A 72,089-nucleotide genomic window follows, 5' to 3' on the forward strand; every position below is an offset into this window, starting at 1 on the left:
ATTTTGCGAAAAAATAAAAAAAGGAAAACAAATAAGTTGACTTACCATGCAAAATTTTTATTAGGTCCGGTGTAAGGACGTAGAGGAACGTCCGGTTGGAGGCAAAATTCCGCCAAAAAATTCGGTATTTGCTTGGTACAACTAGGTATTATTTGATATAAACGAGGAATACCGCTCTTTGAAGACCAATACCGAGCTGTACCGAGAAATACCGAGTTGTACCAAGTTTTTCTAGGAAAAACTCGATACAATTTTTGTATAACTCGGTATTTCTTGGTTTAGCTCGATATAACTCGGTATTGGGTCTTCAAATGATGGTATTCCTCATTATTGTTTGGTATTGCTCGGTATTTGCTCAGTACAACTCGTTTTTTGGCGGGATTTGACCTCCGACCGGACGTTTCTCTGCGTCCAGTCATCCTAGTGCCCTCCTTGGCGTCATTTTAGATAACACTTTAACCCTTTGCTTCACATCATCTGAATCGGGCCTTCATTAGTTAGACTTTGATGCACTTTATTTTTTTTATCTTTATTTATATGAGGAACCTTTATCGAGCACACCACCAATCCTCCTCTTCTTATTATTACTTTCAAATATTAAAAAAAAAAAAGGTACAAGATAAAGAATTTGGGAAGATGATAACATACTTAGTATATGTGAAGATATTAGAGTAGCCTAATGATCAACTTTGATGGGATTGAAGGGAAGAAATCAAATCTTGATTATTTTTAAGCCATTAATTTAAGATTATAAAGCTATTTGGTTAATTGGGGAAGAGAATGATTCACACCTAGAATACTTAGGCCAATTAATAGAGTATGAATGTAATATTTAAAGTCGAAACCTATTAATTGATAATTAAGGCCTCGTTTGAGACGGCTTAATTAGTACCTTTTTTTCAATTTATGTTAATTAGTTGGTGTTTGAATGCATAACTTTAAAATACAATTTTCAAATCTCCATTATCTTATCAATTTTTCCAAGTTTTTTATTTTTGCGTCTCCTTTTAGAAAAAGAAAATTTTGAAACAATCGTTTCTCACCAAAATTTTACAAAAATTCTATCATGAAATGAGGCCAAAAACTATCAATCAACTGACTAAGATGAGTGACAACCACCACACTAATTCTTGTTCAATTTTGCTTGGTGATGACAATGAAAATTTAAGCTAAAGTTTCCTTTGAGATGGTTTTTACCAACTATTTTTTATTATTTTTTAAAAAAGTATAGTACAAAATTAATTTTATAAGTAAAAAAAACTATCAAAATAATTCAACTCAATTTTACTCCAAATCAATTCATCTCAAAATCTCTACTCTAGGAGAAATTATTCTCACATAGGGCCAAACGCAAAACACCATTTGGAGTACAAAATCAGCAGTACCGCAAAATCTCTACTAACATTCGACGTCCGCATAGAATAATTAATCCTACTCTAGAGTAACTCGGAATCAATTTTGAGTGAGCTCAAAACTTTTAAAACAAAGATATAGAAATAGATGAAGATGTTTGAATATATATATTAAACTCAAATCTACTTTTTAAAAAAAAATTCTATTTGGCTTAAAAATATCAAATAACTTTTTTACTATAAGAATCTGATCTCATTGAAAAAAAAAAATCAAATCCTAGTAGAATAATTACAAATATATTAATCAATACAAATGTTCCTCCCAGAATTTTATTAGAAAAACAAAATATATGATTAAACATTATAAAATATAATTAAACAGATTAGCATTCATTGCTGAGAAAAATTCTCTTCAATTCATTAAAAATCATTATAAATAGCTTAGTAGTACTAAAAACAATTAGACTCAACAATAGATCCAAAATCACAATCACAATATCAGTGATTTGGTGGACCGAAGGGGATTCAGATATCCAGTTAGCAGAAAATTTGAAAGCAAATGATTAAAAAACCCAGCATCTACTTGATTGAGGGCCTTCATTAGCAAGAGAAATGAAGAACATATTACATGCAAAAAACATTTGAGACGAAAAGTAAATAAGCTAAAAGAGCAAACTTTAAACAGTTTGATAGTTAGAAATGGAAGAACACCATAGAAAGTTTCACATAAGTATTCATGACGATTCCATCTTAAAGGCATTTTCATCTAAACAAACCAAACCATCTGAAACTTGGCGCACCTGCACGGGCAAGAAAATCTCCAGGTGATCTGACTTCCTTAGTACAGAAAATAATTCGATTTAGGATATCAAGAACAGGAGCTACATTCCATATATTTAAACACTGCCAGCATCCCTGACCTTCAATATTTCATATCAGTTTTAGATCTCTCATACAAGGAGCCATGGCGCTTCATTGATTAACGTTCGTTTAGGACAGCTTTTTTACTGATTCTTAAAACAACTTTCTAGTCCAAAAGTTCAAATTTTTGTACTTGAAAGCTGCTTTAAGAAGCAAAAAAACCATCCGAAACGAAGTCCGAGTAAATTAGATGACTAAAGGGCATAGATTGACTCACCTCCATATTTAGCAGGATCAATATCGCCAATGTGTCGCACCAAAATCATCACGTCGCTGATGCTGAAACTCACCATATGCTTCATGGGGTCTGGGAGCTTGATAATTCTCACCAGGGTAGCCATATCTGCTTCTTGAATCCATAGGTCCTCCATAAGGAAGATTCCTAGAGGATTGATCATAATCAGGATGAGCAGGTTGGCCATAAGCATTCTGGACGCTAAACTGTTGCGGCCTTTTCTGGCTGAATTGGAGAAAATCTTCCCAGTGTCTTGCCTGAATACCCCTAATGGTTGCCATCTTCTTCATATAGTTTTCATTTAGATCTCTTATACACTGCATATTCCAAATAATAATAAGTACTTCTAAAATATCCAGCGGTCATCCCCATATTGAAGTAAAGCATAGTCTAAATTGTTTACTTGAATTATCTTTCAAATGCATGGCTCATATCAATCAAGATTGCTACGAAATAAGAAAAGAAATCGAAATAGATAATTTCAGGATAAATACAAGGCTTAAAACTTTATTTTTACAAGTTAAATTCAAAACAAAAATAAAACCCGATTTTAATTAAATTTTTCATGTCTTTAAACTCCCATAAAAAGAAGGAAAAAGTTGGGATGTAACCAAAAAAAAAAAGTTGGGATGTACCAACTACCATAAGAATATAAGAAGCAAAACAACAAGAGATGAACAGAGATAAAACTTGTGTGGCACTACCTTCAAGGAGCATCAAAGAAGAGATCTTATATAACCAAGCTCTTTATATTTTATTAAATCTCTATGTGGATCTTATATTTCTACCAAATATTCTATAATTTTCCTATTTGTTTAGCTTGGTTTGAGAAATTTGAAGCTTCTCTACTAAGCGATATTTGATTTTCTTGAGCATGAGAAAGAATGTTCTCCTACCTTATTTGTTTGTAAATTTACGTGACTGCTTAATTTACGTGACTACTTGATAGTTTGATTGATTTGTTCTCCAAGGATTTTTTTTTTTTTTTTTTTTTAAAAATTAAATAAATCTTTTTTTTTTTTTTGACAAATTACATAAATCTTGGTATCTTTGTATGATGCTTGGTCTGTGTACTATTACTTTATGTTCATTATATTTGTTATTGGTAGATGGGTTTACATCAACAAGTAGGTTTTTCTCTAAAAACTGATATCCAATCCTTATGATGAATAAAACAACGACCAAGTATGAGACTAAAAAGTTTGATGGCTCAACAAATTTTAGGTTTTAGAGGATCAAGACACAAATTATGTTAATCATATAGGGACAAATGAAAGCATTTATGGAGCAATCACATATGTCAGACTATACGTTAAGATTAAAGAGAGATGAAAAAAATACTACCTTGACAATGCAATCTATAAGATGTAGAAGGATACAACTATGAAGGGATTGTAGCTCAAGATAAAAACCTATCAAACAAATTTGTTGGTAGCAAAGATTATGCTTGCTTTGCATGAAAAGAGTTACTCATTAAATCATATGTTAAAGTGTTTTATTTCATTATTACTGAAAATAAAGCATTGTTACTCTTATGTTCTTTATCTCCTTTTTATAAGCATTTTCCTGACACCATATTATTTAACAAAAATACAATTAGCTTAGAGGGATGTAAAGAATTCACTTCATAATGATTTGAATGCTAGGGAATGTTGGATTGTGGAGGATTTTTTAAGAAGGTTCTAACTCCAATCACGACAACTTAAGTCTCATTATATGTACAAGGAATTAGCATATTTTTATTGCAAAAAATGTCAATTAAGAGAGATTATCAAGCTTTAAATAGAAAGGAGATGCTACCAATGATAATAAGAACAAGTCAAAAAATTGTTGTTAGAACTAAAACATGGTTAAATGCATATTGAGGTGTTTTGATGATCATATGGTGATTAATGGATTCAGCGTGTAGCTTATTAGTAATACATTTGTGTTTGGAATTAAGGAATTTGAGCGAATAAATGGAAAATATGGTTGAAAAGCTCATATAAATGGCTGCAAATTCATAATCAGCTAACAAATGATTGAGATATCACTTGTTGTCATTCACTTTCTTTCAACCCAAACAAAATGTATATGTCCTAACAAGAAATTATTTTTTGCTAATGAGCTATATGTTAGAGACTATTTATATAGGAAATCCTGTGCGGTGAGGTGTGCAAGAGTATATTCTAATTTTAACGTGATTAAGTTGAAGATGCATGATTGTTAATAACTAGGATATCAACAAAACGCAAGCTTGCACCAAATCTAAAGAAAAGACCGATATCTTTAAGGGTCCTTCATCAATTAAGAAGCTGGTTGTCAGGGGACCTTGTGCTTCAGTTTCATCTTCTATGTTGAAGCACAGTGACTTGAGCAAACAAAAAGGTTAATTTCATAGTTGCAATTCCAGTTCAAAACAAAGGAGCCACAAGTCAAGCAGAAACCCATCATCGGGTGGCTCCAACTCATATTGCATAGGTCGTATATATGACAAGTCATACCATTGCAGCATCAATGATAAAAGGACAAACACTTCAATGGTAAAAAGATTTATGTATGGTAAAATCTCTTTTATCATTAAATCAACTTCGATGTCCAACAAATATAATTAAGAGGTCTCTTGCACGTGTTAAGTTCTCGTGTCATCTAGGATTTGTGAGAACAAGTAGTGCTCATTCTGTTAGGCGGTATCTTAGTGTTTTGCATAAATAAAAACCTAAGAAATAAGAGCCAATACATAATGCCATAATATTAAATCAAGAGGAAGAATGCTTAGATTTTGTTGCAATAGCATTATCAAGATAAGTAAAAAATTCATAATTGATAGTTTTATGATAAATACAAACTATCCATTGTTTTATACAAGAATAAGTATTAAAATTATGATTAGCTTTAAATAAAAATCTAAAACAAATTTTGTTTCAAATGTTCATCTACTTAAAACTCCATAAATAAAAGAATGGAAAGAAGAGTTGGGTGTGCTTAAGGGTTGGGTCAGTTTAAAAGATTTGGGTCTTCCCTTCGTAATAACATTGGATGTACTTAGTTGTCAATGAGAATAATTATTGGTGACATATTTGCTTATATGCCAATATGACTTCTTGATATTGAATCAATTGTCTCCCACATCCCACGGATGTAGATTATACAACAACAACAAGCTTTTATCCCACTACATGGAGTCAGCTACATGAATCCTTTTTCTCCATTGTGTCATGTTAAGAGTCAAATTCTAATTTAAGTCTCATGAAGAAATATCATTTCTAATATTTTATAACCAAGTCTTTTTAAATCTACCTGACTTTCTTAACATAAGCCAAATCTAATACATATTTCTCCTAACTGAGTAATCGGAAAGCCGTCATTTTATGTACCAAACCATCTAAGGCGACTCTCTCTAATCTTACTTCCATTGGAGCTACTCCAACCTTTTCACATATATGCTCGTTTCATATCCTGTCTCTGTGAGTAAAGCCACTCATCCACCTGAGTATCCTCATCTCTACAACACTTGACTTAATATTATAAGTCTCTTTAATGGACAGCATTATGCACCATAAAGCATTGCAGATCTCACCATCATCTTATATAATTTTTCTTTAAGTTTGAGGACTTTTCTATCACACAACAAGCCCGATGCATTTCTCCACTTTAACCAATGAAAATAAGGACAAGTCAAAAAATTGTTGTTAGAACTAAAACATGGTCAAATGTATATTGATGGTCAGCATATGGTGATTAGTGGATTCATCATGTAGCTGATTAGTAATATATTTGTGCTTGGAATTAAGGAATTTGAGTAAATAAATACTTGGTCAAACCACCTTGTGTTTGGGCACAAGTAACAACTCCTGCATACAGTCTTTAATGACTTGAATATAAACATTATTAACCCCTTTCTTTTCTAGAGCTCTACGTAACACTTTTTTTGGAACTTTATCATATGTTTTCTCTAAATCAATAAATATCATATGTAGATCCTCTTTATTCTCTCTATACTTCTCCATCAACCCTCTCAATAAATGTATAGCTTCCATAGTAGACCTACTCGACATGAATTCAAATTGATTTTGAGGAACATTCATATCACATCATAACCTATGCTCCATATCTTTCTCCCATTATTTTAAAGTATAACACATTAACTTAATTCTTCTATAATTCGCACAATCTTCTGCATCACATTTACTATTAAAGATAGAAATCAATACACTCATTCTGCACTCATGTGACATCTTTTTAGTCTTCAAATTAATATTAAAAATTTTGTCAAGCCAAGAAATTCCAGCTCCTAAACATTTTCACACCTCTATAGGAATGTCATTAGGTCCAACAGCTTTTTCCACACTTTATTTTCTTTAAAGCCTCTCTAACTTTGATTTTACTGATATGCTAATAAAAATAAAAAACTTTATTTTTATTTATGGTGCCAAGATCACTATCGTCAATAATATTCTCACAATCTTTATAGAAAAGTTTAGCAAAATATCTCATCCACCTTTGTTGAATATATTCCTCAAATAAAATATTTTTTTAATCTTCATCCTTAATGCATTTCACTTAAACTAAATCACTACTACTCCTATCCCTTTAATTGGCTAACTTATACATATATTTTTCACCCTACTCAGCATCTAATATATTTTATAAATCATTAAAAACTAAATTTTTTGCATCCCATATTATTTTCTTAGAATCTTTACAAATCTATGTATAACTTACTCAATTATTAGAGTTTTTACATCTAAATCAATTTTTATAATATAGCTTCTTATTTTTTATCTTTTCTTGCAGATTTTAATTCTACCACCAACTATTTTTACTATTATAAATTTTTCTTTTTGATGCTCCAAGCACATCTCTCACAATATTATTCATATCACTAGCTATTTTTTCCTACATAACATTAGCTTCCTCATGCACATACAAGATTTTAAGATCTAGAATCTTACTCTCAAAAATTTTTTTTGTTAACTTTTCTTTAAATGTTAGCACAACGCTTTACATTATTTATTATATTCTTCCCCGTCATCTTAAAATTCAGAACTAATAAACTATGTTGGTGCATAAACTTTCACTTTGAATAACTTTATAATCTTTGCAATCTAAACAATCTATTTTCCTTAAAAGAAAAAATAATATATATTAGTTTTACAATATTCATTCTTATAAATAATGAGATGCTTATCTCTTTTCTTAAATAACATATTAGAAATTTTAAAATCATAAGATTTTACCACCTTCATTAGTTGCTCCAAATCCATAGCTACCAAGAATACTTTTAAAATACACCTCTTTACCAATATGTCCATTTAAATCACCTCCAAAGAAAACTCTTTTTTCAATAGATATCTTTTGTATTATTTTTTCGAGTCATTCTAAAATTTTAATTTTGAACACATCCAAACATACTTGAGAAGCATAAGCACTTATAATATTAATAATCTTAACATCAACAACAATTTTTAAAACTATAATTATATATCCAATTCTATCAATTTTTACAACATTATCCTTCAAACTCTTATTTATAATCACACCTACACCATTTCTAATATGATTCCTACCAGAATACCATACTTTAAATCCCAACCTATCAATCTCTTTAGCCTTCTCTCCAACCACTTAGTTTTCTAAATGCATATAATACTTATCTTCTTATAAATCATAATATATATTAATTCAATTAAAAGTTCATATCCTAATTTAGTTTCACGGACTAGCTTCTTTACCCAAATCCGTCCATGATATGAAAACCCTTATCTATTTAACATTACACCCAGGCACCAGTGCAATGGCCCTTACACACTTCTCGTTGTATTAAGGTCATACAACGCGTCACTTTTAGGAACTGTCCTAGCATTAACATAATGTATTAAAGGATTCATGTCATAATTATTCAATAATTTTTACTAGTTGTCGACTGCCAAACGGAAACCTCTACTTTTCTCATCCAGGACTTGGACCTGATAATGGCATAAATTTTCATATCTTCTTGTAGAGCATGATTTGTTTATTCATACTTTGTATTCATCATACTCATTCATGGTAAGTACTTTCAAATAAAAAAATGATTTTTTCCTAACTAAAGGCGGTGAACCAATAACTACTCATTTTTAAATGTGGGTAAATCAATTGAACTTTGCATTCATTAAGAGAAATATAAAGATAGGTACCAATGATAGTTTAAAATTGCGCAATTAGATGCTCGCCTTTGCACAATTTCACCCCCAGTTGCCTTATTGCTTAAGCAATTATGGGACCAAGAGAGGCGTACGCCTCATAGAACCTGAGGCGCACCTTAGAGGCGCAATTGCGCAATAACAAGGAAACAAAGATATCTCACAATTTCTTATGTGCTATTACATTTAAAATATATGTAATTAACAGCACACTAATCATTCTTATTGAACAGGGAAGAGAAAAGTTGGTAAGATTGAAGATGATGAAGATTTGGCATTCATAGACACAATTGGAGATGAAGATGTCTCCACTGATTACCCATTTAGTGATGGGACATGATTGGATTTTAGATGTTCTTTCTTATTTGTACTTTGAGAGTTATGATAGACTTCAATTTGTAGTTTTGTACTTTGAATTATGTTATGAGAAGCATATATTGCATCTATTTTATTGTTTTCCACTAAGTTCACTTCTCATTTATATTTTTTTATTGTATCATAGACTCTTACTGTTATTTACCTGCTAGAATACTTAAATTCGCATTTAAGCAATTCTTCGTCTATGAGGCTTACGCCTCACACCGCCTCGAGGCTTACGCCTCGCCTCACGGACGAAAAATACCTTGAGACTTATTTACGCAATTTTAAACCTTGGTACCAATAACAAACTTGCACTGGTTAAGGGAACACAAATCTGGCATAACAAAAAAAAAATTAAGAGCATAGAAACCAACCAAGCCTAGTATAGGCAAAAGAAAAAAATTTCCATGTTCTCACTCCATCCTCATCTCTTGATTTCTATTCCCCATCCTCTTTCCCGCATTTAATGATCACTTTGACATCTGGACAATAATATGACCAACATTCAACAAAATAGCCCCAAAATTAGTAGCATTATCTCCTCAAAACTTTGGATCAAATGCTAGGCTCCGTGCCCATTTTCATCTCTAACTAGCAATCCATCATTTACATTTATGACAAGAACGACATTGCTGTATAAAAAGTATTAGAGTCTAGCATTCATAACTCAACTAAATAATGTGATGAATGGAAAGCAAGCAATCAAAATTTAGAATCCACAATTTAAAGGAATATAGCAAAAAATTTTGAAACTGCAAAAATCCTGATTCACTTAGGATTCATGGCACACTGAGAAATTCAATCGTAGCTAATTCAACTAAAATCAATCAAACTAAAATAAATAAATAAAAACAATACCAAATTATACAAATCAAACAGAACAAGATAAGAAATTACCAAAGAAAAAAAAAATCAGGCCTCAATCTAGTTGATATCCCCACAAATTAGTAGTTGCACTTGTACATCTCTCAAATAATTCAATTAGCACACAAGCTTAAGAAAATAGTGAAATTTTATTAAGCTAAAAATTGAAATTACAAGTCTTAATATTTCACCATTTATAATCACATAATTCCTTAGAACAAAATCAGGATCTAGATGGACTTTTTGAGCCATGCAAACTATCAAGCAATTACATACACAACTCGAGCAGAAATAAGCCAGCTAAATCTGCGTAGGTGAAAACATCCAAAAGCTGAAAGAGGAGAAAAGGCAAGCATCACATATGACAAATGCCATAAAGATCTTCATATATATAATCCCAGCTAATCAACTATATTTTCCCAATTAAAAGCCCGACAGCAAACCAAATGCAACCATTTCAGACCCAACTTACAGCCCAAAACAGTACCAAACAACAAAAGCTTCTTCAAAGAGAAGATTATATGTAGAGAACCAATGGGCCTAATAACAAACCAACAATAATCAAAAGCAAAATAATTCCTCCAAAGCCCACCTAATAGAATACAATACTAAGATAAACGCCAAATAACACTTCCAAATCTCACTTGTCATAACATGCTTAAGTGGTACTTTTTGTTTTTTATACTATTAGTGTAAGGAAAAAAGTTTGCATTAAGTTTTAGCATTCATTTGGGGTGGTTCCAAATGTTTATAATTGTTGCAGGCTAGAATTTACGCGGCAATAGAGTTATAGTCATTTAGTGTTGCACGGATATCCAGCTCACACATAGAGAACACAATATTTTTTACGTGAAAAACCCTGGAAAGGGGAAAATCACGAGGCTTAGCCCAGTTGAAAATGATTCCACTAGAATTAGAGTAGATTACAGCGGGCTAACTCGTCCTTCAGGGCGATCAAATTACAAATGTCAACTATAAAGTTGAAATTTAGTGACAAACATGGATGATAATCCGGCGTCACTACATACCTCAGGGCGTCAAGTGGTAGTCCGGCGAAACTCAACATCAGGTTGTGGTCCGGCAGAACTCAAGGCGTCAGGTAGTGGTCCGACAGAATTCAAGGCATCAGGTGGTGGTCCAAAGGAACTCAGGGTGTCAGGTGGTGGTCTGATAGAACTCAAGGCCTCAGGTGGTACTCCGAAAAACTCAAGGCCTCAAGTGGTGGTCCAGCGGAGCACAGGGCCTCAAGTGGTGGTTCGGCGGAGCTCAGGGCCTCAAATGGCAGTCAGGCGGAGCCCAGCGCCTCAAGTGGTGATCTGACGGAACTCAGTGCCTTAAGTGGTGGTCGAGGAGGCAAGGAAGCAAGAGCGATCTCCGATCTCTCTTTTCTCCTTAGGCTTAGAGATCCATTTTCAAGAGGAAAGGGAGTTATATATTTCTTGGAGTGGCATAGCCTATAAATAGGTGGAAGATCAAGGACAAATGGGGAGTGGTTTGCATGGACGGTCAATGTTGAATCCCTTGATTGTAGACCGTTTGATGGACATTTGAATGTCTTAGTGATGTCAAAATTCAGTGATCTTGGGCTCGTTGGATTCGTCTCGTCGAGCTGCTCGATTCAACTATAAGCACATCATGTTTGGAAACTGTTTGGTAATCCGAATTGTGGTTCGAACCTTTCAACAACGCTTCTGACCCTTGATTTGGACCCATTCGGGCTCAGATTGGGTCGAACTTGGTGTCGTTGGGTTCGTATTTTCAAAACGTTCAGTTCGACTGTAAGTTTTCTAAAATCAGAATTAGGATGGTCCCAATTTTAATTTCGAAAGTTTCCTACTCGATTTTGCATTGAGATTTGTGCCCGATCAGGATATTTTTTAAAGGATGTATCAGATTCCCCCCTATTTTCGAACGTCGAAAATCCAGGAGTTCAAAAATAAGTGTGATTTGAAATTCAAAAACACTCCGATCTTGGACGTAGAGGTCCCGAATTGCTCTAAAAGCATCAAAATTGCATTTGAAACATCGAAAACAATTCTGGGGACCTTAAAAACATCTAATTTAGCTTTTTTGGTCCCAAATTTGGGCATGATGATGAAGCGCTGACGTGGTACTGGATCGTGGCTGATGTGGCGTTGACGTGGTCATAACACACATGATCGTGGATTACGTGGCATGGACATGGTCATGACATGCAGGATAGCGGCTGATGTGGCACCCATGAGCCTAAAAGTTATAATTTAAAAAAAAAATAAAGACAATTACATCACTTCTTCCTTGACGGGTGAGTGGAGAAGTTTTAGAATTTCTTGCCCAAGGTCCAGGGTTCAAATTACGCTGAAGTTGAGGGTTTTTTTAAGTCGGGTTAGATACGACACATAGGATTGTGGCGCTGACATGGCACTGATATCTAAGATCGAAGCTGACATGGCACTGGCTCGCAGGATCAGGTTTGACATGGCACTAATATGAAGGTTTGGCACTGATGTGGCAGTGACAAGCAAGACGGATTGCTAATGTGACAGCGACATGTAAGATAGATTACTGACGTGGAGTGACACACAGGACGAATGCTGGCGTGACAATAACATGCAGGATGTATTGATGATGTGGCACTGACACGCAAGATAGATTGATGATGTGGCAGTGACACACGATGGAATGTGTTGTGGTAGTGACATGCAAGACGGATTGATGACGTGGCAGTGACACGCATGACAGATTGATGACGTGAAACTCATAACTTGTTGGGTTGTGGCTGACATGGCCACAACGCGTAAGATCATGGCTGACTTGGTCACGACACCCAGGATGGTGGCTGACGTGACACCCATGACCTGTTGGGTCGTGGCTGACATGGCCACGACACATAGGATCGGGGCTGATGTGGCACCCACTATCTGTGGGGTCATGGCCACGACATGAAGGATCGTGACTGACGTAGCCACGACATGCAATATCGCAACTGATGTGGTGCATAAGTGGCGTTGGCGTGGTTGATGACATGGCACACGATTTTTTTTAATTGTAATATATATATATATATATATAATTTATTTATTTATTTAAAATTACCAAAATGCCCCTACTACAACTATAAATAGCCCCCTTGTGCCTTCAAATTCACACCTCCCTCTTCTCTCTTCTTACATTTCAGGCCTTCCCCTGGCCCTGTACAGGCAACATCCCCTGTCCAAGCCAAGGCCCCTCTATGCAAGGAGGTTTCTCCCCCCTCCCTCCTACCCCCTTCAGTTCTTTTTGCTATACGAGAGGCGTTCCCCTGCCTTTGGATAGGTGGCATCCCTTGTCCAACTGCAGGGCCCCTCCCTATACAGGGGTAATGTCGGGTGACCACCTTCCTTCGTGAGATCCTTAGGTCAAGGGAGACCCTATCATCCCGCATGTTGGTGAGCAGAGGCAAAACAAATGAGCGAGGGCAGATGATGCAGCATCCACCATCACGGGTGATTCTTTGATTGTTCTTTACAAGAAGTTTCACTTCCCGAATGATGTGGTGACGGCGGTCCCTAAGAGGTTTGATCGAGTTGGTTGGCCTTCCTCCTCCCGGGTACCTGCTCGTCTGTGAGACCAGTTTGCGAGCATGATTGTGCTTTTCACCTCCTGTTGAGCTGATCGAGATTTCGATGCGATGTGGGGTGAGTCTATCCCAATTTTCATATAGAGCCATATCGATGATCACGGGGCTGATTGTACTTTTTAGAGATAGATGAGTCATTCTAACACCCGAACATCTTTCACGGATGGGCCGGCATACTATTGATAAGCAGAGACGCCTAACATTCATCCAAACGATTGGACATGCGTACCCGGGATCCTTCGAAGAGCTGGTACAGCGCATTTTTCTTTGTGAAAAATGACTGGAGCCTGATAGAGAAGTGGGAGAAGATGAGGGATCTGCCAGCCCCTCTGCACGTCGGAGAAGAAGATATAATGAGGATCCTCAAGGTTCCCGACATCGAACATCTTCTATATGAAATTCGTTACTTGAATAAATATATAGAAAAATAGTTTTTGTTCAAGGTCGAATTGTCATTTCAAGCTTGGAGATCTCATGCAAGGATGCTGAAGCCGTCTTCCAAGGTTCCCGAGCCCCCTGCCCTAGCTTCAAAGATAGTTCCTAAACGACAGGCGAGAGGTGGAGACCCCCAAGTTTTGTTAAAGAAGCTGGAGAGGGTTGCGACGAGTATAAACAAGACTCCACTTGATTCTTCCCAGTCAAGTTTCTTATCCCTTGGGTGTCTTGAGCCACTAGTGTATCGGACGCCGCAAAGCTGATGACTTGGTAGATAGTACCTTCCTAATGTTTTTTTCTATTTTTTCCTTCTGGGATGGCTTCTAACGCACCTTTCTTCTTTATTTCAGCTGTCACGACGCATGGAGCTCGAGGTCGAGCTTACTAAGGCCTTAAACGAATGGAACAACGAATTTGTGAAGGTCAAATATCTTCAATGAGAGTACAAGCGGAAGTACGATCATAAGACCAAAGAGGCAAAGGTATTGGAGAAGTTGTGCGAGTGCTTGACCCAGTTGGCCAACATAGTGCACTCCATGTCTCTTTAAAATCAACAGATAGATCGACTTCAGATTGACCTGGTGGAGGCACAAGCAATAATCACACAGCTTCTAAAGGATCAAAAAGCTTCAGTAGAAAAGATAGCGGCGCTCAAGACGAAGAATAATAAATCTAAGACTCTTATTGTTGAGGAGGCTGCTTTGTCTGGCTTGGAATCTTCGAGAGTTATTGAAAATTTTAAGAAATATATAGCCTTCAAGACTGTCATCCAAGATCACATTCAGGTGGCACATGATCACATTTATGATGTAGAGGTGAAGGCTTTGGAGCAGCAATGCATCGACTAGATATTCATCCGGGGCTTCTTGAAGGGAGTTCGTCTGGTACAGCGGAAGGTCGAAGTTGAAGTTAAAGGGTTGACCCCCAGCCAGGCTTCAGATAACTCTTCTTCAAATTCGGATGGTGATGAGATAAAAAGCGAGCTGCATTAGGCTTTTACCCTTGAGGATGATACTGAGATTATAAACATTGAGTAGTGTTCTTTTTATTTTATACTAGTTGTATCACTTTTTCTTTCTTAGTAATTGTTAGTATAAAATAAAAATAACACAATTCAATGTCTACAATATCAGTATCATCCTCAAGGGCAAAAGCCTTCTGCAGCTCACTTTCTATCTCATCATCATCTGAATCTAAAAGAGAGACATATGAAGCCTGGCTGGGGGTCAACCCTTCAACTTCAACTCCGATCTTTCGCTGTACCAAACGAACTCCCTTCAAAAAGCTCTGAATAAATCCCTCGTCGATGCACTGCTGCTCCAAAGTCTTCACCTCTACATCATAAATGTGATCACATGCCTCCTGAACGCGATCCTGTATGACAGACTTGAAGGCTATAGATTTCTTGAAATCTTCAATAACTCTCGAAACTTCCAAGCCAAACAAAGCAACCTCCTCAGTAATAAAAGTTTGGGATTTATTATTCTCAGCCTCGAGCGCCGCTATCTTCTCTACGGAAGCCTTTTGATCTTTCAGAAGCTGAGTGATTATTGCTTGTGCCTACATCAGGTCAATCTAAAGTCGATCTTTCTGTTGATTTTGAAGAGATATAGTGCACTATATTGATCAGCTCGGTCTTGCACTCGCACAACTCCTCCAATACCTTTGCCTCTTTGGTCTTATGATCGTACTTTCGCTTGTACTCTCCTTGAAGATATTTGACCATCACAAATTCTTTGGTCCATTCGTTCAAGACCTCAGTAAGCTCGACCTCGAGATCCATGCACAGTGACAGCTGAGATAAGGAAGAAATATGCGTTAGAAGTCATCCCAAAAGGAAAAAATAGAAGAAGCGTCAGGAAGATATTACCCACCAAGTCATCAGCTTTACGGCGTCCGATACACCGGTTGCTCAAGACATCCCTAGGGATACAAAACTTGGCGGGGGAAGAATCACGTGGAGTCAAACTTATACTCGTTGCAACCCCCTCCAACTTCTTCTTCAACAAAACTTGTGGGTCTTCACATCTCGTATGTCGTTTAGGAACCACCTTTGAAGCTGGGGCAGGGGACTCGGGAACCTTGGAAGACGGCTTCAGCATCCTTGCATCAAACCTCCCAGCATAAAATGACAGGCCGACCCTGAACAAAAACTCTTTCTATATATTTATTCAAATAACGAACCTCGTATAAAAGATGTTCGATGTCGAGAACCTTGAGGATCCTCATTATGTCTTCTTCTCCAACGTGCAGAGGGGCTAACAGATATATCTTCCCCCCACTTCTTTATCAGACCCCAGTAATTTTTCACAAAGAAAAATGCGCTGACCCAGCTCTTCGAAGGATTCCGGGTACGCATGTCCAATCATTTGAATCTAAATGTTACGCGCCCCTGCGTATCACTAGTAAGTCGGCCCATCCGTGAAAGATGTTCGGGTGTCAGAATGACCCCTCGATCTCTAAAGAGTGCAATCAGTCCCATGATCACTAACATGGCCCTATACGAAAATTGGGATAGACTCACCCCACATCGCACCAAAATCTCAATCAGCTCAGCATGAGGTGAAAAGCGCAACCCTGTTCGCAAACTGGTCTCACAAACGGGCAGGTGCCCGGGAGGAGAAAGGCCAGCCCGATCAAACCTCTTAGAGACCGACGTCACCATATTGTTCAAAAAGTGAAACTTCTTATGGAGAACGATCAAAGAATCACCCGTGATGGTGAACGCTGCATCATCCGCACTCGCTCCCTTGTTTGGCCTCCGCTCATCGACATGCGGGACGATATGGTCTACCTTGACCGAAGGATCTCTCGAAGGAAGGTGATCACCCGACATTACCCCTGTATAGGGAGGGGCCCTGCAGTTGGACAAGGGATGCCACCTATCCAAAGGCAGGGGAATGCCTTCTGTATAGCAAGAGGACTGAAGGGGGTAAGAGGGAGATGGGGAGAAGCCTCCTTGCAAAGAGGAGCCCTGGCCTGGACACAGGGGATTCCGCCTATACATGGCCAGGGGAAGGCCTCAAATATAAGAAGAGATGAGAGGGAGAATGTATGAATTTGAAGGCCTAGGGGGGGCAATTTATAGTTGCAGTAAGGACCTTTTGGTAGTTTAAAAAAATATATTTATATATACTATACTACAGCTAAAATTTCGGGTGTCACGTCATTAGTCACGTCAGTGCCACGTCTGCAACACATCGGCTGTGATACTAAATGTCATGGCAAAATCAGCCACGATCCTGCATGTAGTGGCCATGTCAGTCATGATCCAATAGATCGTGGGTGCGACATCAGCCACGATCTTACATGTCGTGGCCACGTCAGCAACGATCCTGGGTGTCGTAGCCAAGTCAGCCACGATCATGTGTGTCGTCGCCACAACCCAACAAGTTAAGGGTGTCATGTCAATTACGATCTTGTGTGTCATGTCCATGTCAGCCACGATCATTCGTGTCGTGGCCATGTTAGCCACATCCTAACAGATCATGGGTGCAACGTCATCCATTTGTCCCATGTGTCACTGTCACGTCAACAATTCGTCCTGCATTTCACTACCACAACACATTATGTCATGCGTGTCACTGCCACGTCATTAATATGTCCTACGTGTCACTGTCACCTCATCAATCCATCTTGCATGTTGCTGCCACGTCATCATTTCGTCCTGCGTGTCACTGTGACCTCAGTAATCCATTTTGCTTGTCATTGTCACGTCAATACCAAATCTACAATCGGTGCCACGTTAGACCTGATCTTGCGTGTCAGTGTCATGTCAACTCCAATCCTACATTTTAGTGTCACATCAGCACCACAATCCTGCGTGTCGTATCCAATCCAACTTAAAAAAACCCTCAATTTCAGGGTGATTCGAACCCTGAACTTTGGGCAAGAAATCCAAAAACTTCTGCATTCATCCGTCAAGGTAGAAGTGATGTAATTATCTTTATTTTTTATTTTAAATAAAACATTTAAGCTTATGGATGCAACGTCAACCATCATTTTGCATGTCATGACCATGTCTACGCCACATCAGCACAATGCCAGCCACAATCTTGTGTATCAATGTCACGTAAACCACGATCTAGTGACAAGTCATCACCACATCATCATGCCCAAATTTGGGCCCGAAAAAGCTAAATTAGACGTTTTTTGGATCATGTAACCATTTTTTGACGTATCAGACTCAATTTTTATGCTTTTAGAGCAATTTCGGACCTCTACGTCTAAAGATCAAAGTGTTTTGAATTTCAAATCGCACTTATTTTTTAACTCATGGAGTTTCGACATCTTAAAATAGGGAGACAACTCATACATCCTCCAAAAATTATCCTGATCAGGCACGAATCTCAAGGCAAAATCGAGTCGAAAACTTCTGAAATTAAATTTGGGACCATCTGAACTCTGATTTCAACAAACTTACAGTCGAATTGAACGTATCGAAAATACAAACCCAACGACACCAAATTCAACCCAATCCGAGCCCAAATGGGTCCAAATCAAGGGTCAGAGGGGCTATTGAAAGGTTTGAACCACAATTTGGATTACCAAACGATTTTAAACATGACGTGCTTATAGTCGAATCGAGCGGCTTGACGAGACAAATCCAACAAGCCCAAGATCACTGAATTCTAACATCACTAAGACATTCAAATGTCAATCAACCGGTCTACAATCAAGGGATTCAACATCGGTCGTCCAATCAAACCACTTCCCATTTGCCCTTGATCTTCCATCGTATTTACAGGTCATGCACCAAAAAATCTATCTTTCCTCTTGAAAAGGGGCCCCTAAGCCTAAGGAGAACAAAGAGAGATCGGAGATCGCTCTTGCCTCCTTACCTCCTCCACCACCGCTGGAGTTCCACCGGACCACCACTTGAGGCTCTAAGCTCAGACGGACCACCACTTAAGGCCCTGAGCTCCGTCGGACCACCACTTGAGACCCTGAGCTCTGTCAAACCACCACTTGAAGCCCTGAGTTCCGCCGGACCACCACTTGAGTCCTTGAGCTCCACCGGACCACCACCTGACGCCCTGAGTTCCACCGGACCACTACCTGACGCCCAGAGTTCTGTTGGACCACCACTTGAGGTCCTGAGTTCCGCCAGACCACCACCTGACGCCCTGAGTTTAGCCGGACCACCACCTGACACCTGGAGTTCTGCCATACCACCAAGTGACGCCGGACTATCATCTATATTTGTCACTATATTTCAATTTTACAGTTGACATTTGTAATCTGAATGCCCTCAAAGACGACTCAGTTCACTATAATTTACTCGAATTCTAGTTGAATCATTTTCAACTAGGCCAGACCCTGTGGTTTTCCCCTTTTCCAGGATTTTCCACGTAAAAAATCTTGTCCTCTATGTGTGAGCTAAATATTTGTGCAACGCTAAGACGTAGGACTCTAACTCTATCGCCGCGTATATTCTAGCCCACAACAATAATATAATTGTAGAGTTGTAATTAGAATAGCAACTATTTTTTTAGTTGTCAGTATTATAATTATTTTACTTTTGAAAAAGTTAATAGCATTTCTCTTACAACTACTACATTAACAAATATGATTGTAAAAATTATTTCACCACATAAATTTTTGAATAGCAACAAGAATGTGGTACCTTAAATTATAGTGCGGTGGCAATCTGAAAGACTAAACAGCAAAAAAATGCCCCAAATATACTCTTAATTTTATTTAATGCTTAGTGGAAGAAAAAATAAATACAAAGTGAAATTTTAAGGAATTTAAATATCCCCAAAGAGGCTTTTCAAGCAAAAAAAATTACTTGCTTGAATCAATGAAATTTTTTTTGCAATTCTTTCTTGTCATTCTCCTACTACTGAAACCCTCATCCTTGTGACATCTCCCTCTCAACATCCATCGCATTAATAAGAACCCTCCTTGATCTGGTTGTCAAACCCTTCTTCAACCTCTGCTCCAAGCCTCTCCCCTCGCCAACACTATTGCTCGTGTCACATTGTTTACATATCCTTTCACCTAGTTGTTCTTTATCTGCTCACCTCAGCCTCAATATTTCAAAACCAAAAAAATTCAATCACGACTTCCAACCCCACATTGTCATCCCCCAACTCTTTCAAGCCCATAAATTCACCCAGGAATGCAAGAGTTTGTATGACTTATGCCAGATGAAGATTTCTTAAAGAGTTTAAAGGTGAGAAAAAAGTTGTCCGATGGTACTTATTATTTTCATTGTATGATAAATGTATATAATATGCGCACAAACTTATAACTTTTTTTTGTAGAAAACAAGAGAACCAAAAATACTTTCCAGCATTATTATACATTCAAAGGACATGATAAAATGTGAATTGGCTTACGAGGCTTTACAACAAATGCAATATTGGACAAGTAGGAGATAGAAAGATTAGTAAAACTTTGACATAATCTTTTATTTCCTTTAATTCCTTCATCAATATCAATTTTTATGACCAAGTTCTATTAGACTTTCAAACAACTTGTGGTATCGCATATGTGTTTCTCTAAATAGAATCCTTCATCAATATCAATTTTTATGACCTAGTTCAATTAGACTTTCAAACAACTTGTAGCATGACATGTTTGTTTCTCTAAATAGAATCCTTCATCAATATCAATTTTTATGACCTAGTTCAATTAGACTTTCAAACAACTTGTGGCATGACATATTTGTTTCTCTAAATAAGTCCTTGAAGTATTTAGGTTATGAGATAAGTATTCCTTTTTTTTAATTGAGCCACTTCTATGCCGACGAAGTATTACAGTTTTTCAGAGTTCTTTGATCTCAAATTCTATAATAAATCTTTCTTGAGTGATTCATTTTTTTTTTCATCATCATCACCCGCAATAATTATAGCATAAATATACTAATAAGAATCAGCGCTTTCACTTAAGCTAATGTTTCATAAAGAGAGTATGATCTCATTGTTTTGCTTATACCGTTTCACTCATAACTTATGTCGATCATTCCAATCATGCCTTAGAAATTAATTCAACTCATACAATGAATTTTTAGTTTGCAAATTTGATTTTCTTAAAATAGTTGTTGAATCCTATTGGGGAATGGGAATCCACCAAAAACATTCTTTAAAAAGGAATTCTTTCCATTATTTTGCTGCATGGACTACCAAAGTTAGTAGCCAAAGAGAAAAGAAAACAGATTGTTACAGCTAGAGCAAATATTTCTTAATAATACATTCCATAAAATTAGGTAAATCATTTTATTACTAACATAGCTATATATCTTTCTAGGCTCCCAACCCTTTCTAGGCTCCCATCCTACAACCTTTTTTTCTTCATATTTCATTCATGCTTTAATCGTCTTAGATGGTTTGGTCACATAAAACTGTGGCCTTCCGATGACCCGGTTAGGAAACTAGATATATTAGATTTGACTTATGTTAAGAAAGGAAGAGGTAAACCTAAAAAAGAGTTGGTTAGAAAAATATTAAAAATGACCTTTCTTTATTAGATTTAGATGAGAATTTGACTCTTAACATGACAAAATGGAGAAAAAGGATTCATGTAGCGGACCCCACATAGTGGGATAAAGGCTTGTTGTTGTTTTATTCATGGCTTTCCCTCCCAATTCTTGGTTCCTAGTGCCTCAGATAAGGTTTGGAAAATGTCAAAGGTATTAATAATTGTAACATATTTATGTGAGAGAAGTTTTCAAAGAATATGTACAAAGTTATGGGGTAAAAGGAATGTTCGGCATCTTTTTGCATGGCAATAGACTAATAAAGAACATTGTTAGGATATGTAGAAAGGTTACTTGGCATGGGTTCCAAGTCTTAAACTTACAGAAGAGTTTAGATGGGTTTTATCTTTCTTGTACAGACATAAAGTGGTTTAGTAAGGGGAGTATTAATCTTAGGGGCTCTCTATTTTGCTAAAAAAACATACATAGTAAAATAAAATATAGTGCAAAAGAAATGCAATATATTGAAAATGTTTGAAGTTGTTAGAATGATTGTAAAACAAATGCAGGTGATTATTTCTTTTGTTTGGTTTGAAGCAAAATGAATGTGGTTTAACGCCCAATAATGGTAGTGATTAACGACTGGCGGTGGCAACGAACAATAGCCAAATATTTGAAATTTGGCCAAAAAAGTACAAGCTTTGAATATATCAAAGATGAAATATATAGTGAATTTAGAAGTCACAAAAACGTTACTTTTCATTCCTTTTTTTAACAAATCAAACACTAAAATTTCTAAAAATCCTTGTATTTGAAATATTGTACCCTCACTTCTTATCAAATAGAACAAACCCTATCGGGATCAACCTATAGCCTTGCACAGTCAATGAGAAATATCAACTTCATTAAACCTATATCTTCTATTTGCCAACCACCCCACCCAAAAAAAAGGTCTCTTACAGAAAGGTTGCTTTTCATTAAACGTGGCATCTATTGATATGAGTAATTTTTTGTGGTTGAATGAAACCTTGTATACCTTTTGAGTGTTAAATAACCTAAAAAGACACTTACATGAAATAGGGTCAAATTTATCTCATTATTATGAATGCGTAAATAATAAAACTGAATATTTTTAATGAAGTTTTGTAAAAAAAAAAAAAAATAGTAAGATATTTCAAAGGAATTTTTAAATCAATCGCTCTTTAATGTATTCTCTCTTAATAAAACATGTCAAGTTAGGATAACTTATCCCAAATATCCTTTAGGGGCCTAATTTTAGAAGAGTTCTAATAACCTCAAGAAGACGTTATTTTTCTTTCAATCACCCGATTTTATTGTGGGGTGTCGTGATAAGGATTGATGAACAATGTCTTCTTCGTTGAAAAAGAGAACAATATTTAGTTAAAATAATCCCGGTATTATCAATCCTGATTTTTTTAATAAAGATACAAAATTAATTTTTTATCAATAACGACAGATTGAGAGAACATTGGTGACATCAAATTTTTGTTCGATGAGATATGCCCATGTCATTCGAGAATAATGATCAATAAATTTTTCAAGTCCTTTGACTCCAATGATATTAAGGATTTACGAAGGTTCCGAAATAACAATGTGGATTAACATGAAATAAAAAAGATATCCTATGATGTTTAGCGATCTCAAAAGTTTCACAATGAAAATTTTCAATGTCAACAATTTTTTAATAATGAGGGAAACACACGTTTGAGAATTTTTAATAGGTAGATGTCCTAATCTACAATGATGACCCAATTAGAAACAAACATAAAGGAGAAACGGACATAAAGGAGAAAGAAGAAATATTGTTACAATCATTATTTTCTTCAAATAGACATGTCACATCATTTTTTCTAATTGTATCAATCATCCTCCCAATAATTAGGTCCCAAAAAGAAAAACAATGATCAATAAAAACTTAAACTTACACTTCTAAAAAATAGATGTCCTAAGCAATAATGATGATCGCAAAGAATATACTTATTAGAAAATACGCAAAGGAGAAGGATGAATACTTTTTACAATCATTATTGTCTTCACGTATATATTCCATCATTTTCTTTTGATTAATCAAGCATCTGCCCTATAGTTAGATCCAAAAAAAAAACAATGATTAGTGAAAAACTATCACCTTGCACTTTTGATCATGAGTTGTTTTAAGATCAGATAAAAGATTTAAAGCAATATGAGGATCATACAACACATTGTTGAGGGTAAGTGAAGAGAAAATAGGTCTATTCCCCGACTACGTAATAGTGGTTAATGATTCATTATAACTTTGATTTTTTATAGTTACGACATGGTTGATAGGTTTAGAAGATATTAGTAGAGTTTGTTATGTGGTTAGTGGCACCTAAATCTATTACCCATGCATTGGCATAAAAACACAAAAATTGAAAGCTTGACTATTTTGCACTAGAGAGAATGACCAAATGGCATTTTTAGAGAGTTGAGAAGGTTCCATGTCAATTTCTCTGGAGTATATGACACATTGTCTCTATGAATAAACATATCATTTTGATTAACTTTTTAAAAATCCAACACAACATTGAGGGTTTCCATGAAGTTTCAAACAATTTTTTTGGTATATCCATTCTAGCAATAGTTGCATCACAAGTTATCTTTATAATGGAATTTTTTCTCTATACTTTGGGAAGGATTAGTATCATTCGTCATCCACCTTAAGTTTATGTTGTTTCCATAGTTGAACCTTGTATGGTAAAGGTTTCTAACATTGCATTCCTTCCTTCTTTAGTCGCACAAGGGAGGAGGCTTCATTAAGAAAGGGCATGATTTATTAGCCCAAGATTTGTATGCGAAGTTGATCAAATTCCACATTAAAACCTGCAGGAAACTCAAAAATCCTTCATCTTTTTACATATTGTTTTAGAACCATATCATCTTTATATATTTCATTTTGAGATTTTGATAGTGATTTAACTCAAACCAAAAAATCAATATTACATTGAAGTATTCAATGACAAAAAAATGTTATCTTGTTTAGTCGCTAAGAGTGGTCTTGATCTCCTAGAAGAGGGCAGCGTCCATAACTTTTGAATATGCTCATCTCATATCTTCCCAAACTTTAACTTGTTGTTGTAACATGTAGGGTTCACTAACATCAGGCATAATGGAGTTTCAAAGGCATGATGTTGGAGTCTCCTTCATCACAAAGTGTGAACTTGAGGTCTTCAAGATCTAAGGGAGAATAAAGTGAAGTTTCTAATTTCCTTTTAAGAAAATATCTTCACAATCTGAGGTCACTTTAGATAATTTCTTATATTCAATCGAATGAGAAATTTGTAACCCCTAGAGTTCTCTTTTATTGGAATTCTCATCGCGGGTTGACCCTCTTGTGAAGTCAAAACTCTAAGACATGTAGAAGAAATTAAGAGAAAGAGAAATTATGATAAAAAACATATTGAAATTTGAATCTAAGCCTAGTGCTCAGATACCAAGCAAAAGATAGGACAATGGCAAAGCCTTGCTTGCATTATCATACATTCAAAGTGTATTTATACATAAAACTGCATGTATATCTTTATAACGAGCAATAATCACAATTTAAAAATTTTCCTAAGGCATTTTGAATCTCTTTGCCTTCAAATTCCCAATTTTTGCCTCCGACCATGGATCTATTTGCCTCATTTCCTATTTTATTGCCCTCCCATCACAACTTGTTGGATCGTCAATCACAAATGCACACCTTTTATCTCTAGCATGCAATCACCAATCAATTCTTCCTAAAATTATTGCTACAAGTGTCCATCCCCACATGCTAACTTTGTTTTCCTCCTTGGGTGTGATGTCACCCTTCTATTTTTGGGGCAGCCAACCATTTTGTTTACAACAATTTTATATTTTATAAAAATAATATTGTTCAACAATTACAAAATCTAGCTTTCACATTCTTGTCAATTCAGTGACAAGTTACTCTTACCACTAAGCTTGAGTTCAGGTCCTTCAGGATATTCTAAACGTACACTTAACCAAATAAAAAATTCCACCATTTTTATTTCACAAACAACCAAACAATTCTGACAAATCAGCCTAAATACATATAATGAAACAGTGCCTTAGAGAAATAATGCTTCCAAAGCAATGATACTTCAAAGACAAAGGGGTAAGGGTAGTGCGAAACTTCAAAATAATGAGAATTGTTTTCATGAGGATGGCGAAAATAAAAGTTCAGCATTATTGTAGCAATACTTACAAAAACAAATTATCAGTGATAACCATTTCCTCATTTTGCGAATTGGAAGTTACAAAAAATCAACTTTTTAAATTTATTAAAAGATGCTACCAGCATAAATAAAAGCAGTTATCAGTAAGAAAAAGGAACTGAAAAAAAAGGCAGTTATAATGTTACGGGATGTTGGCACAAGCATACAATGACAACCAATGATGAACCTAGCGCAAACCTTACACAAATAGAAGGAACAAAAACTTGTTAAAAAAAATTTCAAAAGAATACCTCTCTGTGCTTGTGAATCTCTTCATCCTCATCTTGATCACGAACTCTTCCTAAATCATTTATCTCCCTTTTAAACTCCATTTCTAGTTCTTCCAATGTCTGTGGATAAGTCGGGATGCCAGACTTGTGTTCAAAGAGAGAATCCATTTCAGATTTCCCCACATCCCAACCACTACGCTTCGGCAACCCAATGTTACGGTGTTGTTCATCATATGAATTGAATGAATTACCACCATAAGTAGTAGGGCGCACTGGAGATTTTGTAGGGGCAGGATGACTTTTGGCTCCATCATTGGTGTAAGCTTCGTGAAATGAAGAACAGGGTAAGAAAAACCACACTTTAATTCCAGATGTCTAACTTATAGCGATGTTGTAAATAGACTATCCTACACAAGCAATAATGCTATATGGAATACTGAAATAGCCATCCAACCATATAAATCTGGAAATGCACATTTTTATCCCAGATGAACCGTCTGTCCAGAACCATGTAAGAAATCATTTCATTAACCGACAGCTTAAACTTACCTCTTCCTGCAAACAAACACAATTAAAATTTTCTTTCATTTGGACATAATCAATCGCATAGCAATCGTTTCCCGCTGAAGTTGGTGAAGTTGTACAGTACAAGGACCTACCTTGTGTAGACCCTCTTGACAACCTCTGCAAATCTTCACGTACATTATCTTCATATCCCTTGCTATGCAAGTGAATTGAATTTCCTATACTTGAACGGGACTTTTGGGACTCAGAACGTCTTAAATGAGAACCTACAGGACTTCTATCAGGTGATCTGGATCGTGCCCTTTCTGATCTAATGTCAGATCTACTAGGACTCTTGCCTTTGTCTTTCTCCTGAATTATTTTGTGCACAGCATCTAAACCTTTAGAGAGGACTAATCTGTCTTTCCCACTAACAAATAAAAATTTCTCATCCATTTTTATTTTACATCCAACATCCTTCTCAATTTGACTTATCACCTTGTCAGAGAAAAGGGCCCTCACATTCTTGTCTCTTGCAGGTACCCTTTCAAAGAAGTCTGCAGACTTACGATTTGCTCCAAGAGTAGTAGGGCAGCCCTGCAAGCAAATGGAAAATAAAAAATCAAAAATGGGAAATTAGTTACTCATTTGAGCAAAAAAAAAATCGGAAAATATAGCTGTATAAACAATAAGAATACAACCACATCAAGCCTTTATCCACTACATGAGCTACATGAATACTTTCTCCATTGTGTCTTCTTAAGAGTCAAATTCTCATTTAAATCTAATAAATAAGTCATTTCTAATATTTTCTGACCAAAATTACCTCTACCTCTCTTCCGTATCTTAATAAGAATATATTTAATAAAATATTAGCCAAGCTAAAGTGAACTAGTGATTCCACACAATGTATCTATATAATCATTACAAAACCATCAAATTAAAAACAGCACTAACTAGACCGAAGTTATAAATTATTCAAAGGAGCGCTACTAAAATTTAAGAAAAAAAATGAGAGGGGCCATCAGAAAAATAAATCAAAAGTGCTCATGGTAAAAATTAAATTTCATTTATTCAGAAAGTAGTGAGGGAAAGGTCTCAAGCAATGCATATCAACATCAATCATAACATCCAAATTATTCAGGAGAAGCTGCTGTAGAAAATTGTTAATAAAGAAATCTGAAATGTTCAAGAGCACTCGTGCTAATGATGCATGAAAAGCAAATGTGGATAATTTTATTTGGTAAAAACTATTGTGTGGTTGTTTTATCTTGTTGTTTTACATTCTTACCCTTACCACAATGGACCATAAGTTTAATGATATTTATTTATAAAGTTAAGTTCCCTTTATCACCAATTATAAATAATTAATTAATTTTGTAAAAAAAAGTATAACAAACATAATTTATTTGTTATTTGAAAATAATTAATAAGGAAACTGATAACAACTACCTATTAAAAACATTAAATCAAGAAATCTGTCAATTACTTTCCAATTTTTGCTTAGAATATTTTATTCATTAATTAGGATATTTAAATTTCAAAATTAAGAAAGCTAAGCCTAATTGTTATACAAAATAACATAATCCTATCTAAAAACAAAAAATGTTAATTCAAACTTAATGTAAGGTAAAGCATTTTTTATAAATCTACAAGGGCATGGGGCGTTCTGTGCATTAGCTTGGGTGCTTCTAAACGAACTTCCTTGCAGCAGGAAAAATTTCCTTTTTTTTCCAAAACTGAAAACAGGTTCGGTCCACTCGCTTTTCATAAAACAGGCATCCAAATACCGCACAATAAAATGCAGTTGCTTTTTCAAAAACAAAGGAGGTAAAAAGCAAAAACAAACAGACCCTCAATCATGGAAAATGTTTCAGAGATAATTGCATTAACACCATAGAGATTTTGGACTAACATTAAAGTTAAAACAGTTTACGGCCAAATTATATAAAAAACCATGCCAAGCGCCAACATAAAAAATCTATCAATAGTGGAATGATTCATGGCCTAGTGGTAGTTATAGAATGTTATTTCTCCAGTATCAGAAGTTTAAGCCACGCATTTCATAATTGATCACTTGCCATTGCCGATTAAATTAATCAATATTCAACATTGAGTATCTCAGTCAGAATATTCATATGGGAAAGCAAGTAATATTCCTAAAACAACTATTGTAGCATTTTTTTTTTTTTTTTTGGAAAAATAATTCAGCATGTCTCAATGGAAAAAAAATAATCTGCTAAATACCTGAGTGAAATGACCAGATTCTCCACACAGCTTACAGATCATTTCTTCTTCTTTCCTTTTCTTCCAATTTCTTTCAATAGCCTTGGCTTTTGCCTCCCATACCTTAGCTTCCCTACTAGTAAAATCAGTAGGAACAGCATTTGGATCTCGTAACTCATTTTCCTCATCTGACTGGTCATTAGCTAAGGATCTCTTGCTTGCATTAGCTTTAGCCTCTGCATTATTTGAAGTTGATCTCATAGGACCAGTATATTCTTTTCCATAAACCTCATTAAAAAGCTCATCATCTATTTCAGGGCTTGGTTGTCTAGCCATTAGCAAAATACCAAAAGCCAAGGCAGGCCTGCATTGCATACAAAAAAAATTATTATCTTTTCATTAGCAAATAGCAAACACCATAAACATAAAAAAGCAATCCAATACAACAACAACAACAACAACAACATCAAGCCTTTGTCCCACTATGTGGGGGTCGGCTACATGAATCCTTTTTCGTCAATGTGTCCTATTAAAAGTCAAATTCTCATTTAAATCTAATAAAGAAAGATCATTTCTAATATTTTCTAACCAAATCTTTTTAGGTTACCTCTACCTTTCTTAACATAAGTCAAATCTAATACCTCAACTTTCCTAACCGGGTCATCGGAAGGCCTCCGTTTAATGTGACCAAACCATCTAAGACGACTCTCTCTAATCTTATCTTCCACTGGAGCCACTCCAACTTTTTCACGTATATGCTCATTCCGTATCCTATCTCTAAGGGTAAAGCCACTCGTCCACCTAAGCATCCTCATTTCTGCAACTATTCATGCTCCTAGTTCTCTATCAACAATAACTTAGTCATCTAAACAAGCTGTCAAAAAAAGTGCAAGATGCAAGATGTGAAAAAAGGGACCTGCACACCAGCTAGTTTAATTGGCAATCTTATAAGCCAAGCCCAAGGTCTTGGATTCAAATCCTGCTTGTATTAAAGTTGCACCTTGCACTTGACATTCCCAAAAATAAGGAGAGATGTATCAAGATAGAGAATTTACGTGTGCAAGTGAGTGAGAATAAAAAGAGAAAATGAGAGAGACTGAACACTGTAAATCAACGGACCAAAAGCAGAAGGGTTAAGGATATTCAACAGAATGATGCGCCATGAATAATCTCTATATTACATTTTCATAATGAAAATGTCTTATGCTGCAGAGAACTACATAACTCAGCAGTCATTATACAAATAAAATATATGCATTAATAAAAATAAACTAAGGCGCACTACTATAGTCTGCATCTCAAATTCATAAAATTAGTTCTATAATTAAGCATTTTAAGCCTGCCGCATGTACTAACAGGAACAAATAGGCAAATTTTGAATATAGTCATTTAGATGATCAAATCATGACACCGTGGTTGAACATTCAGATATATATGCAGTCGTTTCAGAAGATATTAACCTTATCAACAACCATTAAAGAACACATGCATAAAAAAAGAGAAATAGACCGAATTTCAGCCGTCCGAGCTTGCAAAAGAGGCGAAAACCACATACCGGTTACGCTGAAGAACAAGAAACAGAACGTAGTGGAAAAGAACGGCTGCGACGCAGGTCGAGCGGAATAGGCAGGCGCGCCTGGAGTCTATTCGGCCGACTGTCGTGTTGAGCGGAAAGCGTCGAGTATGCAATGATCAACTCTGGTGTTGAGATGGATTTGTGAGCGACGTTGAGCGGAAGCTAGCCGAGCGCCGTCGCTAGGGTTTTGCGAAAGAGGGCGAGATCGTCGAGCGGCTTTGGCAAAATATATGAGGCTAAGATGGGAAGGGTTTAATAGGTATAGAATTCACTTTATTTATTCTTGTGAATATTCATATATCTAAAGTAAATTTTTTTTTATGAAAAAAAAAACAAATTATTCTCTGTTTTTTATTGATTAAATTACTAGATTAGTACTTGACTATATAAACATATCAACTTGATTCATTAATTTTAAATAAAAAATAAAATTAGTCCTTCAGTAAAATTATTTATATTTTTATTTAAAAAATTAAAATATTAAAAATGATGTTTTTAAATACTCAGAAAAATGACTATTGTGACTCTTATATATTTTTTATTTATATAATATCTTAGTATTTATATCACATTAAAAATATATATTAATTTTTTATTTTTAAAATTATATTAATAACTTTTTATGTAATTTAAATATTAAGATATTGTATAAAAAATAATGAATTAGATCTTAGATATTTAAATATAAAAAAATTGTGGTCAATATCTAAATACCTCTAATTAGTATTACTATGTTCAAACTAAGTTCATATATTTTGTTTTGTGTACTAAAGTTTAACATGATTGGAACAAAAAATATTAATATTTGAGTTATCTATATATTTTCAATAACTTTATATAAAATTTTCTATTATTCATTTGTGTTTATGAAAAATAAATAATTAAAATTCTTTTTTTAGAGTGCTAATAGGATTTATAATGAAATTGGTTCCATGATTTAATAATAAGCCTTAATAATGATATCATATTTAATAACAAAGTTTTAAAAGGGAAATTTACATGGACATCATTGAATTCTTATGTATTTACATATTTAACACATAGTTTTTTATATTTACTTATATAACATCCTAATTTTTAAACCAAATGAAAAATACTATTAATAATAATTTATTTCAAGTAAATACTTATTATACTATTAAACATCTAGCCAAAAGAAAATGATCCACTGTGTATATATATTATAAGAGTAAGCTCTTACCCTCAATTGGAGAAGACATTACACCAAAGTATGTAATATAAATTTGTTTTTCTATAAATGTGAGAGGAAACGCTAAATAATATAGTGATCCTAATTTTGTTGGATTCATCTTGTCAAGCCCCTCAATTTGACTATATGCATACAAATTTTGAAGAGTTTAACTTTGAAATCAATGCTATGAAGTTTTCAACTTTATCTGAAGTTCTAGATTTAGATTCATTTGTACTTGAGTCTGATCAATTTTGTATCTTTGTATTTATCTTATGAAGATGCTTAATTTGATTATAAGTTAGTTGAAATTTGAGTTTGAAATATTCTAAATTTAATTTTGAGAGTTTCCAATATAAATCTTGCATTAAGATTCATACAAATCAAGAGAAATTTTTGAGATATATCATTTGTCCCTTATTTTTTGGATGGCAATTTTCGTGACGTCTAAATATATATCTTCATTCGTTGAAAAAAAAATCAATAATCATAAAATTATAATTTCAAAATAATTACATGGCACAATCAATCTGTAGACATGAATATAGATCTCTCTTCACTGGCATAAACTAAAAGTTATAATTCAAACTTTTTTTAGGTCAACATATCAATTAGAGCAAAAATTAATGAAAAATCCTGCCCGTAATACTACAAATTCGTTTGATCGAAAAAAATAGTTGGGATCCAAAAATATCAAAAAATTGTGAAATAAATATATGCAAACCCAAGATTGAACCCAAAAAGGATCGTGTAGACCACCTAGTCGATGACCACCATTGGCGCTAGCGCGTGCGTATGTGTGTATATGTGTGACCATAGGAGCACTCGTAGGCCTGGGCAGATACATGCAAGTAAGTGCACCCTACTACACATGCGTGCATGTGTGTGTAGGTGCATGTATAGTCGCGCGCACAACAGCTGGTGAATGAAAGTGTTGCTACAATACTACCGCTTTTTTTAAATCATAAATATTTTTTACTATTGAATACATTGAGTAATCTTCCTCAATGTTCCAATGCTGAGATATCAATAAGAAATATTCGTCCAAAAATGCCAGCACTTTATTCATCACTTTATTTTCCTAATTTTTGGATGTTTATCTTGCTTATTTCTTCTATTATAAGTCTCTCAAAATTTTCATGTGATTTTTAAGTTGGTTAATATAGTTTTTCTTTTCTTCTCTCAAAAATTTTCATTATAAAAGTCTATCATATTCCAAAAATATGCCCTTTTATGTTTCTAACTTAAATATTTTTTTGCAATTTATTTACCCATCTAAATTACTTGAAATGTTTCGCATAGAAGTCCCACCATTTTTAGATCTCTCATAATTTTTTAAGATTTTTCTATAAATTAATTCTGGTACAAAATTTTTTGAATGACAATTAGTCAATATTTTTGCACCATATTACTTGCACAAAAAATTCATTAAAAATTTACGTGCATGAATTTCCCAGCATTTTTCTCTTTAAACTTCATGAACTCCTTATAATATTTAAATTTTTTTACGTCATTACACTTTGATTTTCCAATTTTCAATTAAAAAGAATTCAAAATTTTGCATGTCCTCTTTCAAATGCTCCTACATTGAAAGATGTCAAACTAATGAAATTATGGAGATCAATTCGCAAAAAAAAAAAAATATGCAATTCATCTCCTATAATTATAAAGTTTGCAAGTTGTTATCAGATACATATAGTATTTATTTAGTCTTTGGGTAGCATCCCAGCACGTAGAAAAGAAATTATGGGGCCTATACAATAGGTATGCCTCATTCGATTCTTTAATAGATAGAATTTTTCATTGACCTTGTATATTGGAAAAATGTATATCATGAATGCATCTTTTTCTATATAAATCTCTTGTCATTGAAGTTGCAGACTTGGAGAGTGTATCAACTCAAGCATTTTGTTATTGATGCATGTGGATAATCTGATGTAGATTGATGAGAGAAAGAAATAATTTTACCAAATTGAGATATTACATCAATTGTGGGTTATAAGTGCCAAAGTGTCACGCTACTTGAGAAACTGCGAGTTGAGAGTTTGTGGGAATTATCAAAATTTAAAGTTTAAAATCTACGGCAAGTATTTTCCCTACCAAGTGGGCTTTATACTCGATGACATTGTTGGTTGTAGTGATCGTTAAGTTAAACCCTTATTGTAAAGTACATGTTATAGGGAGCGATAAGAAGAATTTTTTTTGTTGCACCAGAACTTTCAGATTATCCTCTTTCAACGTACAATATCCAATGTGATGATAAAAAGAAAGGAGATAACTTAATTGTATCAAGAATGATGCATTCAATTACAAAGTCAACAAATTCATATGACTTGATATATGATATGGATAAAAAATGAATATCAACTTTTCCTATCTCTATTGAACATTTGATTAGTCATCCATAAGTTTATAGTTTTTTAAGGATGACCTTAAGTGGAAATTAGGTATAGATGCCAATGTTGTGAGCTTTAAAATGTGTGTAACTTTCTTGTTGAAAACATTAGTGCTAAGGCAATTATATTTGTGAAATGATCATATACGTGAAAAGGTTGAAGTAGCTATAATGAAAGATAAGATTAGAGAATCTCCTTAGATGATTTGGTCACATAAAACAACGGCCTAATGATGACCCGATTAGGAAAGTAGATATATTAGATGTGATATATGTTAAGAAAGATAGAGGTAGACTTAAAAAGACTTAGAAAATATTAGAAATAATCTATATTTATTAGATTTAGATGAGAATTTGACTCTTAACATGACACAATGGAGAAAAAAGATTCATGTAGCCTATAGAAGCTCAAGAACAGAACAAGATGCAAGAACAGGGAAAGAGAGAAGATAACAAGACATAATGATTAGTCTTATTCACCGAAACAGAAAGTACAAGCTACAATATATAGAACTCTTAGGAGAACAGTACACGTGTAAATATGTCATTGGTGAGGTATTAGCTGAAGTTGAAATACATATTTAATTGTTAGTCTAATAGCTCCCCGTAAACTAATGGATCTTGGATGATTGTTAGTTTGTTCCTTAACTGCTTGAATCTTGGTGTGGATAGAGGTTTTGTAAGAATGTCAGCAGTTTGATCAATCATCTTGATGGGACGAAGACGAATATGATTATTGTTAATATGTTCACGGATGAACCTATGATCGATCTCTATATGCTTGGTTCTGGCATGGAACACCGGGTTGGTTGCCACAGCAATAGCAGATGTGTTATCACAATATAAATCTATGGGTTTGTCATGAGTAATGTGAAAGTCCGTGAGCAAGCGTTTAAGCAAGATAGTGTCCGTAGTGGCAGCTGCAAGTGCACGGTACTCAGACTCTGTAGATGAACGAGAGACTGTGGTTTACTTTTTGACTGTCGAAGAAATGAGTGTATTGCCCAAGAAGGTACAGTATCCCGATGTTAATTTTTGGGTGATGGGATCACTAGCCCAGTCGGCGTCCAAAAAAGTGGTAAGTGTGAGATCTAAATTTGTGATCGGCAACTCGAAATGGATTGTTCCTTTGATGTAGTGAATGAGTCATTTAAGTAAATAGATGTGATTTGGCTGTGGATCGTACATATGTTGTGATAGAGCATTGACGGCGTGGGCTATATCCGGGCGGGTGACGGTTAGATATTACAGTGCACCGATTATCCTTTTATATGTTGTTGGATCCGCAAGGACTGAATTCTGTTGAATCTCAGATGGTAGCTTGGTACATGAAGGATTGGCTACAGGATTACAATTGAGAAGATTAGATTGTTGAATGATAGAAAGAGCATAAGAGGTTTTAGAAAGGAAGTACTTATCTTGTGCGTATTGAATTTTGATGCCTAGGAAGTGGTTAGCATTGCCAAGATGTTTGAGCGCAAATTTATCATGGAGTTGATGGAGAAAGGTGGAAATTTTATACTCATTGTTTCTAGTAATTAGTATATCATCAACATATACTAATAGGAACATTTGAGTGTGTCCTTAGCGAAACGTAAGAGGAGAGGGATCTGCCTTGCTATGTTGGAACCCGAGACTGATGAGATGATTATAAAAAGTTGTATACCATTGCCGAGGAGCCTGTTTAAGACCGTAGATTGCTTTCTGAAGTTGGCAAACATGATTTGGATGAACTGAGTCCTCGAAGCCTTTTGGTTGCCGCATATATACGATTTCATGTAAATTTTTGTGAAGAAATGCGTTCTCCACTTCAAGTTGTTGAATTTTCCAACCGTGGTGGATCGCGATAGTGAACAAAACCCGAATAGTTGGTAGTTTTGCTACCGGGTTGAATGTCTCATCGTAATCAAACTCATATTCTTGTTGATTTCCTTAGGCCACTAGACGAGCTTTGAATATAGCTACCAAGCCGTCTGAGTGTAGCTTCTTGTGAAACGTCTATTTACACCCTATGATGGGTGTGTTTGGAGGAGAAGGGACAAGTTTCCATGTGCCCTACTTTTGAAGAGCGAAGAATTCAGTATCCATGTCTTTTGTCCATTCAAAAGATTTGTTTGCCTCTGTGTAGCTTGTAGGGTTAGTAGGAAGTGACTCGTTGCGAAACAGATTCATACAACTGATGGGTTTTAGCGAGCCTTTTTGAGCTCGTGTTGTCATAGGATGCCGAGCAACAAGAATGGTGGGGGAGAACATAGTAGAAGTTGTCTGAGGCACGAATTGAGGAATAGGAGTAGGCTGTGGAGATGCAGTACGAGGTGGAGGTGGGATGATAGTGTTGTTTGGTTTAAGTTGAGTAGTGTGAGGTTGGTTTTAAAACATAGATGCGGGTAACATAAGAGATGTAGGTAGGTCAACTTGAGTTGGCTTGTGTTGTTGTTCAGATTGCTTAAATGGAAAAGAGGTTTCAATAATCTGCACCTGCCGTGAAACTATAACCTTGTTGGTTTGATGATTAAGACACTTGTAGCCTTTCTGATTATCAGCATAGCCCAGGAAAATGCAGGAAGTAGAGTTGGGTTGCAATTTGTGGCGAGAGTGACTTGGTAGAAGCGAAAAACATTCACATCCGAATGTTTGAAGATATGCGTAGTCAAGAGTGATGTGAAACATAAGTTGAATGTGTGGAATGTTTTTGGTGGTTGGTGTGGGCATTCGGTTGATAAGGTAGTCGGCCGCGGAGATTGCTTTCGGTTAGTAAGAAGATGGCATAGAGGCCGTGTGAAGGAGAGTTATGGTTGTGTCCACTAAGTGACGGTGTTTGCGTTCAGCAACACCATTTTGTTCTGGGGTGTAGGGGCAGGAAAGTTGGTGGTGGATGCCTTTGGATTGAAGAAAAGTTTGAAAGGTGTAGTTGACATATTCACTTCCTCCATCAGTATGCACTGCTTGAACCTGTTTGTTTGTCTGTTTCTCAACAAAAGTAATAAAATTAATAAACAGCTGCGGGACATCAGACTTAAAGTAAATGGAAATATCCAAACAAAACGAGAGTAGTCATTTATAACAAGAAGATAATATCAAAATCCTTTGTGAGAAGGGATCGGAGAGGGTCCCCATACATCAGAATGGAGAAGAGCAAGAGGAGTTCTTTTCCGGTTTACAGAATTTGGAAATACTAATTTGTGACTTTTGCAAGCCTTACAAGAAGTACAGTTATTGAGTTTATGTTGTATACGTAATAACGGATAGTTGTGAGAGATAATAGTAAGTATTCTTTGGTGAGGATTTCCAAGCCGTTCATACCAGTTCGGATGCGTCAGGTGAATGGCTGAGAAAGCATGCTGGAGTGAATCTGATTTCTTGATCGAAATTGGATATAGGTCATCTTTACATGGACCTTGAAGTATAATTTGTGAGTCTGCAACTCCTTAAAAATAAAGCCCTTTGGATCAAAAGTAATGGAAATCTGATTGTCAGTAACAAGATTTGAGATCGAAATTAGATTATGAGACATAAAGGGTATATGAAGTAGGTGTGAGAGAAACAACTTACGATCCGGGGTCGAAAGGATTCATGTGCCTGAATGAGCAATTGGAGTGGACCTTCCATCCCCAACCGTGACGTGATCTAAGCAGTTGTAGGATGAGGCTTGAGTGAGATTGTCTTGACCATTTGTCATATGAGATAATGCACCGGAGTCAAGATACCATTCCATCGATGGCGTGTCGGATGTGGCAAGAAGAGCGTGGCCATTGTTGGTGAGCTGGGATGAAGGCGGGGTGTAATTTGCATTAAGCCTATGCCAGCAGATGTCCGCAGTGTGACCACGTTTTGTGCATATTTGGCAAATTAGAGATGACTTTGATCCTAGTTTTGATGTCGTGTTGGATGGTTGCTGTTGTCGGCCTCGCCCATGACGACCACGTCCGTGTGTTGAGTAGAGAGTTGTATGGACGTCAGTTGTGTTAGAGAAGTGTTGTGTGTCAGCTCGGAGATGAATCTCTTCACTGATTAACATAGCGTAGAGACTGTCAAGGGAGAGCGGTGATTGCAGAGTTCGGATCACAGTTTTGAAAAACTGGTATGGAGGGGGAAGACCGTTTATGATATATAGAATGATGTCTTCAGTGTCTAAGGTGGAACCGGCGAAGACGATGAGAACGACGAGTTTCTTGATTTCCATTATATATTCTTGCATTGACATGTTGCGCATTGATATGTTGTGGAGCTCATTTTTAAGCTGAATAACCTTGGATCGATTGGGGGACTGAAAACGGATTTGTAGAGAGCAGTCCATATCTCTTGTGTGGATTCAAGATGCATAACATGAGGTAGCACCGGAGCGGAAATAGTGGAGCAAATTGCGGTGGAGAGATTTTGATCAGTGATGAGCCATTTAGTGGTTGTAGAATCAGGGTCCGTGTGATCTTGGTCAGAGATGACAGTAGACGAAGCAAACTGAGAGGGTGAGTCAAGAAACGAGGCGAAACCATTTGCCTTGAATAGTTTGAGAATCTGATTCCGCCAGATCGGATTGTTATTCGTGGAAAGATGATGGGAAACGAGAGATTTAAGATTGAAAATGATGAATTTGAGAGAGGGGTAGAGAAGAGGCTTATCGGATGAATCTCCTTGAACCGCTGTCATGCGGGATGAAGCCGATGCCGACGCTGAAGAAGCCATGGATTATCCTCAGGATGAGCCCACGACTGATACCATGTAGAAGCTCAAGAACAGAACAAGATGCAGGAACAGGGAAAGAGAGAAGATAACAAGACAGAATGATTAGTCAAAACATAATGTACAAGCTACAATATATAGAACTCTGAGGAGAACAGTACACATGTAAATATGTCATTGGTGAGGTATTAGTTGAAGTTGGAATACATATTTAATTGTTATTCTAATATAGTCGACCCCACATAGTGGGATAAAGGCTTATTGTTGTTGTTGTATTGATATCACTTCTCTATATAAGAAATGATCTTGATAATATAACAGATAGGGCATTATCCATTATTTTCTTCCCATAGTAGCACTCAACTTATCGCATAGGGAGAAATAACAATATATAAATAGATAATGTTTCATGGTATTATTTTTTATAATATATAGGCTTTGTGTTATTTAAAAGCAGCTTAACACTCATCCGTCAATTGAAAGCCAAAATTACAAGCACCCTTATGTATCCAAAAAATGATAAGTACTTATCTCCATATTGAGATAAGAAACAAGACAAGACAACTATTCATCTATTCAAGCATTATAACCCTTTTATATTTTTTGGTGGTTCCATGTTTTATATATATTTGATTATCTTTGAACTCATTTAAATTTTATGATTGGTGATCATAAATCTCAATTTTTTTCTAATGTGACCCCAAAAATACATTTAGTAGGATTAAATAATGTATATTATAATATTTGGGGAATTGAAAGCATTATCGTAGATCAAAATATTATGTGTTCTCTCAAAACTTTTACCAATGTCATAAATAGAAACCTCCATTGTATGTCTATTAAGATATTTAAAAACTTTATTTACGAGGCACTTTTAAATTGTTCTAGCATTTTTAATCAAAATGATATAACTTGATAATTGTATAATCCTTTGTCTCTCTAAAAAAAGGTAGTTTAATCATCAGCAAGATTCATCTATATTTGATTATATTCAAAATAGTTGCCTCTGAAGCTAAGCATTTGATGATTAGAAATGATGTCCACCAATTGATTTATACAGCAAAAAATAAAAAAATATACAAAGAAAGGGAAATCTAGGGGTGTCTATTTTGGGTAAAGGGTTGGGTTTAGGGTTTAGGTTGGTCAACCCCAAAACTGATCATGCACTATTCTGGTCAACTTGAACCCGCCCTATTTTTTTTCGGACACGAACCTGACCCGAATGACCCCGGGGTAGACCAAAAAATGCTAGTTTCGGGTCAAAACTGGTCGAAAATGAGTCAGTATCGGGTTGTTGGGTCAAAACGGGTCGATTTTAGGTCAAATGGTCAACCTGAACCCAACCCAATTTTTGAAACGTGTTGAATTGATGAACCCGAACCTGATCACCCGTTTCGGGATCGGGTTGATCCTAACCCGAAATTTTCGAATCGGGTTTTCGGGTCATATCAAATATTAACACCCCTAGGAAAATCTATCCTTCATATATAATTTATTTAAATATGTTTAATCTATATACATTCTCCAAGTTTTGCTAGCATTCTTAATCATAACTATACTTGCTAGCCAAGTAGGATAATATATATACTTCCCAGATGAACCAAATATCTAAAAGTTTTATTGCTTAATAGCTTGCAAATAATCTGATACAAAATTCATTTTCTTCTGAATAATGAGTTAGAATGTCAAATCTATTTAGAGAGAGCATTTGATTACCATAATATCAATCCCATAAATGTCGATCAGACTCCAAGAAATGTTATCCTAATTTTGTTATAAACAACATATACATTCTAATATTTTATCCTTTGATAGCAAATATATGGCTTGTATTGTGCATGTGGATTGCTCATCTAATAGTGAAACATGAACTAACTCCACTACAAGAGAGCCCTTTCTTTTATAACAGATCTTAATCTCAAAGATAAAAGTTCTTAATGCTGAAAGTCGTTTATGGTTATGGTTTAGTTTGCATGAGTGACATGTTTGTGCTACTTGTCGATTTCTATGTACTTCACAATCTTGATAGGCAGTGTCGGATCCACAGTGGGGGCACTGGGGGCATGTGCCCGCACTGGTCAAATAAATTTTTTTTTTTTGCTAACTTTTTTAGACGTAATGCTAAATTAAAAACTTTATAGTAGCCGACACGGAAAATTTCCGCCCCTCGAAGTTATTGTTCCTTCGCACTCAGCTCCGATCAAGTTTCCACAGAGGAGTTCTCTCATTCGTAACAGCAATAGTGAGTCATTTACTCTCTCTCTCTCTCTCTCTCTCTCTCTCTCCCTCTTTCTCTCCTCTCTCCCTCTCTCTCCCTCTCTCCGTAACTGTTTATGACTTTATGCAAACTATGTTAAATTTTTCTCTCTCTCGATATATGCAAAAGATCTCTATAGCTACAATTACATTTTATAAAAAAGCCAAAAATATTGTTAAAAATTAATTTTTGCTCTCTCTCTAGGAATTAATTTCTTTGACATAAGAAATTATTTTTTTTATTTTTTTGCTCTCTCTCTAGCCAAAAATATGAGTAAAAAGATCTCTCTAGGTTTTTCTTTGACATAAAAACTCTCTTTAATGTCAAAAAATAATTAAAAATTAATTTTTAATTAGTTTGATAATTCTCCAATGAGTGTATTATATTTATATAATCTCTAATCTCTTTGACATAAATTTTAGAGAAGATGGTTTAATAAATTAAAAGCTTGTTTTGATATTATCAATTGCTATAACAACATTCGAACGAGTATTCTCAGCTATAAAAATTGTGAAAAATCATTTGTGTAAACGAATGGGAGACTCTTGGATGAATGATTGTTTAATTACTGATATTAAAAAAAAGATATTTTTAATAATATTGATAATGAAGTGATTGTACAACGATTTCAAAGTATAAAGACTATAAGAGAAAAATTGTAGATGTAATGCAGGAAAAATATGCTGTGATTTTGATTGTAAGTTTTTTTATTATATAATTTATCTTTTTATATAACAATTCTAATAAAAAAATTTAAAACTGCCAATGCCGGTCCTAAATTAAGAAAAAAAAATGTTGAAGTTTTTTTTAGTATTGATAATTTGTGCCCCCACATTAAAAAATTCTTGACTCCGCCGTTGTTGATAGGATTTGGAAAAAAATATTTTTTTTTTCAGATGTGGTACAAGCATATTAATTTCAAAGACTGATTGTTGAAGTCTCTCAAAATAGTATTGTACGTTGACTCTAATTTGACTACTACAAATTGAATTAAGTGAGTCACTTGTCTGGAAACGTTACTAAATGTAGAAAGGAAAGTGATTATTACTTTGGTTGGAGCTTTTCATTATTAAATTGAAGCTGAAAAATGTGAACTTTTATTTTATCCAGTGAACGTACGCTCCTCTATGTTCGGATCTAGGCAAAAAAAGCGCAATACCGAGTACCGAGTTGTACCGAGTTTTTTTAAAAAAACTCGGTATTGCGCTGTTTTGGTCTAAAACCGAACGTAGAGGAGCGTACGTTCACTGGATGTAATAAAAGTTCGAAAAATGTGGAGTACAATAAGACATTAACTTAACCTCGTCATCAATAAAGATTATTTTAACAATATAGCAGGGATTGTCAATTCTAATATGGAACGACCAGAATGAGATTTCTTTGTTTTTTTTTTCATGCTCTATTCATTGAGATTTTGGGTACCATTTTTTGGCAATTCATGGTGCATACTATATCTAATTAATCCACAAAAACTATCACTAAATATGCTATTCAGTATCATGCATGAAATAAATGAAAGTTCCTCCTTATAATTTAAATTAAACATCAACATTTAATAGATGTATTTACACATATGTCTTTATGTTTAAATATAATAGAAATATTTGCAAAATTAATAAAAATTCCTCCTTATAAGCAAAAATTGTTAACTCAACAATAAACATACTAGTTTTTGCACGCTGAAAATTTTGCGGCGGTAGAGTGAAAATACTTTGTCTTAGTTATATAAGAAATCTAATCACACAAACATATGATAAAAAAAACACTATGATTTATATGTGGAAAATTTTGAGAAAGGGAAAAACCACAGATTTTTCCTAGTTGAAACAATTGCACTAGTTTTTGAATGGATTACAAAAGTCAATCTATCCTCCAACCTGAGGACGAAGATAATACAATGTATTGAAAAACTTTGTCAATCTTCAGACGAGTACTCTTGTTGCAAAAGTCTAATGATGGTTAGAAAAAACTTTGGCCGCGATCGAGAAGAATTTTGGCGACGGTCGAGAAGAACTTTTGGCAGTGGTCAATAAGAACTTTGGCGATGACCGAAAAGAACTTTGATGGTGATCGGGAAAAACTCTGACGGTGGTCGAGAAGAATTATGGTTGTGGTCGATGACAAGATAACTCTCCAAATCTTCTCTACCTTCTCATTTCTTTCTTGTCTTCCTTCCCTTATGTAAAAAATGATGGCCTATTTATAATTTTTTGGGATTGACATGACATATAAATATGGAGAATATCAATGTTAAGTTGGCAGTGTAGGATGGATGGTCAATATTAACTCCTTCGATCATCGACCGTTGATTAAGCATTTAAGTATATTAATGATGTCAAAATTTATAATATGGGGCTCATTGGATTCGTTTTGTCAAGCCAAGATTCGTCTTGTCAATCCGCTCGATTCGACTAAAAGCATGTCATATTTCATGATCATTTAGTTATCCAATTAAAACTTTGAAGCCTCCAAATACGATTTGGACCTTTAATTTGGGCTCATATTGGATTGATTTTGGTGTTGTTGGGTTTGTTTTTTCGAGATGTTATTTCGACTATAAGTTTGTTAAATCAGAGTTTGGATGATTCCTATTTTAATTTTGAAAGTTTTTTGTATGAATATGCCTCGAGATTTGTGTCTGGTCAACATATTTTTTGTGATATATCACTAGACATTATGCCATTAAAATAATGAGAAGTAGCAACACTTCATTGGATATGGATGCTAGAGTTAGGCACAAGAGTACTTACACATAATAGTCTTTTTTTTTTTTTTTTGCTCAAGGAATCAACTACAATAATTTAAAATTGAACACCAAATATGAAATAGAAGAAATTGTCATTCAACACCATGCTTAAGCACTATGTAATGTGTCATACATTTAGCACATGACATGCAATAGATACACCTTTGATATATATTGGACATGTCATTCATGTGTCATATTAAAATAATTATTAAAAAAAAAATCTAACATGTACATACCCGACATTTCCTACACATATGTCTTTGAATAACTAAGTTCAAAAACTTAACTTGCTGATTGTTCGCCTCCTATGTTGATTTTCTTCTATTGCTTTCTCTTGATGTGAGCTATAGAAAGCTCATTTTTTGATGATTTTATTTAATATTTAACCTTGAGAGATCATTATTAAAATATCAAACATTGTTGTTACATTAAAACCATCCCCTTCAACATTTCCTTCAAATTTAACTTAGATTTTAGAAGTAAATAGGTAAAATAGTTTTTAAAAATCAATGCATTTAATAATTTATAATATTTTTTATTCTAATTTTTTAGATTTTATTAACTTTCATTTAGGCTTTGTTTGGACATATTAAAACTTTTTTTTTTTGTTTTTTCTTTTAAAGGTTTTTTCTTATCCACAATTTAAAAAATATTTTTTCAAAAAAAGAAAAGCAAAAAATTGAAATAGCAATGAAAAATTCATCTTCCAAACACATTATTTTCTTATTAATTACTTTTCTTACCACAAAAACAGTAAATTGTTCCATACAAAAGCATAGTATCACAGTTGAATGGATGACTCTCTTTCTATTTCATTTTGCTTTGCATATTATACATTTATTTTTATAAAGAATTAGAGGTAACTTAACTAATATATGTATTGAAAAATATTTAATTAAATTATGCTTTGTATTTTGATAATGGATGGTGACTAATGCATTGATTTTACTATGGTTAGCAAAAAACTTATGAATTCACTCAAATAATATTTTAAACCTTTATTTAAAAAAAAATCACAATCATTCATTTAAAAAATAATTATAAATTCTTTATGATTATATCATTGTAATCCAAACTAATTAAGGCTTTGTTTGGGATGACTTTCTTACTGCTTTTTAAAGCAACTTTCTAGTATAAAAAATTTATTTGTTGTACTACAAAGTCGCTTTAAGAAGCAATAAGAAAGTCATCTCAAACAAAGCCTAAATGCCATGCAAATGGATGACTTTTGTTATTTGGTTAGGCCTTATCACTTTTTTCATGCTTCTCGAAACCTACGTCGATTTAGAAGCATGCTGGAATATTGAACAAATTTCAATGAACATCCAAGAGATGGCTGGTAAGCTTTGTAACTAAAAAGCAATTATGGGGTCTCAATGATTCATATTTGGGTCAATTGTTTATTGTCTTTCTTTGTTGAAATCAATATGCTAATTAGCTACTAAGGTTGAAATTTTGTTCAACTTTTACGCATAATCATTTAGTTGATGATCATTTTCTAATACTTGGGTTTTTTTGTTTGCATTCAACTTGAAAACTATCGTTGTTTGACAGCGTAAACATTCATCCTTATTAGGCCACTGATCTTAATTATCCAAAGGGTGCAGCTAGAGGGAATAATCACTCAAAGTAGTGATTGCATAGAGGAAGTCTTGCCCTAATGTGCAGTTGGTAGTACCAACCTATGAGTAGTGGAACTCGCAGCATACGAGCTCAACCCCATTGGATCAAATCGAGGAAGCATTCATTCTCAATAAGTTTGTTCAGATAACCCATCTAAACAAGCTTTCATCCACAAGGAGCAATTGCCCTGGAGGATTTTCTCCCCTTAACAATTATCCTCAATTATTACTATCCACCTTCAATGGTTGGCCCAATCAAAGTTGTTGGACATACACACCTACAAAAGCCCATGATTGTGACTTTATCAACTATGCTTATCCTTGACTCGCGATCATAATTTGTATGAGAACTTGCCCCTCATACTAAAGGAATTGACACTCAACTCTAAGGACTTGTCTTTAAAGACTCACCCCGGATGCTCTATCGGTTTCTCCTGAAGGTTTGCTCAACGCATTCACCCTCGTAGACTTGGCTAAGATACTTGTTAGGGGCTCCCTAAAGCCATGTTAGGAGCAAGTCACATTAGAGACAAAGGGCCATGCATGCAACCTTCAACTTAGTTTACGTGTCTATGTTAGTCTATTATCTTTTTTTATGTTTAATCTTCCATATAGCCCTCTTAATCCTATAAATAAGGGGTTAAGAGGTATATTTTGCTCATAAAGATTTAAAGCTTCTCAGTTACTCTCTATACTTATTAATTTCCCTCACACATTTGTCTCATCTAACATTATAAATCATGCTAGTAAGTTAAGTGCTCATGAATAAATTTGGATCCAGCAATTTCTTGTTGTAGGATGATATAATAAACTAAAAAAATAGATTGAGCCCCCTAAGGCTACATTTAACACTTATGAGATTTGGATCGAATGGTGAGAAGTCAAAGATATTAACTAGACCTATACAAAGATCAAAAGTTAGTGAGAGATATTACTATCAAGAATGAGTTAAATCTTATAAACCTATCGGGTGGCTAGGCATTTTAGGCGGTTGTTTGGCTACAAGTAGAATTTACTAAAGTATGATAGTGAATTCTATAATTAAGGTTTCAAAAAACAAGCAATTATATATCTTAACATTTATTTTGCATGATAGATGTTAAATCCTATTAAATCATGGTGAACTATTTTGATAAAGATTAAGATTTTGTTTGAAACGACTTTTTTACTGCTTCTTAAAGTAGCTTTATAGTACCAAAAAATAATTTTTTCACTAAAAAATTGTTTTAAGAAATAATAAAAAAGTTGTTCCAAACGAAACCTAAGTCGAAGAGATTAAGGCTTCGTTTGGTCTTCTTAAAGCAGCTTTCTAGTACAAAAGCCGTCCCAAACGAAGTCTAAATTTAAAAATAGAATTTAATAAGGAGAACTACATACATAATATCAAAATCTTAATAATTTACAAAACTACCACCCATGTTTTTTAGTTTTTTAACTATAGAAGTTGTGCATTTGCACATGCTACAATCAAATTATTTAAAATTTGACGAAAATGAAAAATATTGGGTTATAATTTTATTGTGAATTTTGATATTTGAATATCAATTTAAAAAATGAAGGTAGGTGAATGATAATTTTAAAAATAATTAAAATTTATATGGTATGTCTATAATTAGCTACGCATAATGCTAAATAATTGAGAAGATTAATAATTAAAATTTAATATTAGAGGAATAAAATGAATGATTAAGAACTGATGATCGTAAGGTTAATGCATTGTGGGTAGTTTTATGCGTGGATTCGTCTTCCTTTTACCCGCATTTTACAAGTCCATATCTCCTCATGCCAAAACCCTAGTGATTTCTGCACGGAAACCGTCCGCCTCTCTCTCTCTCTCTCTGTAACACACTTGCAGAAGGTTTCTTGCATCTCAGCTTTCGGGATGGACGTGGACTCTGAATCAAACACTAGTAAACCTGTAGAGATGGACATGGAAGAATCGGGGGGAAGAGAGGTACATACTTTTCCTTGTGCTATTCTTCAGAAACTCACTTGAAAAACTCTCGTAATCGCTGATTCTGTGCTGTTTCAATTTCTCAAACTCGAAGGTCAAAGAAACTGATTTGTTGGATTCAATGGAAAAGATGAATCTTTCTGAGCCACTGGAGTCTTCTTCTTCTTCTAGCATTAGTTTCAAGAGGAAGCCTGTCATCATTATTGTTGTGGGAATGGCTGGTGAGTGGAAGCCTCTAACGATTTTGATCTTACTTTAAACTGTCTTTAGGTAATGGAAAGAGCATTTCTTATTCAGGGAGCGGGAAGACTACTTTTCTCCACAGACTTGTTTCTCACACTCAATCTTCCAATATACGAGGATATGTTGTTAATCTTGATCCAGCAGTCATGACTCTTCCATATGGTGCAAACATTGATATAAGAGATACTGTTCGCTACAAGGAAGTCATGAAGGAGTACAATCTCGGTCCTAATGGAGGAATTCTAACATCGCTCAATCTATTCTCCACTAGATTTAACGAGGTATTGAGGACACTTGATTACTGCTATATTTTATCTCTAATTTGTGGCAATCTTTGTTGAGTCTGTGGTGGTGGTAGTAGTAGTGAACTAGTAAAGATTTCTTTGTTGCTTAGGTTGTATCCCTGATTGAGCGGCGTGCGGATCAACTTGATTATGTTTTGGTGGACACCCCTGGGCAAATTGAGATATTTACCTGGTCGGCTTCAGGAGCTATAATCACAGAAGCTTTTGCTTCTACCTTTCCCACGATCATAGCATATGTGGTTGATACTCCACGCTCTTCTAATCCTGTTACTTTTATGAGTAACATGCTCTATGCGTGCAGCATTCTGTATAAAACAAGGTTGCCTTTGGTCTTGACATTTAACAAGGTTGATGTAAGCAAGCATGAATTTGCTCTGGAGGTATCTTTTGCTTCACTGAAAGAAAGTTAAATGCATATATATTGACTTTCTTGTTTTTTTTTTCCAATAATTATGTATTTAGTTATTTGCACTCCATGCGATAGCCTCATTTATAGGTTTCTTAAATCGTATAAATACTGAGAACCTAGTTTGTTTCCCCTTGCTTCTGTCATGGAAGATATTGTAGGGCATGGTTCCATCGAACTCTCTCCTACTATTTGCGACGCTAAAATACAAGATGTTCCATAATGCTGGTTTTAAGTGGATTATAGAAACATTATTTAACAATTCATGGACTTGGTGCCCTAGGAGTTACTTTTGTATGAGTAAAAAACAGAGCAAACCTACTATTTTCATGTGAAATATTTAAGATTGTCTCATATTTATCAGAAATATATAGATGGCTGTTTGGTTTGTTAGCATCCATGGTATTATAGACTATGATTAAAAAAAAGTTCACCGAGAGATTGTTTGTTTTGTTGCAAAGAAATACATAGTCAAATAGAATATAATGTAAAACAAATGCAAATGATTATTATTTTTTATTTGATTTAGAGGCAGTTTGTTTTATTGTAAAGTGAATGCAGTGTAAAATAAATGCAGTATAGAGTAAATACTTTGGACTGTTTGGTTGTATGTAAAGTAAATGCTGGAGAATTATTTTTTCTATTTGATTGTGTGTGTACAAAGTAAAATAAAATCAGTTGAAGGGCACTATTGCGACATTCCCACAAACACTTGGCGTGCAAAAACCTATATCAATGTAGTCTTGGATGGTGGAATTAGGGAATTCTACACACCTGTTTGCTTTAGTTTGGATCGATTGCTTAAACAAATAAAAAACTAATCATCACAATTGCTCAAAGACAAATCAATTTTCCCACATGGAATGTTCCAGTTCGTATTGCAAACCTGCATGTCCGCATCGACGGGATGTTCAAGCAAGGAGTCCCGAACTTGTTCGTAACTTTCGCTCCGGTTCCGTCCACATGCAGAGAAGTGCGGGAAAGCAGATCCGATATGACATAACGTTGTCGACGGAGGCGAAGGAGCTGCGGCTCGTTTAAAGTCTACCTCACACAAAGCAGGCAAAGTCGAACACCAACAAAGAAAAACAGAAGCGAGCGACCGTGCCTTCCGATCCGACAGGAAGGGAGCATCATCCAAGCGAGCTATTCTGAATGTAATGCCTTCCAGTTCGAGAGGAAGGGAACATCGTCGAAGCGAGGGACCGCGATCCGAACAACAAGGAAGTCAAAACGAGCTCTTCCATGCTTTCCCGCGAGCTTCTCTGTCCTTGGCGCGCGATGATTTCCTTTTTAGCTCAAAACGAGCGATTTTACTTTACATGGAAATTGTATTGTTGTGGGGAATTCGTAATACACCGGGATTTCACTTTACTTTGCATTTTGTCAAACCAAACATCAAAAAGTAAAAAAAAAAAAAACAATGTATTTCTTTAATACTGCATTCCTTTGTTCCTTTAACCAATTAGCTCCTTAAAGTAAAATGAATGCAGTGTAAAATTCAATAATGGTGTTGGCTAGTGGTTGGTGGCCAGCTATTGTGGGGGGTGAGCGTAAATTGTGATACCAGAGTTAGCTTGCAATGTACTTGGAATATGATTTTAAATGGACGAGTTTTGAATGTACAAAAAGTGAACTATATTTTGAATTTGGAATTCACTAAAATTTTACTGGCATTCCTTTTTTTTTTTCATACTAAACGCCAAAATTTTTAGAACTTCTGTAGTTGTAATACTTTACACTTACTTTTTATTAAACCAAATAGCCCCTAAACTTTTTGGTATTTGAAATCTTAAGCAGTACACATTTCTTGGCTGCATGCAAAGTCAAACATTTTTATAAATGAGAAGGAAGAGCAAATCCATAGATGGAAGTTTTTTTAGAAGAAGCCTTAAGCGAATTTTAATTTAAGATATTGTTAGTGGAATTTTAAAAAAGAAATCATTTGGAAGAGCATAACAAGCAAAATAATTAGATAAAAAGATTGATCCAAAAAGGTAAAATAGGGTTAACTTTGAAGAAGTTGTTTAAATTTAAAATTTTAGGTTTATATGAGATACCAATTGAGATTCAGAGAGTTATGGGGGATAATGTTGTAGCTTGATTAACAGATTTATTTAATATAATTATGAAAACAAAGTGGATGCAAAGTAATAGAAGATACATTTTTGTATCGATATTTAGATTATGAAGGCTTACAGGTAAATTCATTTAAATTGCAATTTGGCTGAGTATGCATGTTGTACGGATTTAAATGTTGGGAAATAGGAAAAATTGTTTATGGCTAAGTTGAGCTTGATGGCAATGAGAATGTTAAAATGGATGTGTTGCATAATTGGGAATGATGAATTACTGAATGTTTATAATATAGTGAATTGATGGCTTGAGTGTCATCTATTGAAGAAAAATATAGTTGAAAATAGATATAGATAGTTTAGGCATGTCTAACAAAATGTAGAACATACATCAATAGCTTGATAGATAAAAATGGAAAAATAAGATTCATTAATCCAAACACAATTAGCTGGAATAAGGAGAATGATGGCGATGATTGAGCCAAGTGTAATTGTTATTTTCTTCACTATTTATAGCTGTAGAATATAGATTTCTAGTCAGGGAGACCTTTGTCTTTTGGCTACATGTACACTGACTGGGCTCCCTAGTTAACAGATAGAACTTGCAAGTTTGATTCTTTCAAATGCTGTATTATCTATGCTTATGCTTGACTATGATACATAACGCAAAAAATTATGGAAAAACAGTGGATGGAAGACTTCGAGGCATTTCAGGCTGCTTTGGATTCTGATACTTCATACACTTCAACTTTAACGAGAAGCTTATCTCTTGTACTCGATGAGTTCTACAAAAATCTTCGATCAGTGGGAGTTTCAGCAGTCTCTGGTGCTGGAATGGATACCTTCTTTAAGGCAATTGAAGCCAGTTCTAAAGATTACATGGAGAATTACAAGTATTGAGAGTCTTTATATATTTATATGAGAAAATTATATTTTTATTTCTCTCCAGGAAATAAATGAATGATCTCTGATGTACTCTTTTTTTTTTTCCTAATTTTTCAGGGTTGATCTTGACAACAGGATAGCAGAGAAGGATAAGTTGGAAGAAGAACGTAGACTGTTAAACATGGAAAAGCTAAAAAATGATATGGAAAAAACCAAAGGGCAGACTGTGGTGATGAGTACTGGGTTGAAGAACAAGGAATCTGGCAAGAAGAAGATTGACGAAGAGGAAGATGAAGAAGAGGACGAGGAAGAAGAGTACGAGGATGTAAAATTATTCTCTGAAGATGAATATGAAGAGGAATATGAAGAGGATGAAGGAGAGGATGAAGAGCTTGCTCATTTTGCTTTCTAAAGGTGTGATTGTTTTATCTTTATTCAATTTATACAATATGCTTTTTCCGCTGAATCATTCCAACAAAATTATCTCTCCCCATGGTATAAATGTCTCTTACCCTGCGATCTGCAAGTTCAAACCATCACTCAATCCCACTTCTGAAGTCCCCTTCCATTGATTCAATTCTCTGTTTAATACTTTTTTAATTTCCAAAAGGCTCATAATTTAGCTTCATCATCATTGACTGGGAATAGCATACAATGTACTGATTTTAGCATCTCATATACTTGGGCTTTGTTTGAGACGGTTTTCTCACTGCTTTAAAAAGCAGCTTTTAATTTTTTGTGCTAAAAAGCTGCTTTAAGAAGCAGTAAGAAAGTCGTCCTAAACGAAGACTTAATTACTGATTCATGTTGAAATGAAGTAATGTGATTTTACCCGTTGCAGGTTCCAGCTTGACACAGTATGCAAGTGCTCTGATCGAAACTCCTGTATATTGGTTCCATAGAGATTGAAGCTCCTCTGCTCCTGTACATCTCGAATCCTAGAAAACTCTTTGAGGCTTCTTGGAACGCAGCGCTTTGGAACTGCTTTCTATCCGTAACCTGATCGCTTTACCTAAGAGCTTGTAATTCATGAGATTTACTTTGGTAAACTGGTACATTTTTTATCTTTCTGGGCACTGACATTTGTTAAATATTGTTAACCATTTTATTACTGGGACAAGTTTTGATTTGAGGTTATGAGAAAGCTATCCCAAACGAAACTTAAGTGATGTGCTTAAAGGACTATGGTATCCCAAACAAAACCTAAGTGATGTGCTTAAAGGACTATGGTTTTGTTTGGGATAGCTTTCTCACTGCTTTTTAAAGTAGATTTCTAGTACAAAATTTAAAATTTTGTACTAGAAAGCTGCTTTAAGAAGCATCAAGAAAGCTGTCCCAAACAAAGTTATGTATTGTATAATTATGACCTTATATTGTATCTAAATGTGAATCTTGTCTCCATTATTTATTCTAGAGCGGAAGTGGGAAAATATCACTAAAAAATTTATAAATTTTGCTATGGAATTTTTTAGTTCTAGTAAGAGAAATGATACTATAAAATTTGGATAAGAAATAAGAAAATTGTGTTTATAATATTAAGAGATGGTAAAAAAATATATATTTGGAAACTTGGATTACTTTTTAAGTATGAATGCAAGTTTAATTATAATTATAAGGATTATTAATTAGTTATTAATGATAAATAAAAATAAATTAATAAATTAATTTTCTTATTACAACCTAATTTTCATGATTAATGCACAACTAAAGAAGTAATAGTAACATGGCTTAGTGGCAAGCGATGAGACAAGGAAAATGAAACATAGGGAGTTCTTGAAATATTTTAAAAAAATTTTCTAAGTTTTTAACTTTTGAATTCGAATTTATAAGAAAATTTCTAAAGATCTTTTTTGAATTCGAATTTATAAGAAAATTTCTAAAGATCTTTATGGCAATTATATGATATTATTAAAGAATTTCATGATGTCTAACAATAGATGTTAGTGGAGAATAAAACTAATTTTATGATAAATTATAATATTGAGAATATTCTCTAATTGATGGCTAATCATATTACTTAAGAATTTTCATAAAACATGCATGTTTTATTACATGTTTATTATGTAATAAATAAGAAATTCAAATGTAAAAATTCCATGTATATGATAAGCTATGTCATGCATAATCATACATGCTAAAGGTGTATGAAAATAATTATGTATGTTTTTAAATATATATTCATGATATATCATCAAAATATTATCTTGATCGGGCATGAGTCTCAAGGCAAAATCAAGTTGGAAACTTCCTAAATCCAATTAGGGACCAATGGACCCTTTAAGCTCTGATTTTAGCAAACTTATAGTCGAACTGAATGTCTCGGAATTACGAACCTAAAAACATCAAATTCGACTCAATCCAAGCCCAAATTCGACACAAATTTTATTTTATTTTTCTTTTACGATATATCATATTATCATGAATATTAAGATTTATTAAATTTACCTAATATAGATGTTAGAGTGAGGAGAACATATATTGAATGATTATGAAATTTATATATAATAATAAAAGCTAGAATCAAAGTTCTCCACACTTAACGTATATCAATTTGATGTAATTCATTATTACACATGAGTTGTGTTAGGTTTGTGCGTGTCATTTAAGCTCTGTTTGGGACAACTTTCTTAATGTTTTATTTTTCGGATCTCAATCATAATTTTTTTATTTGACTATTATTTTTTCATCGCTTTCAAAATATTTTTGTATTACAAAACTATTTTTTTACAATAGCCTTCAAAAAAGTTACTTTCCTCGAAATAATTTTATAATAAGCTTTAAAAAAGCTACAAACGTCCCAAATGAACCTATAGTATCCATGAATTCAACATGATGATTTGAATACTATAATGGAGTCCAAGCATCATTTGAGCATTCTTAGCCTCTGATTTTATCGTTCTAAAATAAAATTATACACTAATTTATTTCTTCTATATGACTTTAGTTAGTGTGATTCATAGAAAAATTTATTCTTAATTAGATATACAAAAATGTCTTATGTATGCCCATGATGTATAAATATATACATTATATACCTTTACAAACATCAAATTTTATATGTGTATGTATAAATGGACACACCTAAACACATGCGCTTTATATATATGTGTTTAATACACATATATGCACATTCAAGCTTCATTTTGGATAGCTTTTTTACTAGTTTGTTTTCTCAAATCGCAATCGCATTTTTTATTCGGTCAATATTATTTTGCTGTTTTTAAAAAAATTTGTACTGATATGCTACATTCTATAACAACTTTAATATATATATATACAATTATAATAAATATCTCATCTTTATTTTATTTTCAAAGCTTCACCAGTTGCTCAAACTAATAATGTATTTAATTTTAAATTTATTGGATTTATTTATTATGTTTTTTAATTACTAATATGATTCTGTCCATTTTTGTTGTATATTTATAAATGATTGTCAATTTCATAATATTTAAATATAATAAATATTTATTATATCATCTAAATCTGATTATTTAAATCAGATTGATTCATCGAATCTTTAACTTCTTCTTCTTCTGATCCCTTATCCGATTCAATTTTCAAAGCCTTATCCCAACCCTTCTAAATCACACCTCATTTGGAATTCATAACCCTTTTCATTGGCGGTTTAATTTGCTTGCGCTTTAGCGTTATGTCAGTCATGCTATTAAAAGGCAGGACGCTTAACACTCTCAACCACAGTCCCCTAAATATATCTTTCTTTTACTACATCTGCATTCTCTTGTTCTTCCCGTCTCCAACAACGAGGCTTCGAAGCTCGACGAGGCAAAGCATAAAGCATAAATCCTAATTCTCACATCTCCTTAATCTACCCGCGTCTAGCATTTCCGGCAATGGCCCACGAAGAGCTTCCCGTCCCGACCTTCTCCTCACTTGAACCTGTGTACGGAGAGGGTTCGCCGCTGGAGGAGGCGCAACTGCGGTTCCAGTGGATCAAGGCCAAGTTCGTCGAGGTTTTTGGCAAGGAACCGGATGTTTATGCCCGATCTCCCGGTTCGTATGATCTATATTAATTGTAATTGGAGGAAATTAGGGAACTTGATGGGTTGTGATGGTGGTGTTGGATGCAGGGCGGGTGAATTTGATCGGAGAGCACATCGATTACGAGGGATATTCGGTGTTGCCAATGGCGATTCGGCAGGACACGATTGTAGCTATCAGGAAGGCGAGTGCTGGGGAGCCCAAGGTGCTTAGGATTGCGAATGTGAATGAAAAGTATAGTTTGTGTACTTATTCCGCCGATCCGGATCAGGTATTATCAGCTCTTATATTATTTTCTTGCCGATTTTCTCTTTGCTTTTTTGTTTTTTTTATTTCTTTTGCTTGAATTTATAGGGCAGATGGTGATATTATTATACACTGGTGATTGATATCTGATTGAATTTCTGTAGGGTGTCACATTCTCTGTTTTACATGGTGGTTTTCTTTTTTGTAAGTATAATATGAATGCAGAAATTCATTCTATGCAGGAAGTCGACTTGAAGAACCACAAATGGGGGCATTATTTCTTTTGTGGGTAAGCTATGCTTTTTCATTTATATCCAGTTTCTGTAGCATGCGTGAGATGATAGCAAAAACTTCGATATATGAAAATGTGAAAAAAATGTCTAATATTACTGCAATATATAGCATACGAGGAATCTCCACTCTTTCCTCTTTTTTCTCTTTCTTTTATCTTTTCTGAGGTGGCGATTCTCTCGATGGGAAAGAATAAAGTACTGATTGAATAAGTAGATGCGAGGTCTAGTCATTTCTTAATATGGAAAAATAAAAATAGTTCCCATCAAAAAGTGAAGCCTTTCTATGGACCTAAACTACCAACCTTCAATCTAGCAGAGTTTAGGCCACTATGTTAGATTATATTTATGGGCTGACATAAGATACTATTAGTCTATTTGTGTTTCCAACATGAGAATCAGGGGTGGAATCAGTCATAATTTTCATGGGGGGCAAACGTATAAATAACTGTTCGCATATATGTTGGGGGTCCAAGGGGGCAGTGCCCCCTGGCGGGGTTCGACCTGCCCGGTCAGGTCGGGGGGTCAAGGGGCAACGCCCCTGCTGGGGTTTCCGGGCTGCCTCCAGAATAAATTTTGATATACTATTTCTCTTTGTATTTGATTCATCATTCCCCAACAATAATACATCTACACAATGTATTTAATTATATTGGGGGCAATTGCCTAAAGACCATAGTATTTTTAACTTTTTTAGGGGGGGAAATTACCTTAAAACCCTTGTAATAAAGACTAAAATTATCTAAATAAGATTATAATGAAAAAAAAAAAATGTGGCTAAGGACTTCAAGCTATCTTTTATAACTACGGGTTTGTTTGGGATGGCTTTCTTAGTGCTTCTTAAAACAGCTTTTTAATACAAAAATTTCAAATTTTGTACTAAAAAGCTGTTTTAAGAAGCTTGAAGAAAGCCGTCTCAAACGAAGCCTACTTATGAATACTCTGATATTTCTTCAATTTAAGAATGATTGCTTTTAAATTGTTTTAATTGCACAATATGGCTTGCATTTTCTAGAAAAAGATGATATTTTTTTTAACCTAAGCACAAAAACTGGAGAAGTGCTTTCTAGGAATGAGCAATACTATCTGGGTGAAAAAAAATAAATAAATTCCCACATGCTCTGTTGATGATATTATACAAATGCTCTTTCTTGTTTTGCTGTATTCATGAATACATTGAATGCAAATATAATTTTTAAGTTCTTAGTCCTGAGTATTCTTCACCTATGCTTCATATCTTCAGATTTTATTGCTTGTTGATTCATGTTACTTGATATGTTTTGATGTTAGTGATGCATTATCTATTTATATTACTGCAGATATAAAGGCTTTTATGAGTATGCAAAATCAAAAGGGCTAGATGTTGGTGAACCTGTTGGACTTGATGTAATTGTAGATGGAACTGTTCCTACAGGTCATTGACTAGCGGAGCTGCTTCATTTCTTATAGTTTTTGACCAGCTTCCCAAATAATGAAGCATTCTTGTCAATAATTGTACTTATATGGTATACTATGATTCAGGTTCTGGACTATCAAGCTCTGCAGCCTTTGTTTGCTCATCAACAATTTCTATCATGGCTGCTTTTAATGTAAACATCCCAAAGGTAAATTTCGTTAGATACTGAAGTCCTTGTTTGTATATTCTTTGTATTGTCTGCTACGGCATGGCACACTGCAGATGATGCCAACCTAGTGCTTGGAGATATTTTAGACTTTCATGTATTCCACAAATCGTAAGAATATTTTTTTAATTGGAGCTATGTAGCTCTTTTTGTAATATTTCTATTCTGTGATATTTGTGTAGTTTTTTTTCTTGATGCGCTTTTACAAAATTGGCCTGTAGGAACAATCCTTTTTTGGTTCACTAAGACAAACTTCTTAGAAGGCATATATATACTTTCTCATCAAGGCTAAGACCCATGAGTGGTTGTAGATGAACTTTGTGATCTTCTTCGCCCTAGAAAGAGCGCTCTTGTGATGAGGTAAGTTACCAAGTTCCTCCAATATGAGATCGATACAATGTGCTGCGCAGGGGGTCCAATATAGGTGTGTCCTCTTCTCCATCAACATCTGACCAGCTGCTTTTATGCACTGGCATTGTCAGTCACCACTTGAACAACCAATTGCTCCCCAATCTCCTCAATAATCTCATCTAGTAAATTGAAAATGAATACAGCATTTTTAACCTCATATGAAGCTTCAACTGATCGTAAAAACATCGTGCCGTAGGGATTGTTGACAAGGATGTTAATCAAGCTTCTGCTCTTCATGTCAGACCATCCATCTGACATAATGGTAACACCAGTCTCAATCCATGTCCGTTTAATCTCATCAATGATTCGCTCTGTATTATGCAAACTCCTTTCAAAATCTTTTCGCAACTCGTATATGGATGGTGCTTCAACCCCTCTCCATACAACCCTACTGACCGCAGCATATTGAAGTAGGCAGGCGATGTCGCAACATTAAATGGTATGACATTCTAAAAAAAAAGCCTGTCAATATCCATGCAAACCTGGCGTTGACCCTCTCTGGTACCAGCCGCAGGCATCATCTCTGCTTGTCCTCTATCCTCTCCTGGATTAGTCATATACTGATCCATAGGACCCCATGCACCTCTATTATGTATAGTTGAGGAAGAGCCCTTTCCACTCTCACTCCCGAAGTAAGCACCATATTCGACTATTTCATCAAATTGCTCATGTTATAAGTCTTTTGCCATGGTATTTTTCTTCATTTAAGAAATAATTTCATCCTTCACATTGTCCGACACTTTTGCACACGGTGCTACGTTCTTATGAGAGCATGATAAGTGTTCCTTCATGTGGGTTACTCCGCCCTTCTCCACTTTCTCACAAAAATTGTATTTTAAATACACATACGTCTTCTCGCCGCCTCCAACATCAACTTGTACACCGTATTTCCAAGAAGGGTCACGCCGCAATGCTGTATTTGTCTTTTTCTTTCATCTAACCATGTTTCCTAATGCACAAATGCTAAAACATACAAAAAATCTCAAAAAAATTGAAAACCCTAGATTTTCTATAACTTGAAAAATCTTTTCTTGAACTTAAAAAAAAAACCTAAAACCTATAATGAGGTGGCGCCGGCAAGAGAGGCGGCAGACAGCAAAACGAGCGGAGCCCGTGCGGAACTTCTGCGAACGGAGCAGCTGCATTGTGGGAGGATTTTTTTCGGTTCACTAGAGCCGAATGGTATATCAGGAGAAACAAGTTATTTTAAGTAGATGAGACCTGGTTTAAAGAGGCATACGCCTCACATGATATTGTGCAATAGCGCCTTAGAGGCGCGCCTCTTGACCCGTGAGGTGTACGCCTCACCTGGAGCCAGAATTGCGTGGGCTTTAAGCGCTTGAGGGCTGAATTGCGCAAAGGCGCGCCTCTAATTGCGCAATTTTAAATAGAGATATGGAGTTCTATACTCATTTTGTGGAAATATAGCTTAAGAAAGAGAACCCTTAACTGTATAATTTTTGTTTCAACAATGGTAGATTATTTAATCTATATGTTACTTAGTCAATTGTATTTTTCTGTTTTTTCTTTGATGTGATTAGCGTGGAAATATAGCTTACCATCTATTACTTTTCTTATTTTCTAGAAAGAAGTTGCTCAGCTTACATGTGTATGCGAGCGCCACATTGGAACACAATCCGGAGGAATGGACCAGGTAAAAGTCCCCTCTTTGATTTGTGAATTTCTTCTTAGTTTTTAAGTGGCAAATCTTTTTTTCTTGGTTGTTGATGTCTTCATAAAATTGGTTTGTCTATTTTATGTATTAGTCTAAATTGGAAAGGCCTGGGGTTTACTCAGACAAAGGTTGACATTATATGCCATTCTAGTGATTTTCCAATCGATGATTATTTATTAGTAATGTTGGAAGATTAAGTGACACCTAGATGATAATTTTAATTAGACCTTTGATCTATCATTCATAAGAATGAGGTAAAAAATGAGGTATTAACTTTTAGAGTTAAAACCTTAGGAGAACTTGGGCTAAGAGAATAGTATAGATAACATAAAAAATGTTATAAATTTACAATTATGCTCGATATGCTCCTGGATCTAAGTTTTGGGCAACAAAACAATCATAATTAGATTAGAGAGACAATGGAAGCAGCAATTGATGAAGATATGATAAAAAAAATCAAGTGATTGTGGATTAGAAATGGAGGGAACATTTTGCACGAATAAGACATGCAGATAGAACTTGTGAAAATGTAGAAGGAAAATGAATCCTTTAATTTTAACATGGTGAAAGTTGTGCAAAAAGATTGTGTAAATTAAATTTAAGACTGACTACAAAATTCCGTAGGATTATATAGAGAAGTAGGATTCATAAGGTTGTCATTAATATTTGGGATAAGGCTTCTTTTAATGCTGATGATATGTTTATGATGCTTTAATTAAGTTCCTTGATACTAATCATGCATATGCATTTTTCTTAGTTTTTCGTGTATCATCTTCTTACATTTGCTTTTTCCTTTAAATTCATTGAGGTTTTTCGTACCAGGAATTCTGCATTTGTAGTTTAATCTATATTACTTGCACAAACAATCACATCTGTTCTGATTATATGAATGTTGACTCAAAATCGAGAGAGGGAGGCAGAAGAGGGACTGAGAGTGATAGATAGAGATGGGGAGGTGGAGGGGGAGGGGGAGGGGGAGTGATTGATGGGGGAAGGATGGTTGGATAGAGGAAGAGCAATGATGCCAAATTTATGAGCTTGTAATAGAGGACTTTTCAGTTTAACTCGAAAGTATATTCTTTTTTCTCATTCTAGCACACATTTCTTCAATAATTAGTTTGAAAATGTACAAAGTTTGACTTTCTAAAAGCTCTTTGTGAGTTCTTGAGGAAGTGGCGTTAGTAGATCTCTTTGTGAGTTCTATTGGAGGTGTTGCTCAAGGAGTCAAGGTTTGTAGATCCGGATTTTTCTTTTCCCCTAAATCCAATTTATTTCTACTCTACCTCACCAAAACTCTTTTCCTCCCAAATTTCCTTCCATCGGCCCCCATAAGTCCACCACTGGCCACCCCCGACCAATCCCGCCAGTTTAGCATTGCTAGGTCACACCTGAGCGGTAGTGCTCGCCAATTTTGGATGAGGTTGGAAGATCATAAAGAGTCTCGTGGTGAATACTCTACCTCCGATTGGAAAAACATGAGACAAGTACTTGGATTAAAATACCTTTCCCCTACTTATGGTCACACATCTTTTAGTAACATCAGGGTTGCTTCCCCACCCTATAGGTCCTCACCAAACCTTAATGGCCGACCCTCTATTGGGTCTTTTGTTGGATTGGTCCCATACGACTCTCCACTTGGGCTGATTCCTAGCCATCCCAGTCAACCTTGTCTGAACACGCGACCTCTCTGTGTGATGGATCCCGAGCCACCTCGCCACGTGAGTAACTTTACCACCTTTAAAATTAGTAATGATTATAAGGCTGCCCAATCTTTTGTATCTCCAATCTTTGACCCTGCAAGTGTAATTTTACCTAAAAGAAGCACGACAAAGAAGAACTTTCTTGAACCTGAGACTGAGTACACCCATTTCGTAGATGTTAATGATATTATTGATAATGAGGACTTCTTTGAGAAAGAAACTGAAGTGAGTGAATAAGACTCCCAACACGACTTAAACCCTGATCTAGGAAAGTTAGAACCTTTAAACGTTGACATCATAGCCCACCCTGATCCCAATCTTCTCAAGGATATCTCGTTGAAAAAGGCCTACCTGGATGATAGTAATTTGATTTCGAAGGGAGCTGATCTGACCGTGAACACATTGAAATTAACTTTGGAGGGTTCTGATTTAAACGTATATATTACTAAGAAGACTCCAAATAATTCTGATTTAATTTCGAATAATTCTGAGGGCGACGTGGACAATCTTGAGTTACAAGTGATTCGACTGAATTTTCTACATGATTTAAAACCTGGTTTAATTAACCCCGAATCCATTGATCTTAGGGTTATACCCAAATCTGATTCTATTGATGATAGTAATATGAGTTCGAAAGACAGTAATATGAGTCTGATAGTTTCTGAGCCTAATTTGAACAATGAGCCTCCTCGTATTTTATTGGAGTCTATTTTAGGAGTTGCCCCTTTAGAATTGCATTTGAAAGAGTGTGACTTTCGAGATTGGACTTATCTCACCACTCCTCGTATCGACTTTAATGTTAGAGAGTCTTAGCCCATACTTTCATGTCACCACTCTAACTGTTGTGCCCACTTCTGTTATGGTTACCCTATTCAATTTCTTGAGTCTCATACCTGATGGTGACTCTTTGGGTTATCCCATTATAACTGTGAGTCAGGACCCATCGTCTTATCTTGTTCCTGATTCATTAGTTTTGCCCGCAATGTTCTTGTCCTTCCCTGTTAAGGACCATCTCTCTCTTAGTTGGATGAATTTACTAGATGACCCCGTTGACCCTAGGAGACTACCTACGACCTTAACTGAAACTTCATATAGAAGTGCCCTGGTAGCTAAGGATGTCATCATTGCCCCCCTACACCAGTTCCCTTAGACCTGAACACTTTAGATCCCCTCATTTCGTGACTCTTCCACCTTTATTCTAGCTATCTGTTCGTGTGAGTTAGTATGTTGTGTGCGTAGGTGTTTTTGTAGTCTGTTGTCTTCCAAAATTTGTACCTATTTAAAACTTTTGTGGAACTCATGATTCTTGTCATTCATCATACATACCGGATCTCTTGCATCCACATTTGCATCGCATATTCAAGAATTGCAATTAGAAATTAATAAAAGAATTGAACATAGCAATGCTAACTATAAACTTAATGCGGACCTCAAGAAAATGTTTAAATAATTTGAAGTGGGAGACTCGGTGATGGTTCGGATTCGTCCGGAACGGTTCCCGCAAGGGACCGTCAAGAAGTTACATGCAAGAAGCGCATGACCTTTCAAAATTACATTCAAGATAAATAATAATGCTTATGTGCTAGACCTTCCCGAAGGCTTTAACATTAATCCTACATTTAATATTGAAGATCTTATAGCCTACGAAGGTCCAGAGTTTAACCCCACTAATCTATTACATATTGAGCCTTGTGTGACCCTGCCTGGTGAGATCCCCAGCCTACACCCCCACTACCCAACATTCCCACTATACCTACCGCGGAGAGGATTGACACAATACTTAACGATGAAATCATTTCCACTAAAGACGGTGATTGCTGAAGGTATCTAGTTCAATGGGCAGGAAAGCCGAAAACGGAGAACGCGTGGATAGACCGGATGAACTGCAGATATTGAACCCTGACCTATTGGAGTGGTACGAAGCTTCTAGAGACGCTTACTTGACGGGGTCGAGTTTTCTCCCACATGGGGAGAATGATGAGGACATCAGATTTCGACACTTGTACTATCGTCGAAGACGCATATCGACGGCTACGATCCATAGCCTTTATTTCTGATTTATGTTATATTTATTATCGCATTTTATTTTATTTCCTAGTTTACCCCTGTGGGTAAGTCGCTTATGTAGCCCAAAGGGCATTTGTGTCATGTAGCTTTGTTTCTATTTCAGCCTATTTAAAGAAGGCATCATGTATTGTAAGAGTTAGTTTTTGATGAATGAAATTTTCTCTTTTGATCTCTTCGTGAGTTCGTGACTTTCCAAGATATCTTTGTTAGTTTTTGAGGAAGTGGCGTTAGTAGATCACTTGTGAGTTCTATTGGAGGTGTTGCTCAAGGTTTGTAGATCCAGATTTTTCTTTTCCCCTAAACCCAATTTATTTCTACTCTACCTCATCAAAACTCTTTTCCTCCCAAATTTCCTTCCATCGGCCCCCATAAGTCCACCGCCGGCCACCCCCGGCCAATCCCGCCACCGGCGGCTCCGGCAGCATCCCCAACCGGCCGTCATCCCGCCGGCTCCAGGCGGCCGACTCCAAGCCACCAACATTGCCGCCGGCCCCTTGGATCCTCCCTCTTGTTTGAATTTCAAATCTCTTGATTTACTCACTTTCCTAATTAGTTTTTCTCCAATTATGAGAGTCAATTAAGAGGATTAAAGCCTATTTTGAAATTCAAATTTGTTTCCCTCTCATATTAAACCTATTTGGGGAAGTTACTTAAACATAATCAAATTTGAAATTAAAATTCAGATTTGATTAAGTTTTATTTACTTAAATGTGGGCCCCCACTTTCTTAACTCCTAAGCTTTTCTTTTCCCCCCATATGGTCGGCCTCTTAATGGGCTTTTCTCTCTCCCTAAATTAAATTAAAAGCTCCACCAAATCAACCCTAATTATCTCCACAATTAAAGCCCCTAGTCATTATTGGATTAATTTGAAATTTCAAATTAATCTCCCTCCAAAATCACTTGAAGCTGAAATTAATTTCAGTTTTCTAAATTCTTCCCTCTCCCCCTAGCTCACGGCTAAGCCCTCCTCTCTCCAAACCGCCACATCCATTTTTCTCATCCCATCATTGCTTGGACGAGTTCCACCAAGAGAAGATTCTCCTACCGCCAAATACATCCACACCGCAAGGACATCTCATAGTCATGAATGGCCGATCCGGAGCGTCACGGCTTTGCATACGATCATCAAGGCGACATTGATGTCATTCGATCGCCGTTCTTTGACGTCGGATTCGGCTTCGACCACACCGTCGAGGATTACTTGAACCGTATTCTTCCCACCCTCGTGGACGTCATCGACGAGCAACTTCTAGAAAACGATTGGATCATCAATGGGCGTCTACCATCTTCCCCAAATCCGATTTCCTCCCCGGCGGCTAGCCCCCTCGGCATTACTTGTCTAATAGTGGCATCGTTGAGTTTGTGCGCCATCCTCTTCCGCTAACTGAGTGAATCCAAGGGTGAAAGTGAGGGACTTCAAGGTGAAGGATCTACATCTTAAACCTTGGATTTTTGTTAAGAGCCATTTGCTTTATTACTTATCCATTGGATTAATTTTGTTTGTTTCATGTCGCTTCTAAAGGTAATTGATTGATGTTGCTTAGTTCTTCCATGTAAATTTCTTACGATTTATCTTGGAACGCATTTGTTTTAAATTAGCAATGCAAGTTCACAAGTTATTAATTTCTAACAAGCAATTCTTGCCTCGTATCACATCACCTAAGCAATACTATTAGAAGATCTTATCTGAACAGTTTCTTCGTAGTCATGAATTATATTTATTTGTTCACATTTTCTTGAATTAAAAGGCTTTTATGCTCTGGGATTTGATTGGCCAAAGTTTATCTCAATGCCATATGAACGATCAATCTCACCGTTAATAAGTTTTTTACATTGGATGCCAGATCTAAAAATTCTATTGCTTGTTTATTCTTCTTGTTGATGCTTCTATGGTTTTAGTAATGGCAATCTTCGCATTGGTACTTGCCAGAATTTAGTATTGGGAATTCTCTTCCTCTATAAACCTTTTTTCTTATGCTTCTCATCCTTATTGTAATGCAAGTCTTACAATTTCCATTGTAATGCTATGTTCAATGATGTATGCAAACCTGTTTGCGTTTTTGCTTTGATTCTAGATTGACTAATTGTGCAGTATCATCCAACAACCCTTCTTTTTCTTTGTCTAATGCTACCTTATTTGTTTTCTCCATCTGCATTGTTTGTGAAGGTCATATTCTCAGGCTGATTAACTTTAATCAGAAATTCAAATGACACGTAAAAGGTGCCTGTTTTCACTTGGATTTCAGATTTTTGACGTTAATATGGCTTGGAGCTGACCAGAATTTAGGAAGTAACATACTCATCATTGACTAAATCTGAATTTGGTAATGAACAACTCAGTTATCAAAGGGATTAATAGGAAAGGTCTTATCCAATGCATGAAGCTCCTGCCGTATAGAGTCTGGAAAGTGGCTAATGTGCATTGTGCACAACCTTTTGCATTGTAGAGAGTGTGATTGATGCGGACATCGGTACAAAGATTTGGCGCATCTACACAAGCGGCGTCGTAAATCGACGGCCATTATTTAAATTTTCAATTATGAGTTATTTTCTGCATTTTAATTCTTATTTGATGTATTTCCTGTTTTACCCCTAGGATATTTTATGTGAGTGTTGTGGCCCAAGGAGCAATTTTGTAATTTTGATTTTTTTCTCATGTTGTGGCCTATATATAGGACCTTAAGCTATTGTAATAGGGATGAAGAATTTATATTAAAAATTGGTGTCCACACTTGTGTTTTTGTGAGAGAGCATTTGTGAGATTTCTATGGAGAGGAATCAGAGTCTTCACCAGCCGTAGGATGGGTCCGGGCTCGTGATTTGAAGTCCTTTGGAGAAGGGAAAAACATCACCCGTCAGTCTTCGGAAGAGTCCGAGGCTCGCGGTTCTTGTCTTCTATCTTTGTTTTTGTTTTGTTTCTTTTATTGTTCCCTGTAGTCGTATTCATCTTGTCATCTTTCCTAAATTAGAAAGCTATTTTAGGAAATTATTTTCATCCTTCGGAAGAGTCCGAGTCAATGTCACCTTAATGCTTACCTAAAGAGTTCAAATAATTTAGGAAATTATTTTCATCCTTTGAAATTCAAATTTTGAATTTCAAATAGTTTCATAAATTAGAAAGCTATTTTAGGAAAGTATTGAATCTCATTCATGATGTAATTCAAACTCGCGCAGGCCCACTTAATGGGATTCATGATAAAAACGATGTACAATTTACCATGACTTCTTGTATTAATAACTAGAATCAGAAAAGCCAAATCAAGAAACCATAAATTATAAGCCGCATCAATCAAGGTTCATAACATTAATCACCATTGATCAACAGAAAAATGCAACTAAAGTAAATAAAAACACTGCCTAGATAAACAAAAGCAAGGGAAAAAAAGACTAAGATAAAGTAATGCTTCAGGTCAAGGAGCAATAGAATTGACTGAAACGCTTTGAACGGCAAGCCAGATTGGTGGATACCATGGTTCTTTGCAAACTCTATGCACAGTTTTTCGACATCAGAATAGAGTTTTTTGCCTCAGTAACGACTGCTTCTTTTGGATTGTTTTCCAAGCTTTATAGCAAGAACAATCTGCAGATTTTTCTTTGATGATAGTTAGTCTTCACCACAATTCCTTAATTAACAAATAGTAATATACGAGTTTTTTTCTCGTGAGGCCATGAAAACCGGGCAGTACAACAACAACCAACAACATCAAGCTTTATCCCACTACGTGGGGTCGGCTACATGAAACGGCAGTATAGACAAAATTCATTGAAAAGTTCAAACTTTTGAACCAGAGAATGAGCGGTAGGTGGGCTTCACAAGAGTGTGTGCACAAAAATCACTACCAATCCCATTCATAGAGCTACAAATTTCGAACGGAAAAGGAAAAGTAGAAAAGGAATGTGGCGAAGACCAAAGGGGAATGATTCGGTTGATGTTAGAGCCTAGGCATTGTGTGTTCTGTACATTTATTTTTTCAAGGCAAAAAAATCTTAAAAGATAATTATTTAGTAGTAGCCCCCCCCAAAAAAAAAAAAAACCAAAAGAGAATTAGCCCTTAACATCGCTTTCAGAATAAGCAAAGAATCCTACAAGGCCTTGATCAGCACTCCTATCGTATCAAAAGCAAACATGTATAGCTGTTCAGGAGAAATACAAATCAACAATCCCAGGAGTATAAAATATGTTTTCTAGGTTCAAGTATTACTTTCCTGCAGGATTTACATCCCAAAAAGGACAGCAAGGTTTTAAATCAATCGAACTAAAATACAAGAAATTCTGCCTGATGCAATCAGAATGAGATACAATATGAAATTATACTCATGATTAGGCTTCCGTTTGGGTACGGCTTTCTTTCTTCTTCTAAAGCAACTTTCTAGTACAATTTTTTTTTTTACTAAAAAGTTGCTTTAAGAAGTAGAAAAAAAGCCGTCCCAAAACGAACCTACTCATGTAGTTCCATGTACTATAAGCAGACAAAAGAAACATAGCTTACAGCTGCCAGGACGGCATTCAACAACGACGGTTTAATTGTAGTTTGTTGAGCAGTATACTGCTTTCCTTTCTGGGTTCTGCAACGAATGTGCAATAATAACAAGTACCACCTGTCTGGTAATTTGCACATCATTGCAGGATGGGAATTAAAATCAATTAGCTCAGCAAAACCAGACTAGCCATGACAGAATCGCCTGTCATATGAAATGTCTGCGTTATTAAAAAAACTTTAATTAAGCATGTAAGATCAAAAATTCTCGAAGTATTATAACAATGAATATCCACATATGCAACCTATAGGTTTATATTTTGTTAACTGAAAAGGTGGCATGGAGTATAGTTATCTCCACCTGACAATCAATACAAAAAAAAACCTTTCCAATAAAGTGTAAGCATGCACTAAAATCTTACTCCCAGACCAACATTCACAAAAAATCTCAATGGCTCGGCATGTATTATGTCAATAACTGTTAGCTCTAAGAAGCATCAATGCCATCCAAAGATGTAGATATATTTTTTTATAGAAACATTGCAACTGCTGATTACTTCAATAAAATAAAATATATTATAATATCTAATGATTAATCCCTCAGTCGAGGAATCACAGCTCTCAACAACTGCAAAGGTTGTTGCACATGCACATTAGCACTTTCCAGGCTCTATATACGGCAGAGCTTCATGCATTGGATAGACTTTCCTATTAACCACTTTGATAACTGAGTTGTTCATTACAAAATTCAGATTTAAGTCAATGATGAGTATAGTTACTTCCTAAATTCTGGTCAGCTCCAAGCCATATTAACGTCAAAAATCTGAAAATGCAAGTGAAAAAGGCACCTTTTACCGTGCATTTGAATTTCTGATTAAGTTAATCAGCCTGGAGAATATGACCATTCACGAAACAATGCAGCATGGAGAGAACAAATAAAGGTGCATTAGACAAAGAAAAAGAAGGGTTGTTGGATGATACTGCACAATTTGTCAATCTAAGAATCAAAGCAGAAAACACAAACAGGTTTTGCATATCATCATTGAACATAGCATAATGGAAATTGTAAAGACTTGCATTACAATAAGGATGAGAAGTCATAAGAAAAAAGTGTTTATAGAGGAAGAGGTTTTCCCAATACTAAATCTGCAAGTACATGCCGAAGATTGACATTACTAAAATTAGAAGCATCAACACTGAAGAATAAACAATGCAACTAGAAATTTTTTAGATCTGGCAATCCAATGTAAAAACTTTATTAACGTGTGAGATGAACGTTCATCTGGCATTGGAGATAAAGCTTTGGCCAATCAAACCCAGAGCATAAAAGCTTTTAATTCAAGAAATGTGAACAAATAAATATAATTCATGACTACGAGAACTGGTTTCAGATAAGATCTTCTAATAATTTGCTGTCAGGTGTATTAAACGGAAAAAAATAAGTAGTTCACTAACATAAAATGACTAATCATAATGTTAAACATTTTGCCTTTTAGAAGTCAAACTTTGTACATTTTCAAAAATAATCTATTGCAAGAAATGGTGCTAGAATGAGAAAATAAGAATATACTTTTCGAGTTAACTGGAGAAAGTCCTCTATTACAAGTCTTCATAAATTGGTCATCCAATTGCTCTTCCTCTTATCCAAACCATCTTCCCCATCAATCACTCCCCCCTCCCCTCTCCCCCCTTCCACCTCCCCATCTCTATCTATCATCTCTCAGTCCCTCTCTGCCTCCCTCTCATTTATGGGGTAACATTCAATAATCAGAACAGATGTGATTGTTTTGTGCTATATATTAAATATACATAATGCAGAATTCCCTGGTACGGAAAACCTCAATATATTAATAGAATGCAAATGTAAGAAGATGATACACGAAAAACTAAGAAAATGCATATGCAGATTAGATCAAGGAACTTTAATTAGAGCATCAGTAAACATATCATCACATTAAAAACCTTACCCAAATATAATGACAACCTATGAATCCTACTTCTCTATATAATCCTACGGAAATTTTGTAGTCAGGCTCTTAAATTTAATTTACACAATCTTTTTGCACACTGTCACCATTTAAAATTAAAGTGATTCATTTTCCTTCACATTTTCCACAAGTTCTATCGCCATGTCTTAATTCGTGCAAAATAGTTCCCGTCTCCATTTCTAATTCACAATCACTTGATTTTTTTTATCATATCTTCATCAATTGCTGCTTTCATTGATCCTCTCTAATCTAATTATGGAATTGTTTTGTTGCCCAAAACTTAGATCCAGTAGAGCATCATCGAGCATAATTGTAAATTTATAAAATTTTTTATGTACTATACTATTCTCTTAGCCCAAGTTCTCTCTAAAGGTTTTAACTCTAAAAGTTAAATACCCCATCAATTTTTTTAACTCATTCTTTGAATGATAGATCAAAGGTCTAATTAAAAATTATCATCTAGCGTGTCACTTAATCTTCCAAACATTACTAATAAAATAATCTAACGATTGAAAATCACTAGAATGCTATAATGTCAACCTTTGTCTGAGTAAACCCAGGCTTTCCCAAATTTAGAACTAATAACATAAATAGCAAACCAATTATGCGCCCATCAACAACCAAGAAAAAAAGATTTGCCGCTTAAAAACTAAGAAGAAATTCCACAAATCAAAGAGTGACTTTTCCCTGGTCCATTCCTCCGGCATTGTGTTCGCAATGTGGCGCTCATACACAATGTAAGCTGAGCAACTCTTCTAGAAAATAAGAAAAGTAATAGATGGTAAAGCTATATTTCCACGCTATCACATCAAGAAAAAACGAAAAATACAATTGACTAAGTAACATATAGAATTTAAATAATCTCAACGCATTGTTGAAGACAAACATTATACAGTTAAGGGTTCTCTTTCTTAAGCTATATTTCCACAAAATGAAGTATAGCAGTCCATATCTCTATTAAATTGCGCAATTGAGGCCCCTTTGCGCAATTCAGCCCTCAAACGCTTAAAGCCCAGCAATTCTGGCTCCAGGTGAGGCGTCACCTCACGGGTCAAGAGCGCGCCTCTACAGGCGCTATTGCAGCAATATCATGTGAGGCGTATGCCTGCTTTAAACCAGGTCTCATCTACTTAAAATAACTTGTTTCTCCTGATCATAAGCATTCCGGCTCTAGGAACGCGAAAAAAAATCCTCCACAAATGCAAGGCTGCTCCGTTCGCAGAAGTTCCGCACAGGGTCCGCTCGTTTGCTGTCTGCCGCCAATCTCTTTGCCCGCGCCACATCATTATAGTTTTTAGGTTTTTTTTTTTAATTCAAGAAAAGATTTTTCAAGTTATAGAAATCTAGGGTTTTCAATTTTTTTGAGATTTTTGTATGTTTTAGCATTTGTTTTGCATTAGGAAACATGTTAGATGAAAGAAAAAGCACAAATACAGATTGCGTGCGTGACCCTTCTTGGAAATACGGTGTTACAAGTTGATGTTGGAAGGCGGAGAGAAGACGTACTTGTATTTAAATACATTTTTGTGAGAAAGTGGAGAAGGGCGGAGTAACCCAAACAATGAAACGGAACACTTATCATGCTCTCATAAGAACGTTAGCAGCCGTGTGAAAAAGTGTCGGCAATAGTGAAGGATGAAAATTAATTTCTAAATGAAGAAAGATACCATGGCAAAAGACTTTAACATGAGCAATTTGATGAAATAGTTCGAATCATGGTGCTTACTTTCGGGAGTGAGCAGTGGAAAGGGCTCTTCCTGCACTATACATAATAAGAAGGTGCAAGTGGGGTCCTATGGATCAGTAATTGACTAATCCAGAGAGGATAGAGGACAAGCGAGATGATGCCGTGCGGCTGGACCCAAGAGAGGGTCCAACGCCAGGTTTGCAATGGATATTGACAGGCTTTTTTTTCTTAAGAATGTCATAATAATCATTTAATGTTGCGACATCAGCGTGCCTACTTCATATGCTGGCGGTCAAGTAGGGTTGTAAAGGGAGAGGGTTGAAGGCATCATCCATATACGAGTTGGCGAACATGGTTTTTGAAGGAGCTGCATAATACAGAGCGAATCATTGATGAGATTAAACGACATGGATTTGAGAACTGGTGTTACCATATCTAATGTCAGATGGAGGTCTGATGAAGAGCAGAAAGCTTGAATTAACATCCTTTGTCACATCCCTACGGCACGATTTGTTTTTACGATCATTTTCGCAGTTGAAGCTTCATATGTAGGTTAAAATGCCTGTATTTCATTTTCAATTTACTAGATGAGATTATTGAGAGAGATGTGGGGAGGCAATTGGTTGTTCAAGTGATGACTGACAATGCCAGTCGGCATAAAACAGCTGGTCAGATGTTGATGGAGAAGAGGACACACCTATATTGGACCCCCTGCGCAGCACATTGTATCGATCTCATATTGGGAGGAACTGGTAATTACTCATCATAAGAGCGCTCTTTCTAGGGCGAGAAAGATCATAAAGTTCATGCTACAACTACTCATGGGTCTGTTAGCCTTGATGAGAAAGTATAGATTAATATGCTTTCTAAGCAGTTTGTCATTAGTGAAACGCAAAAAGGATTGTTCCTCAAGCCAAAGTTTTGTAAAAGCGCATCAAGAAAAAAAACTCACCAATATATCACAGAATAAGAAATAGTTACAAATAAGAGCTTTACATAGCTCCAATTAAAAAACTATTTTATAACGATTTGT

The 72,089-nt window shown here is 35.3% G+C and overlaps 3 protein-coding genes across 10 annotated transcripts in view; 2 read left to right on the forward strand and 1 right to left on the reverse strand.

The window, feature by feature from the left end:
- Nucleotides 1-1,915: 1,915 nt before the first annotated feature.
- Nucleotides 1,916-30,380, reverse strand: LOC110106142. Of its 7 annotated transcripts, none has more exons than XM_020835913.2 (7): nucleotides 30,109-30,380; nucleotides 28,575-28,917; nucleotides 26,483-26,924; nucleotides 26,373-26,378; nucleotides 25,845-26,146; nucleotides 2,491-2,825; nucleotides 1,916-2,152 (listed from the first exon to the last, which is right to left on the reverse strand). In XM_020835913.2, the coding sequence occupies exons 2-6, from the start codon at nucleotides 28,887-28,889 to the stop codon at nucleotides 2,508-2,510; spliced, it is 1,383 nt and encodes a 460-aa protein (XP_020691572.1). In that variant the 5' UTR covers nucleotides 28,890-28,917; nucleotides 30,109-30,380; the 3' UTR covers nucleotides 1,916-2,152; nucleotides 2,491-2,507. The 7 variants fall into 7 exon arrangements, with proteins under 7 accessions (XP_020691572.1, XP_020691570.1, XP_020691569.1 ...); XM_020835911.2 differs by having other exon boundaries at nucleotides 1,916-2,185; XM_020835910.2 differs by having other exon boundaries at nucleotides 1,916-2,189.
- A 16,365-nt stretch (nucleotides 30,381-46,745) lies between these two features.
- LOC110106144 (GPN-loop GTPase QQT2) lies at nucleotides 46,746-52,033 on the forward strand. 2 transcript variants are annotated; one of them, XM_028695101.1, is made up of 7 exons: nucleotides 46,746-46,975; nucleotides 47,070-47,196; nucleotides 47,273-47,499; nucleotides 47,613-47,903; nucleotides 50,692-50,897; nucleotides 51,007-51,303; nucleotides 51,708-52,033. In XM_028695101.1, exons 1-6 carry the CDS (start codon nucleotides 46,904-46,906, stop codon nucleotides 51,299-51,301), a joined length of 1,218 nt encoding a protein of 405 aa, XP_028550934.1. In that variant the 5' UTR covers nucleotides 46,746-46,903; the 3' UTR covers nucleotides 51,302-51,303; nucleotides 51,708-52,033. The 2 variants fall into 2 exon arrangements, with proteins under 2 accessions (XP_028550934.1, XP_020691577.1); XM_020835918.2 differs by having other exon boundaries at nucleotides 46,747-46,975; nucleotides 51,731-52,033.
- Nucleotides 52,034-54,485: 2,452 nt separating this feature from the next.
- LOC110106124 (galactokinase) overlaps nucleotides 54,486-72,089 on the forward strand; it is a gene marked incomplete in the record, with an annotated part of 38,062 nt that continues 20,458 nt past the window's right edge. Inside the window, 6 exon segments of the mRNA XM_028695102.1 lie at nucleotides 54,486-54,903; nucleotides 54,981-55,162; nucleotides 55,380-55,426; nucleotides 56,747-56,841; nucleotides 56,949-57,031; nucleotides 59,046-59,114. Of these exon segments, the coding sequence (XP_028550935.1) occupies nucleotides 54,744-54,903; nucleotides 54,981-55,162; nucleotides 55,380-55,426; nucleotides 56,747-56,841; nucleotides 56,949-57,031; nucleotides 59,046-59,114 (636 nt within the window).

The sequence above is a fragment of the Dendrobium catenatum genome, unplaced genomic scaffold, assembly GCF_001605985.2.
Source record: "Dendrobium catenatum unplaced genomic scaffold, ASM160598v2 fragScaff_scaffold_621, whole genome shotgun sequence".
Classification (NCBI taxonomy): Eukaryota; Viridiplantae; Streptophyta; class Magnoliopsida; order Asparagales; family Orchidaceae; genus Dendrobium; species Dendrobium catenatum.

What these genes read in the sequence shown, in the direction of transcription:
- LOC110106142 (XM_020835913.2), bottom strand. Translation starts at nt 28,889, where the DNA reads ATGGCTAGACAACCAAGCCCTGAAATAGATGATGAGCTTTTTAATGAG. An exon ending in AATCTGGTCATTTCACTCAG is followed by an intron (nt 26,925 to 28,574) that starts GTATTTAGCAGA and finishes ATTTGCTTGCAG; the next exon opens with GGCTGCCCTACTACTCTTGG. An exon ending in AGATTCACAAGCACAGAGAG is followed by an intron (nt 2,826 to 25,844) that starts GTATTCTTTTGA and finishes TGGAATATGCAG; the next exon opens with TGTATAAGAGATCTAAATGA.
- LOC110106144 (XM_028695101.1), top strand. Translation starts at nt 46,904, where the DNA reads ATGGACGTGGACTCTGAATCAAACACTAGTAAACCTGTAGAGATGGAC. An exon ending in AAGAATCGGGGGGAAGAGAG is followed by an intron (nt 46,976 to 47,069) that starts GTACATACTTTT and finishes TCAAACTCGAAG; the next exon opens with GTCAAAGAAACTGATTTGTT. An exon ending in TCTCCACTAGATTTAACGAG is followed by an intron (nt 47,500 to 47,612) that starts GTATTGAGGACA and finishes TTTGTTGCTTAG; the next exon opens with GTTGTATCCCTGATTGAGCG.